The 72,089-nt window shown below is 40.2% G+C and overlaps 2 protein-coding genes across 3 annotated transcripts; both read right to left on the reverse strand.

Moving 5' to 3' along the window:
- Window positions 1–1,885: 1,885 nt before the first annotated feature.
- Window positions 1,886–6,389, reverse strand: LOC132851101 (zinc finger BED domain-containing protein 5-like). The gene is made up of 4 exons (XM_060877737.1): window positions 6,273–6,389; window positions 5,952–6,021; window positions 3,902–4,028; window positions 1,886–3,803 (listed from the first exon to the last, which is right to left on the reverse strand). Exons 1-4 carry the CDS (start codon window positions 6,387–6,389, stop codon window positions 1,886–1,888), a joined length of 2,232 nt encoding a protein of 743 aa, XP_060733720.1.
- Window positions 6,390–28,592: 22,203 nt separating this feature from the next.
- slc28a1 (solute carrier family 28 member 1) lies at window positions 28,593–46,770 on the reverse strand. Of its 2 annotated transcripts, none has more exons than XM_060877719.1 (18): window positions 46,710–46,770; window positions 46,475–46,554; window positions 46,309–46,382; window positions 46,083–46,174; window positions 45,809–45,998; window positions 45,398–45,539; window positions 44,171–44,284; window positions 41,507–41,584; window positions 41,334–41,414; window positions 41,175–41,255; window positions 40,687–40,812; window positions 39,370–39,500; window positions 39,132–39,273; window positions 38,828–39,013; window positions 38,385–38,466; window positions 36,504–36,602; window positions 30,499–30,604; window positions 28,593–30,378 (listed from the first exon to the last, which is right to left on the reverse strand). In XM_060877719.1, the coding sequence occupies exons 1-18, from the start codon at window positions 46,711–46,713 to the stop codon at window positions 30,264–30,266; spliced, it is 1,923 nt and encodes a 640-aa protein (XP_060733702.1). In that variant the 5' UTR covers window positions 46,714–46,770; the 3' UTR covers window positions 28,593–30,263. The 2 variants fall into 2 exon arrangements, with proteins under 2 accessions (XP_060733702.1, XP_060733701.1); XM_060877718.1 differs by having other exon boundaries at window positions 39,105–39,273.
- Window positions 46,771–72,089: the final 25,319 nt, after the last annotated feature.

Raw genomic sequence — 72,089 nt, forward strand, 5'->3', positions numbered from 1 at the left:
CGGAAGTCTCTGGGTTTTTCAGGACCTGCACAGTGAGTATTTTTGAATAATTGTTGAATAATTGAAAAACCTGTTTTTTAGTCTTCCCTTTTTCAGACTCCAACCATATAATTTGTGTGATTTGAAAACATTTGATCTGTTTTTTACCTGTTTTTGTACACCTTCATGTGTAGTCTGTTCTAAAAATCATAGTACCAAAATGTCCAGATAGGTACACAAATGCTGTACACAATTTTTTGCTGTCTTTTGATGTGCAGGTTTGTAAAATCACAGCACTAAACCTGCTGTAAATAATTGAACAAGAGATCTCTCAAAAAATCTTAAATTAAAAGGGGAATTCAATTTAACATTGGTATTTGTCACTTTTTCAAGGATTCAGGACATGTCTGATGAGCTAGAGCTTTTAGATGCTGCAGTGTCCCTCCTTCCAGTCATCAGGGATTATGACACACTGGATAAAGTCCAGTCCACATTCAGCCAATGAAATCTCTGTCATCATTGAAAGTGAGATTGTGGTCAGCCTTCCCACAGTTGCTGATGCCTTCCTGGTAATGTTTGGACTGATTTATGCACTACACCTCAGCTATCCTGTGGGACTGGCCAACACTTTTGAATTCACTCAAAAAATATTACTTGGGTTGGAAGATGGTAAACTGTCACCAAAGTTACAGAGTCTAAAGAATGACTTGATGTTTATGTAAAAAATTATCTGAAATATCTGTATGGTCTGGCATTTTCACTGTCGTTCAATGTGGTTTCCTTATGTGAAAATAATGCCTTAAAATGTTGCTGCACTAATTTTCTGTCCTATTCACCTTTAGCCTATTGGACTTGCATTTTATTTATTTTATTTATTTATTTATTTTATTTTATTTATCTGTCTGTCTCTGCCAGTTTAACACAGTGCTGTTAATATTTAAAAGGCAAGAAAATACTGATTCAATGTAACATTAGTTCTCATTGCTTCAATATATTTGAGGCAATGAGTTGCCAAAAATGTTTTGAGTCGCATGGTTTAGTAAGTCAAAGGTTTCTGACTGAAGAGAATAATAAATATTGAGTTCATTTAACATATAGGTGCTTTTTTGTGTGCTTATATTCTTGAAGTTGTGTTATCTTCATGCCATGGGATTAGTGAAAGAAAATTTTAAGTCACTGGAACTGAAAATATTTGAGTTGACTTTAGTTTAACTGGAATCAAAAGGTTTGTGTAGAATGTAATCCAAATATTTAACTTCTGAAAGAAATGGGTTTTTAAGTTCATGAACTTAAAAAAATTATTTTTTTGAGTTCTGCTTACTAATTTGGGTTTACAATGCACTATTTCCATATAAAAAAACATATCTCTGACATACGTACAGTACATACTCTGACATACGTACAGTACATACTGTATAAACAAATGGCACTACATGTAAATAAATACTATATGACTATTTTACTAGCATATGATTCAATCTAACAACTTTATATGATTTATCTAACTTTATGCTGATACAGTGCCTTGCAAATGTATTCATACCCACCGGACGTTACGTTTTCACACGTTACAACCACAAACAAAAATGTATTTTATTAGGATTTTATGTGATAGACCAACACAAAGTGGCACATAATTGTGAAGTGGAAGGAAAATGATAAATGTTGTCCAATTTTTTTTTTTTACAAATAAATATCTGAAAAGTGTAGCATGCATTTGTATTCAGCCCCACTGAGTCATCTAGAGCAGTGATTTTCATCTAGACCTTTTTTGAGCCGCGGCACATTTTTTACATTTACAAAATCCTGGGGCACACCACCAACCAAAATGACACAAAATGACACTAACACAGTACATATAATACATATAGTTAATAATATAGTTTTTTAATGTATTTATACTCACTTAGTGTGAAACCTGGGGCTGTTTTGATGAACACAAAATGGATATCCTGGCAGTAATGGTAGAAAGACACACACGAAGCTCTTGCTCAACAGCTCTCAGTCTCTCTCTGTTTTTAGTTTTTATCGCAGTCAAGCTTGAGAAGCTCAGCTCACACAGATATGTGGTTGAAAACGGGAGCAATGTCAAAATAGCTTTGTTGGCCAGAATGGGGAACTCCTTGGCAACAGATAACCAAAAACTGTCCAAAGGAAGATCAGCAAAGTTTAGCTTTAAACCACGATCTTGTTTCAGTTCAATGAGTTCCTCTTGCTCCTTTAAAGTCATGTCCTTTCCAGCAACTGATGCTGAGCTGTATGGGTCCCTAACCCAGTCAAGGCATTCTGTGAAGGCTGAAGAGAAATAAAATGACAACTTCTCCTCAAGAGTTTTCAAATGTGTGCCAATCACCTCGCACATAGCAGCAGTGTTGCCATCATGCAGTTTCTCGGTGAGTGGGAACATCTCAAGGTTGCCACGCTGCACATGTTGTTGCCAGAGTTGCAATTTTAAACGGAATCCGTTCACTTTATCAGTGCTTGTAAGCAGGTTTTCATTTCGGCCTTGCATTCGTGTGTTCAGTTCATTCAGATGATGAAATATATCAGCCAGGTATGCCAGCTTTGCACACCACTCATCACTTGCAAGCAGCTTTGAGAAATCGGACCTCTCGTTTGTCAGAAAAACTTTAAGTTCCTCTCGCAGCTCAAACACACGGGCCAGCACTTTGCCGCGCGACAGCCACCGGACCTCCGTGTGGAGCAATAAGACTTTATGTTCCGCTCCCATTTCCTCACACAAAGACGCAAATAAGCGACATTTCAAAGGACGCGTCTTCACAAAGTTCACTATGCGCACAACATCATCCAACACAGGAGCTAGATCTGCTGGTAAGGTCTTTGCAACGAGGGCCTCACGGTGCAAAAAACAGTGCGTAACAATAACATCTGGGTTTTTTTCTTTGACCCTACTTACGAAGCCTTTGGTGCGCCCGACCATGGCTGCGGCTCCGTCAGTGCTGACACCTATGCAGTTTTCCCACGTAAGCCCGCTTTTGTCAAGATATTCCGACGTGACCCGAAATATTTCCTCTCCTGTTGATTTTTCTGGCAGTGTCTTGCAAAATAGGAAGTTTTCTATAATGGCTTCTCCATCCACAAAACGCACGTTGGCCAAGAGCTGACAATGTCCACTAATATCCGTCGACTCATCAAGTTGCAAGGCAAATTTCTTACTGATGCGCATCTTTTCTAAAACAACAGTTTCGATATCCGCAGACATGTCATCAATACGTCTGGCAATTGTGTTATCTGAGAGAGGCACTTTAGCTATCTCTTTGGCCGCGTCAGGGCCGAGCATCTCATTTACAATGGCTTTACAAGCTGGCAGTATTAATGTTTCTGCCACAGTGTGGGACTTTTTTGATTTAGCTACGAGTTCAGCAACAAGGTAGCTAGCTTTGAGGGCTCTCTCGTTTACCTTTGTGGTTTTTCTCAAAAAAATTGCCTGTTTCTCATTGTTTGTACGTAAGCGTAAAAAATAGTCCATCGGCTTGTTTTGAACGGAAGGGTGTTTCGTTTGGAGATGGCGTTTAAGCTTGCTTGGCACCATAGCGCTATTGGATAGCTTCTCGCCACACACCAAGCACAGCGGAGTCGGTGCCGTTGCATCCCCGGTGAAAGTGAATCCAAATGAGAGATAGCTTTCGCTGTATTGCCTCAAGCTCACCGTCTTTTCTTTTTTCTTTTGTCGACCACTCATACTAGGGCCTTCATCTGGGTCATAATTTTGTCCAGGGCCCTGTTCGGCATTTGCATTTTCCCTTCTCAAAAACTTTTCCATCACTATCACTTGCTCGTCTTGCTGTGACCCCAAACTGCCACTGACACGTGTCGCGCAGCACTAACTCTAACTAATTAACATTGTTTCTAACTTAGCATCTGAGCGAATCCAAGATGGCGTGAAGCATGTGTGTGTAACCTGTACGTCATCGCGTAGCGAGCGGTGTTCCATTTAGGGAAAGTGCGCCTTATAATCCAGTGCGCCCTGATAATTTCCCACGGCACACCTGACGATCTCTTACGGCACACTAGTGTGCCGCGGCACACTGGTTGAAAATCACTGATCTAGAGAGTGAAATTCTTGGGATATTAATTTATAACCTAACCCTGATTTAAACTTTTCCACAATTTTATCCCTGACCTGTCTGGTGTGTTCTTTGGTCTTCATGATGCTGTTTGTTCAATAATGTTCTCTAACACACTTCTGAGGGCTTCACAGAACAGCTGTATTTATAGTGAGCTTAAATTACACACAGGTGCACTCTATTTACTAATTAGGTGACTTCTGTAGGCAGTTGGTTTCACTGGATTTTAGTTAGGGGTATCCGAGTAAAGGGGCTGAATCCAAATGCACACCACACTTTTCAGATATTTATTTGTAAAAAAAAAATTGGATAACATTTATAATTTTCATTCCACTTCACAATTATGTGCCACTTTCTTTCGGTCTATTTCACAAAATCCCCCAAAAATAAATTTTTTCTTTGTGGTTGTAACGTGTCAAAATGTGAAAAAGTTCAGTGGGTATGAATACTTTTGCAAGGCACTGTATATCATATATGTCCTATATTTTCTGCTAATACCATAAACTGTTGCATACTGTCATCATGTAGATTTCATATAGCACCCAAAATTCCCCTACAAGTTTGTGTGCTTTTTAGTAAGACACGGGCCATAATCAATCTGAATTTGTATAGAAGATGTATTGGACTTATATGAAATCCAGAAGGTAGTTCTGGCCGATTTACTAAGTATGGAAGATAAATTGTTGCTGTATATGAACCATACAAGTTTTTTTAATATGTGTTACATACACCAAAACAAGTCATCACCTTTGTTTGTTCCTGTGATGGAGACTGACTCGGTTGTGTGTTAGAATCCATATGCAGAGATTTATTAAGAAACAGCTGTACAAACAAAGGGGTAGGCTGAGAATCGTGGTCAGATAAACAGGCAGTGGTTCAATAACAGGTAGGTATTCCGTAGAGCAAACAATTCCAAATCGTAATCCAAATAACAAGGTCAAGAACAGGCAATAAAACATACATGTGTCAAGCAAGGCAGAAAGTAGGAAAACGCTCGGTAAGGACAGTGGTAAGCTGGCAATACTTTGCAACATGTTAAACACTTCAGTTGGCTTTTAACAGGTGGCTACAGGAAGTAGAGAGAGAGGAAGAGCAAAGTCAAAAGTCAAAAAGGCTGATGTTTCAGTTCCCAATGTTAAACAAAATTTTAGAAACAACAATTAAATAAACTATTTTTTAAATAACCTGATTAACATAAAACTAAATCATAGTAAATACACATCCACCCGCTTTGATCTGAATCTAGGACTAGGTCTTACGGAAAGAAAAAAACAGTGCCATTGCCGATTGTTCCGCTGCTGGTTCTGGCCTAATTCAACTTAAAGCAAAAAGAGCATGCATTATTGCCAAAGTGGCTTTTTGTTTTTCATCACAATTGCAGGAGTTGTGGGAGGAGTGCTTGCCTGCTTTCCATGAGTGGTTGAATGACCTGCCTCCACAGTTACCCCCCTCAGTCCCAAGCTCACCTTGAAAGGAACAGTCTGCAGAATGATGAGGACTGTGCAGTGAGTGCTGCCTTCAGCTCTTAAAACCCCCATTCTTTCCCATCGTCATTCTCTTTCTCTTTGTTAGAGCTGAGAGGGGCAGCTAATGGGGAGAAGTTGGATGCAAATCTTCTGTAATAGCCAGACCCCAAAAATGCATGTGTCTATTTTTTCTATTTTCAGTTGAAGGTGTTCCCCCACAGCTTCCACCTTGTTGTCTGCAGGACTCAGTGTGGTAGTAGATCAGAGCCCTTGTTTTACAAGAGTATAGCATACCATCAAACATTAACACCTGACTCCAGCAATGCTTAAATTTATCAACTTCTTTCTGCTCTCTCCGAAATCCCCCTCCCTCATCATCTGGTAACAGAAGTGGTATTAATTGGTGAATGTATATTACCTTCATTTGTGGATTCTTTGTCCCACTGGCATCCTGGCATGTAAAGCCATGGTTGGCTTTGGCTTTTTAGCTGCGGGCCAAACACACAACACAATTAGAGTCCCCACCGGCTGTCTGTTGAGCCTTGCTAATGTGGTGGGGGCTTTGCGTGGACTGACCACAAGGAATGTGCACCCAGCCAGTGAGGGCTTGCTGTGTGTGGGGCCCACAGCCTGCCAGTGGGTCTGAGTTTTGTGGCTTGGGCTAATTTTTAAGTGGCAAGTCCTAGGGTGGTGCATCCTTTTGTAGGCAGAGTCCCAAGCAGTGGATCCCTCTGCTTACCCCTGCTGATTTCAGGTCATACTCTAATGTGTCTAGCATTTCACATCGGTCTTTGGGCATCTGTAACCCCATGACCTTCTGTTCTTCTGGTTGCAGAGCCCACAGGAAGTGATTCATAGCGACACAGCCATCTCAGTCAGTGACAACAGGTCTGGCTGGAGACATCATTTTGATTAGACCTGAAAGGGGAAATCTAGACATTAACCAGTGAGCTCCTGCAGTGGCTCAAAAATTCAGTACTTAACATTTTGTAGTTCTCTGCCTCCTGCAGGGTGAGTGAAAACTACTTGTAGTTTGAAAAGACAAAAGACTTGAGTGAAAACTACTTCTTTCTTTTTCTCCGGCTTTGGCTCTACTCTTGTACCGATTAATTTATGTCCTCTTTTAACACATCTATATATCTCCTCTTTGGCCGTCCTCTTGACCTTTTACCTGGCAGCTCCATCTCCAACAACCTTCTACCAATATAACCACTATCCCACCTCTGCATATGTCCAAAACATCTCCGTTTAGCCTCTCTGACCTTGTCCCCAAAACAGCCAACCTGAACTGTCCTTCTGGTTGTTCATAATTCTGTAATTGTGCTTGTTCATAATCCTGTTCATCCTTGTCACTCCTGACAACCTCAACATCCTCTGCTTCCTCCATCTCTGCCTCATGTCTTTTCCTCACTGCTACAAGTCTCTAACCCATACAGCATAGCTGGTCTCACTTCTGTCTTGTACACATTACCTTTGATTCTTGCTAACACTCTTCTGTCACACAACACTCCTGAAAGTTTTCTCCACCCACTCCAACCCACCTGCACTCGTCCTGCACCTCTTTTCCACACTCCCTGTCGCACTGGGTGGTTGCTCCAAAATACCTCTTGATCTCAACCCCCTGTAACCTCACTGTCCTACTTCCTCTCATTCATATACAGTAGTGTGAAAAAGTTTCAGGCAGGTGTGAAAAAATGCTGTAAACAAAGAATGCTTTCAAAAATGGAAGTGTTAAACATTTATTTTCATAAATGAACAAAATGCAGTGAATGAACAAAAGAGAAATCTAAATCAAATCAATATTTGGTGTGACCACCCTTTGCCTTCAAAACAGCAGCAATTCTTCTAGGTACACTTGCACACAGTTTTTGAAGGAACTCAGCTGGTAGGTTGTTCCAAACATCTTGGAGAACTAACCACAGATCTTCTGTGGATGTAGGCTTTTTCACATCCTTCTGTCTCTTCATGTAATCCCATACACACTCGATGATGTTGAGATCAGGGCTCTGTGGGGACCATGCCATCACTTCCAGTACTTCCTGTTCTTCTTTACGCTGAAGATAGTTCTTAATGACTTTGGCTGTATGTTTGGGGTTGTTGGAACTTAGAGCCCGTCTCCAAGTCGACATATCGCAGGGTGATTTGTACTTATATACTTTTAGCCAAATATCAACTATTTTAATTTTTAATTAAACTTACTTTACTGATAGCACTAACATTAATACAAATAAAACAATGAGAAAACTCCTCAGACCTGGATGAGAATGAGCAAACTTCTTTATTGTGGTCAATCAGCCAAAAGAGAAATTGCTAAGTTGAAAGTAACAAATGAAAACCCCAAAAAGAGCATCTTCATGAAGAGCATTTGCATGCAATCAAAAACAAAACTCTCAAGACGTTTTTGCAAACTAAAGGTTTTTACACACCATACCCCAAGAAAATCTCCTCAACATATACCCTGGCGCTTCTAGGCGCCTCCTCTTTGGTTCCCATCCTCTCAGGCAAGTTCCCTATATTTCTCAAAGTCCCACGGTGAAGTTCCACCTGGTGACCTTCCTCATATCTCCTTATTTACTGGAATTACCTCCTACGTTTTCTAAATGACCTAACATCCTGTTCACTAAATTCCCCTTATTTCCCAGAACCAAGGTCTGCCTTTTACCCATATGCCCATTTATGGATTTTCTGCCCCTTAGTTCCCAGAGCCCAGGTCTGGGAACCAAGGTCTTCTTCATTCTTCATAACAATGAGCCAAGGTCTGCCTTTTGCCCATATGCCCATTTATGGATTTTCCTCCCCTTAGTTCCCAGAGCCCAGGTCTGGGAACCAAGGTCTTCTTCATTCTTCATAACAATGAGCCAAGGTCTGCCTTTTACCCATATGCCCATTTATGGATTTTCCTCCGCTTAGTTCCCAGAGCCCAGGTCTGGGAACCAAGGTCTTCTTCATTCCAGACAGTAGATGGGTGTACTGCTTCTGAGCTGATGGCACTGCTGGACATCTTCCGATTTTGAAGGGTAATAAGCTTGATGTGTCTTTCATCTGCTGCACTAAGTTTCCTTGGCCGACCACTGTGTCCACGATCCTCAACGTTGCCCGTTTCTTTGGGCTTCTTCAAAAGAGCTTGAACAGCACATCTTGAAACCCCAGTCTGCTTTGAAATCTTTGTCTAGGAGAGACCTTGTTGATGCAGTATAACTACCTTGTGTCTTGTTGCTGTGCTCAATCTTGCCATGGCATGAAACTGTCTTTCACAACCTCACCTTGGTAGCAGAGTTTGTCTGTTCCTCAACCAGTTATAAGCCTCCTACACAGCTGTTTCTGTTTCAGTTCATGACTGGGTTTCAATCTACGTGTGATCTTGATGATCATTAGCACCTGTTTGGTATAATTGGTTGATCATACACCTGAAAATAATCCTACAAAATCCCTGATTTTGTGCAAGTGTACCAATAAGAATTGAAGCTGGTTTTAGGGCAAAAGGCAGTAACACCAAATATTGGTTTGATTTAGAGTTTTCTTTTGTTTGCTCACTTTGTATTTTGTAAATTGACAGAAATAAACACTCATTATTTATATTTCTGAAAGCATTGTTTGTTTACAGCATTTTTTCACACCTGCCTGAAACTTTTGCACAGTACTGTACATGTATTCTGTCTTACTATGACTATCATTCCTCTTCTTTCCAGAGCAGACCTCCACCTGCTCTCTACTCTTACTGCAGATCACAATGTCATCCACAAACATCATTTTCCACAGAGATTCCTGTCTGACTTCATCTTTCACTGAGTGAAAACTGTTAAAGTTTATTTACTCAAAAATTAATCCAGAGCAACTTACATCATAACATGATCACTTACATCAGAGAAAAAAGGAGGGAGAGTAAGCTGCTGAACGGAGCTGCTGAACTAAAAAGTACAACCTGTTCTTTGATTAGTGCAACGAAGCTAATTAACGTGCTCAACCCGATCCCTGTGTAGTGGTAGTTTCTGGGAAAAGTGGGAAAAGACATCGGAAAGACATTGACATCGCCTCTGACGAACGGGAATTTAAGTTGCGGTTTACTGCGCCATGTGCATGAACGTGGCTAATGGACTGGCGGATAGCTAGCTCAAATAGCAAGGACTACGTGTGGCGAAGGAGTATCCCGTGAAGCATCTAAGCTCTGTTTGTGTTCTCCAGCGACCTTTTTCTTTCTGACGCGAGCAAGGTGTGCAAACAATCTTCATCAAGGTACTATTTTTCCGATTTGTTGCCTTCGTGGTGAAGTAGCCATTTTGTTTGGTTTCTACGAACCCCAGCTACGTACAGGCCTGCAACTGGTAGACTCAGTAAAGTTTTCATTTACTTTTGCCGGCTTTTTTTATTTATTTTGTGACAAGTCTTGAGTAATAATTGAATATGTTGCTGATATTTTTCATTTAAAACTTGAACTTGATTTTGAAAGTGATCTGCACAATATTTTATTTGACATCACATTTAGTAAACTGTTCATATTGTTTAAATTGTGTTGTGTCTATATTTACAAGACTGAAGTCTAATACATTTAATTATAAATAGAACCCATCACAAAGTAAAGATAAGACAAATTGATTAGGTTTAAGATTGTTAGAAATTAATTAAAAGGTTAGCCACCCCATTATAGCTGGTAACGCTAGGGGCGCTACATAAGGATGTTTAATGTATCACAAGGTTCTCTTTTAGGCCCACTGCTTTTCTCCTTATATATGCTATTTTTTAGTAAAAAATTTTTTGTAAACATGAATCAAATTCAAAGTTTCAAAGCGTTTATTGTCATATACCCAGTGAGGAAAGCAGGTTTCCATGAGCAATGAAATTTTTACTTTGCCATCCACAAAGAATGCCAGGACTATACATACATACACAAACTGTACACTATATATTGCAATATAATATTTGCAAGTGAGTGCAAATATACTATAACAATGGAGGAATAACCCTGAGATGGGGCTACATGAATAATATTTGCAGTATACAGTATAATGGTGGTGGTAATAGTAACAATATAAATTACAATGTTCAAATGAGGTGAAAAGTTGGACTGACTATTCACTGAGATGGGTGACTGTTTAAGAGTCTAATAGCTGAGGGGAAGAAGGAGTTCTTTAGTCTGATTGTCCTACACTTTACACTCCTGTACCTCCGTCCTGAGGGTAGGAGTGTTAACAGTCCATGTTGGGGGTGGGTGGGGTCTTTAACGATAGATGCAGCTCTTCTTTGTGATGGTAAGTGGTCTGCAGAGAGGGCAGTGGAGTCCTGATGAGAGAGGGAAATATGAAGGGTAGCAGCAATGGCATCTGAGGTGGACCTGTTGGTCCGATACTCATATTGGAGTAGGTCCAATATGGCCGGCACACCGCTCTGAATATGGGTCAGCATCACTCTCTTGAAGCACTTCATTATGATTGGAGTGAGTGCTACTGGCCTGTAGTCGTTCAGACAGGATGGTGGGCTCTTCTTGGGCAGGGGGGTGATCGATGTGGTCTTAAAGCAAGTGGGGACGATGCTCTGACTGAGGAAGATGGAAGTGTGTACTTCAATCAGCTCCGTAGAACAAGCTCTGAGGGCCCGTCCAGGGATGTTGTCTAGTCCTGCTGCTTTGCGGGGGTTGATTTTCCTCAATGCTTTGTCTACCTCAGCTGATAAGACAGTAGGGGGTAGGGAGGGGGGTTTGGTTGTATGAGTGTGTGTGCCCTTCCTTTCTGTGTCGGTGCTGGAGGTTTTGAAGCCGGTGTTGAGGTCGCTTGGCCGCTGTAATGGCTTTTCTCAGTCGGTACTTAGCAGCTTTGTACTGTCTCGTTGCCTGATGTAAATGCAAGTGATCGAGCATGCAGCATGTGACGTACTTGACTTTTTATCCATGGCTTCTCATTGGGGAACTTCCTGATTTGTATGGTGGGTACAGTGTTATCAACACACGTGCTAATGTACCCAATCACATACTCAGCATAATCCTGTATACTGACAGAAGAGTCCTCCAAAGTGGCTGCAGTTTTAAACACATCCCAGTCTGTCAGAGCAAAGAAGTCCTTCAAGATGCCCTCAGTTTGTGGGGTCCAAAGCTTAACCTGTTTGGTAACAGGGTTCATTTGCTTAAGTCTTTGTCTGTAGACCGGGTACATAAACAGAAATATGTGGTCTGAGTGTCCAAATTGGGGGCAGGGTGCAGCCCTGTATGCACCCTGTATGTTGCTATATACATTGTTTTTATCGTGGGTGGGAATGTCCACATGCTGATGATATTTGGGAAGAACAGTCTGTAGTTTGCACTGATCAAAGCTGCAATAAAGACGGCATCAGGGTGAGACGTCTCTAGCGCATTTAGTACATTGTGGAGCTTGCCTAGCGCTGCTGTGGTGTTAGCTCATGGGGGGATGTAAACAGCGGCTATAAACACAGTGGTGAATTCCCTCGGTAAATAATAGGGATGGCATTTCAGCAATAAAAACTCCACATCAGGCGAGCAATGCTTAAAAACAGTTTGTACTGTATGTCCTCACACCACTAGTTAATATAACTAGTTAATGAACACACACACACAGTCCGATCTCCTCTGTGTATGGAGTGAGTTTGTAGCTGAAGAGAAGATTCCGGGACTTTATCTGAAAGCCAGGTCTTGGTAAAATTTACAGCACAGCACTCTCTTATTTCCCGCTGCGATGTAATCCTAGCTCTCAGCTCGTCCAGTTTGTTTTCCAGAGATCGCAAGTTGGCTAACAGCAGGCTTGGTATCGGTGGTCAGCTAGTTCGAGCTTTTAGCTTAGCATGAAGCCCTCCCCTCTTGCCTTGTTTGCGTTGCCGTCTCCAGAGCGCTCTCCTCGGGTCAGCTATCTCACTCTAGCTCGGTGCTTCGTGGCCTTCCTGGTGAAGGTGGTGGTGGTTCTGGGAGCGACTGATGTGTTGTAGCTCCGGAGGTATAAAACCAGTGAATTTGTGGTGGTTGGATGAATTGGTGATATCCAGTATCCAGTAATATCCAGTAATGAAATCTTTGTGAGTATGAATCATATAATCCATGTCACTTGTTTTCTTTGTTATGATATAAGGTTATGAGATATGAAACGTGCAGAAAGTGCTGAACCTGGCAAAGGTAAAAGCACAAGCACCCTATCACCCAGCTGAAAAAATCTAGCAACCGTCTTGCGATCATACTGACGTTTCATGCTTTTTTGTGCGGTCGTCAATGATTCTTTAGTCAGCAAACAAGCACGATGTAGACGTTCATGAAGTTTGCTCACATAATCTAAGACATCCATTTCTGGACTTGAATCAGTTGCCATCATCTGATCTTTCAGAACTTTTAGGGGACCTCTAACATTATGTCCAAACACAAGTTTCGCAGGACTAAACCCTAGGGACTCTTGTACAACTTCGCGTGCCTTGAGTAATACCAGAGGAACGCCGTCATCCCAATCCCTACCTGTCTCCATACAATATTTGCGCAGCATTGACTTAATGGTCTTATGAAAACGTTCCAGCGTGCCTTGACTTTCAGGGTGATACGTGCTTGAAATGCAGTGAGTTATTGCAAGAGACTTGTTACATTACTTGTGTGAAGAGTTTTGAGACAAAATTGGTACCCTGATCGGTCTGTATAATTTTAGGGAGCCCAAAAGTGGAGAAAAATTTAATCAGTGCCTAAATCTTTAATCAGTGCCTTAATGTTTTTTTAATCCTGGCCAAAAGAAGTCAGTGGATGGACATCTTGGCATTACAAAAACCTATAATAGGATACTCATGGGCTAAAGTTTAGCCAATGACCAGTGGATGGTCATGTTCTAAACGTATTACCTGCTGATGATACGGTAAAGAAACAACAATTTGATACACACTATTCAAATGTAAATCTTTATCTGAATCAGAACACCATTTATGTATCAACAAATCATTGTCAACAAAGTAAGCAACTTTCTTATCCTCTGCAAGATCCAGAAAAAGAGCAGAGACGTAACACAGGGTGAGTGAGTTATCCTCCTTTTGAGCGACAATGATTTGCGCTCTGGAGATTGACATCTTGGGGGTAGCGGGGTCTGTCACAACTAAACCTGAACCTTCTGCTTTTGGATTATGATGCTTTTTACAGGAATCACCCATTTCCAAAGAGGCATCATCAATCAAAAGTGGAGATAAAAACGAGTCGGACAAATTAACCCCTTCACCGCTTTTCCGCGACTGAGCGCGAGTCACTGCACATGCATAAAAAACTTTGAGGTAAGTCTCAGACATCTCTTCAGGTTGACAGCTTAGTTCTGATCTATCGACCACCTCTAATACTGGCATTACTTTACCCCCAGCGAGATCGTTGCCCAGGATAAAGTCAACACCTTTAACGGGGAGTGAAGGTTGCACAGCAACTCTCACAATTCCGGTAAACAAATCACTAGATAGATGCATATGATGTAACGGTGCTTTAACAGAACCCATCTCAATGCCTTGAACAATTACACTTGAGCCACTGAAAGTTTCATCAGAGAAAGGCAGTACATCAGTCAGGATAAATGACTGCAGCGCACCAGTATCTCTGAGCATGCCTATCTCTTTTCGATCATCTGAATTTTCAGTTAAGGAAATTAACCCATTCAGAATAACAGGTCGATAACTATCATCGATAGCTTCGTCAACCTGCTCAGAAACTCCCAATTGGAGAGATTTCACAAAACCCACACTTTTAGGTTGAGTTCTCTGTTTTCATTTTAGTGCTAAACAATCAGCTATAACATGTCCTTGTTTGTGACAGTAAAACAATCATGAAACTCTTTAGGCTGAGAAGAATTAGCTTTGGGACGGGTCGGGTGAGAGTCCGGCTGTATTGGTGTAACTTTCTCCATGCAGGCAGAGGAAAGACACTTTTGTGTGTAAGCATGAACTCATCAGCCAACACAGCCGCATGAGACAAGGAAATTACCTTCTGTTCATTGAGGTAAATGACAACACGTTCAGGTAGACAGCCTTTAAATTCTTCAAGTAACATCAGTTCTCTTAACGAGTCAAAATCATTCACCTTACTAGCAGCACACCACTTATCGAACAAAACCCCTTTTTCCCTTGCAAACTCAACAAAGGTTTGAGCAGAACTCTTCTTATGATTTCAGAAATGCTGCCTATAGGCTCGGAGAATAGCAGACTTAACTGATTCATATTTTAAACTCTCCTTCAAAGAAAGGGTAGAACAAACCTCCTGAGCTTTGCCAATTAATTTACACTGTAATAGCAGAGACCAAACTTCTTTGGGCCAACAAAGGGAGGAGGCAATGCACTCAAAAGTGCTAAAATAAGAATCTACATCCAATTCTCTAAATTGGGGTATCAAAGCAATCTGTTTGCTGACATCAAAGGCAGCTGTGGTTGGAGTAAATGGCGGGGTAACATCAGAGCTATGTACAGGGTTCGGCTACGCAGCCAAGCCAACGGTAAACTTCATCACCTCCAGCTCGAGCTGCTGCAGCTTCACCTGTTTTTCGGCCTCAATTTCAAGATTGCATACCTCCAGACTTAACTTAAGTTCATCCTGACATGCCTGGGGTCTCATTTATAAATCGTGCATACACACAAAACGGGGCTGGAAAAGTACGTACGCCAGTTCCCATGCATAGGTTGTGATCTATAAAAAACAAACTTGACGGGAGAATGTACGCACCTTTAAGCAAACTCCTTTAATTTTCACTCCGTTTCATACGTTATATTCACATTATCATGAAGATTAAATTCAACAGTGTTGTTTGTGCCGATTGTTTTAGACTATATACATCTAGTAAAATCCAAACGTAATTCAAAATGTATTCAAAAAAGAAAAATAATACTAATAATCAGCGGTGCCTTACAGTCACATTGTCCACAACGGGAGCGCAGGAGGAGATGGCGCGACTACATGTGATAAGAAAAGCATGAAATACACTTTTATTAGAGAACTGCAGAACTGTAGAATAAGGAGAGAACGAGTTTTCAGGGACCATGATGATGACTGGCTAATAAGCCGATTTAGATTCCCTAGAGCTGTGCTCTTGGATCTATGTGCTGAATTGGGTCCAGTATTAGAGAGGGCAACATGCCGGAACCATGCCATCCCAGTCCAAATGCAAGTCCTCACCACTCTGGGGTTCATGGCAACTGGCTGTTTCCAGCGGGAATTGGCAGACAGGTAAATTATTTATATAAAAAAAACTATAAGTAATCCTCAACTTTGTCTCTAAGACCTTTTTGTATATGAAATAATTCTATTGGAATCTATCATCTCACCCTATAGGTCTGGTATATCACAGCCGTCCCTGAGTGCCATAATATCTGTCGTTTTGAATGGTATACTTAATATGGGTAGTCGATACATCAGGTTTCCCTACACTGTGCGAGAACAGGCCGCAATTAAAATGCAGTTTGCTGCAATGTCTGGTTTCTCAAATGTAATCGGCACAATTGACTGCGCTCATGTTGCTATAAGGGCACATCTGAAAATGAATTTGCTTATGTAAATAGAAAGCATGTGCATTCTATTAATGTGCAAATCATATGTGACTCCAACATGACACTCACAAACATTGTGGCACGCTGGCCTGGTTCAACACATGATTCCTTTATCTTGACACATAGCAGTGTAGGGAACAGACTAAATGCAGGCGCAGTACATGATGGCTGGCTTCTTGGTGAGTTTAACAATATTAAAAAGTAGAAACTGTAACAATTTTGTTTTAATATAATTATAACAATGTTGCTTTTAATATAATTATAACCTGCAGGCGACAGTGGCTACCCCTGAGACACTGACTCCTCAACCCATTTTTAAACCCGCAGAGCGCAGAGGAAACTCATTATAACGAGGTCCACTCTTGTGCCCGCGCAGTGATTTGCATTGACTATTTATGGTTAAAAATGGGCGTGTACAGGGTGGGATATGAGGCTGGTTCACGTACGCACATCTGCGGGTGATCTGTGATTTATAAAGGGAACATTGCTTAGAGGAGTGCGTACGCACGGTTTTATAAATCGGAATTTTTTTTGACGTACGCCATTTTTGGCTTTTGGGCGTACGTAAACCTTTAGTAGGGATCCTACGCACAGTTTTATAAATGAGACCCCTGATATATTTTGAATCTACTATGGCATCATCTAGGACCTTGTATGTTACCATGATGTCCTGTGATTTGACCTGCACATTCTTGCTCTTCTCTTCTCATAAACATGCACCTAGCCCAGACACTTTATGAACTTGCCAATTCATCAGTAAAAGCATTTATTATCTGTAGATGTTTTTGTTTATCAGTAGGTAACTTTAAAGACTAAAACTTTCTTCTGGATAAATTCTCCCTGTTGATCTCAGAAAACTTTGAAGAGATTTGATATTCAAACATTGTCTCTGCATGGCACTTTCCCACTCTCTTCTCTACAGCACACTGGTAGTGACTACTTCTCTGAGTGAACCTGACATTTCTATCAGTAAGGGGGCTTGTGCAGATATTTCAAAGTGTTTGTGAGACTTTGGAAAAAATGGCTTTTTTCCATTATTATGTGCCTCCATGTGGTTATATTCTGTGTTATCTCAGTAGGATTGTGGTATAAAAAATAGACAAAAACGATTCTCTAAGATATAGAGAACTAGCACACTCTTGCATGATACAAAAGAAAGACTGAATTATTCAGACTGGATGATCACTGTTGATGAGCGCTGAACTATGCATCCACAAAATGAGGCTCAACATCATTCTCCTCATACTCTTTCTTGTTAACTATAACTATGATCTCAGCTTCACTTTGATCATCAAATATTTCCTTTGGACAAATATGGACTTTCCGTACACTATTCTCTATACCGTATACTCAGGAATTATGTCACTATTGTAACCAAAGCTCAAGCATATATGATAAATAAAAAATGTGTCCTTGGTTACTATTTCTCTGGGTTTTTCCACTACCTGTGCCTGGTTCACAGCTCATTATGTTGCTGACAGATCAACATGGGTGAGTCACTTTTTCTGTAAGACATGCACATTTAATTTAAACTATTTAAACACATTTAATTTTTTTCTCAGCTTTGTCTTAACTTTCAGTACATTTTGATCAGTTGTTCATTTTCCACCAGTCACTCTTAACTAATTGTGTTTATTATTTGAATCCAATAAACATCAACTTTTTGGTGTCTCAATCTCACCCATTTTGTTTCCTTATTTGTTACATATATACAATTACAGCTGCCAATACGTGTACAGGGCCAATAATATCTCATATCTGCTAATGCTAAGCAAGGTCGTAGAAGAATGGGAAGGCAGCCCCTATCTTCCAGTAAATAATTAGTATGTCTCACTCTTTATTAATACCCATCTTAATAATGTGCATAGGGAAACAGATTTACCTCACAGAAATTGCAAACTTGTCAGGGTGGGGATATGGACTCAAACGCAGAGCACAGAATGAGAGACTTTAATAAGGGTAGCTCTAAATGCAGAGGCAGGAATAAGGTGAAAGGACAGTCAAATGCACAAAGCACAAAAGAAAAAAAATCCAGCAAGAGGATTCTAAGGGGAGCAACATAAATAAGCAAATGACAGGGAGAACAAAGCATTATACAAAACCGAGTAATACTCAAAACAGTGAGACAACTCAGAGCCGGCCTCCAAGAGAATTGAAGTATCTACTCAATACTGAGCAAAGGGTCGGACTACTTATGACCATGTGATAGTTTTTTTGTGACAGTTTTTGGGGTGCTGAGTGTACATTAATGAGAAATAAAATGAACTTTTTTATTTTAGCAAATGGGATGCATCAACGTCTATGATAAACTGGCTGGCTGAGTCAGGTAAGGACAGGATAGGAGCAGAGGTGAAGAGTTCCTTGAGCTTATTAAAGGCCCGCTCAGCCTCAGGCTCCCAGGAAAATGTTCATCGGGTAGAGGTGAGCCGGTGAAGGGGCGGCCACTGCGGTGAAGCTTTGGATAAACCTCCAGTAAAAGTTGCCAAACCCAGGAACCTCTGAAGCAACCCAGGGAATGGCTGCTCCCTGACAGCTGTGACTCAGTCCGGACCCATCCACATGTTGCCTACAGAAAGGATGAAACCCAGGAAGGTAGTATCAGTGACATAAAATTCACACTTCTCTGCCTTCATGCACAGATGATTCTTTAACAGGCAATGAAGCACTGTTCGAACACGCACTTGATGTTCCTCTAGAGCAGGGGTCACCAACCTTTTTAAGACTGAGGGCTACTTCAAGGGAACTGAGTAGTACAAAGGGCTACCGGTTTGATACAAACTTCCTCAAGAGCAAAATTGCACAGATCACTTTTTAATAATAATAATAATAATAATATGGTGAAGAGACTGCTCACATGTCAATGTTAATTATTCTCCACAATTATTAACAATGATTTATACAACAATGATGGAAGGAATATTCACAAGTAATTTAGTCTTTTTCAAAAAAACATTTTTAGTTTAATGTTATGGTGTTTTCAATGAACACATTATCTCTTCTTTGTCTGTAAATGTCTGTTAGTGGGAAGCCTGGCACTGCATTCTGCACACCGGTGTACTGTAATCTGGTGAATAATTTGACACTGCAAGTCTGAGTGAGTCTTGTAAATGTGCATCAGTAAGGTATGTTCTGTGTTTGCTCTTGATAAAGTTCATTTTAGAAAAGGCTGATTCACAGAGATGGGCATGCAAATTTCATAGCTGCTGTGCATACACCACTGTACTTTTCTGTGTCCACAAGGCACCAAAAGTTTGATGCAGACTGATGGGCTTTGAGGTGGAGGTCATTTTGCAACGTTAGGATTTCTATCTCTACCTGTTCAGCATCCAATTTGAACAGAGCACTTAGTTTCTGTCCTTAATGCGACGCAGGGTGGGTAGTTAGTATTGAAACTTTCGTGATGCAGACTGAAGTGTCTCGCCACATTGTGCCGCTTTGCCGTCGCAACAGTCGTCCTGCAAATGAGACACACACACTTTTGAGAAAAGTGTGTGCAAATGAGACACACACACTGACGTAAAAAAGAACTCTTCCTCCCAAACACTGTGGAAATGGTATGTTATCTGTCGCTTTTCTGCCATTTTTTGGGGGGTAAATCACAACTAACTCCTCATCGTTGCTGCACCACTTCCTTGTGTCAGGAGTCAGACGTGACGTGCGTGCAATATTGACATTTGACTTCAGAAAAGGCCAGAGTTCGTTATATACATAAAACATTTTTGTTTTAATTTATTTTTAATTAAATAAAATTAAATTAAATATCGTCATTTTAAAATCTATGTTAATGCAAGCGTTTTTTTATTCAAAAACTACAGCAAGAAAATTTTTTTAGGTGGAGCTATATTTTGTCCAGTGCTATTTTTAGAACGTGCCTCGCGGGCGCCTTAAGTGCTCCTTGCGGGCGACCAGGTGCCCTCGGGTACCGCGTTGGTGACCCCTGCTCTAGAGAATGGGAAAAAATAAGAATGTCGTCAAGATAAATGAAATACTGATTGAGCATCTCCTGCAACACGCCATTGACGAGAGCCTGGAAAGCCGCTGGCACATTGGTGAGGCCGAACGGCATGGCCAAGTACCCGTAGTGGCCCGTGGGAGTGTTAAATGCCGTCGTCCTGATGTGCACAAGATGATAAGCATTATGGAGATTGAGTTTAGAGCAGACAGTGCACCCCTGTATCAACTCAAAGGCCGATGGCATGAGCAGCATTGGCTAACGATTCTTGATGGTTACAGTGTTAAGGGCTCAATAGTCAATGCCGGGTCGAAGGGACCTGTCCGGCAGGGGAGGAGGACAGGTGGATCAAACCAGCAGCGAGCGATACTTGTATGTATGTTGTCATGGCTGCTAAGGGTGGCCCAGCTAGTTAGGTTTAGAGGCAAACACTTTTTCTAAGTAGAGAGATTTCTAAAATCTCCAGTGAGTGCGAAAGGGCAGTGCCTGCACACTGAGCACCGATATACGTCAAGAAGGGTGAAGCTTAATTTAAAGTTTAGTGCTGTCCACATGAATCCCCAGACAGACATCCTAAATATTCTGTTACCGACACACAGAGAGTTGAAATTTGACAAAAACACACTTCTGCTGGAGAGAGAACGGAGGACAAATTCGACGAGTAGAGAGAACAAATTTGATTCATGGACTTTCTGCCATATCCAACACAAACTGACTATGCTCCGGCATTGACAAATATAAATTAGCTTTGCTTAGTTTTATTTTCTTGCATGTCATTGACCGAGGTCTTTCACAAAAAATAGCAAAATGTTCTTTCTAGCAAAAGTTTAGTTTTATAGGTTAACCTTATAGGTACGGTTTTGATGATTAATCTTTTGTTACTAGTTGGATTCATTCTCCTTCTATTCCTATCCTTTCCTATACCCAAACAAGAGGGGTCTATCCCTCAAAGAAAAAACAACAGTATAGCCAATGTCTAAGTTTTAGTTAATGAAGATGTCATTGAAAAGCCCAAGGGAAAAGATGATGTCTGATGTTCCATCTAAATCTGTCTTTTGAATGTCTTAAGTAATGGTTATGTTGTTTATATAGTTAAAATGAAGGAAATTTTAAATATCATAAGTGTTTTATATAATTGTTATGTGCATTTACCGTATTCTGTGTGTCAGACTAGGGAGAAAGAACAAGAGGCCCTTGTTCCAACTGTTAACATTTAAGGGAACTTTAAGGGAGTATGTGTGCAGGTGTTTGATAAGAATTGAAAATGGAATGTGGTGTCGGAACTTAGAGCCGGCCTCCAAGTGGACACATCACATTGTTTTCAGCTTTAAACTGTCAAACACTTTACTGAATTGACTAAAATGGGTTAAGAATAAAACAATGAAGAGACTCTCCAGACCTGGATGAGAAGGAGCAAACTTCTTTATTGCAGTCAATCAGCCAACAATTCCATTGAGCTCAAGGAACTTAGCCTGATGCAATCACCCCATACACATGTAGTCATTCTTAAATCCCCAGGAAAATCCCCTTCATATATACCCTGGTGCCTCTGGGCACCTCCTCTTTTATTTTACATACTTTCAGGCAATTTCACATTATTTCCCAGAGTTGTACCTGAAGCCCCTCCTATTCATTTACTTGGCTTCACAGAATTCCCATTATTTCCCAAAAATGCCTCATACGCCTCTTTTATGACCATATATTTTGTCTTCTGAATTCCCATTATTTCCAAGAATTGATGCCTGCCTTTTTGATTTCCTATTATATCAAACCTTTCTCATCATTGATGTTAAAAAAAACTGTTCTCAAGAGCGCTGCATTTCCTTGTTCTATCACATTTTGCCGCTCAACTCTTATCAGAAATCTCATAGATTAATTCCTCTGTATTTACAATGAGTAGGTTTTCTCACCTTCTTTTACTTTATTCTATATTGTTACATAGTTATTATTTGACTACATGTTAATTCTGCAAGACTTGATAACGGATAAAGCCTTTTTTCTCATACTCGTATTAATGTACTTTGTAACTCTTGCTACTGTTAAGCCATTGCAATTTTTGCTTGTACTTCTTTGCTAGCTTGCCAAATCCAGTGTGTTCTCATGATCTCAGTCATTTATTTCCCAGACTTGGTTTGCTCATGCATATTTTAAGCACTAGTTCCACTATTCCTGCTAAAAGTTACTCATTTCCTCTTTTCCCCTTAGATCCACAGCTTCAGTCTCAGCGGGCCTATCCAGCTGGCCAAATGATTCAGCTTGCTTTTCCCACCCACTCCAGGAGGCCAGCTGGACTTATAACATCATACCGTCACTGGCAGCTTTCTTACATTGCAGGCGAGCTCGCCAAGTTTTTGGAACATCTGTGACCTTGAATTGCCTGAGTGTCCCTTCATTCATTCACACATTATGTGAAAACCCTTTACTCTCAGTGAATCCACCCAAACCCTTCCGTGTGATACTAAAGAGCAGAGTGCCCAAACTGATGGTTGCCCTCATGTTGGCCCCTGTTACCCTCTCCTGCATCTTCCACCCATTCCTACATTTGCCCCATCTCTCCCACCACCAGTTTCTCCTTCAGATCGTGTACCTGGGTCCCCACGCCCACTTGCTGCTTCTGCTGGGCCTTCCAGCGCTGAGTTTGGCTACTTTACTTTCTATTTTTTTTAACTACTTCAAATTTTAACCTATAGCTCAAACTTGATTAGTTAACATCTTTAATAAGTATAGCATCTGGTTCTTATGATTAATCCTATATGTCTTAAGACACTTACAGTATATAATAAAATTATATTATAATCTTCAATCATTAATGCATTTTTGGGCTTTGCTAAGGTGATAACTCAAAGGGATACATCTCTGGTAACCAAGGAGGGTTCATGAACATACACACACACCTGCGGTACAAAAGGGAGAGCGAAAACACTACACTCCAATGTAGTATGTAATATACAGATACCAATGTAGGTTGATAACCATAGTTCATCAACCCCTGTGTATTGTGAACAATATCCTCTCTGTTGAGAAGGAAGAGAGCATTCAGGCTGTCATTAATTAATTGCTGAAACAGGGTGGTAAAAATCCAGATCATTTATATATGTATAGAAACATTACAAGTATTTACATTTTGCGATTGACAAGGAGATCCCACTGAAGATGTTTTCTATGTGGCACAGTGGAGGAGGCTCCATCATAATCTGGGGTGTGTTTGAACTTGTGCAGGGGTGTCAAACAGCAGCTGGCTATTTGAACATGTTGAACCACAGGGACCAACGTTCCAAACAGCCTCCTGGAAATAGCCACATCAAGCATGACGAAATGAGCGTTTGAAGTGATCAACAAGAATGGTGGGGCTACTCACTACTGAGCTATTTTTTGACACTTTTACTTCTGTTGTGGTGGTTATATATTTGGGAATAGTATACACTCAGTCTCCCTATCCTTCTGACAGGTGGATATCAATAAGTCTGCAGGTTAACTTTTGTGTAATCAAAGTATGAGCCAATTAGCTCATCAAGACTGCCACCCACCCTGGACCCCATTCAGACAATGCCAACTCCTTTCATCTGGCCCTCAGACGTGGACAAAAAGGACACATACATACGTATACTGTTCATAGACTTCCGTTCAGTATTCAGCACAATCATCCCTCAGCACTTGATTGAAAAGTTTAGAGTTGCCCTAAACACCTCCCTCTGATCCTGACTTCTTCACTGAAAGACACAACTCATGACTCATGTGATATGCAATGCACAGCTGGAACCACATCAAGTTTGCCGATGACACAACTGTGGTTGGTCTCATTATCAAGAACGATTACTCAGTTTAGGGAGAGGAGGTACAAGAGCTAACAGCCTGGTGTAGAGCTAACAACCTGTCTCTGAATGTTGACAAAACAAAAGAGATGTTTCTTGGCAAAGAGCAACCAATCACCGCTGAACACCGACAGATCCTCTGTGCAGCCCGTCAAGAACACTGAATTGAATTCAATTCAACTTATTTGTCTGGCACTTTTAACAATTGACATTGTCTCTCACAGCAGTTTCACAGAAGCATAGAAGTAGAATAAAAATTGTAAAGTTTATTACTATTTGTATCTAACATCTATCCCTAATGAGCAAGCCTGAGGCAACAGTGGCAAGTAAAATCTCCCTGAAATGATATGAGGAAGAAACCTTGACAGGAACCAGGCTCAACAATCTTTATTTGGGTGACACTGGACAATAAATAATGTACATGTAAATATTGTCCTTTCTACAATGGTTTATAGTCGAGTGAAATTGTGCAACCAATGCCCCTTTTCCACTGAGGCAGTTTGAGTGCCGGTTCGAAGCCAGAGCCTAATTTAGAACCAGTTCTTTCTTTTTCGACAGCCAAAGCACCGGCTCTGAACAAGGAAAAGTGGTTCTTAAGTAGCACCAAAACGTTGCTGGTCTAGACTTAAGAACAGGGGCTGTGGGCGGGGCTACTGTTAGCACCTTTGATAATGTACCTTAAGTATACCAATGTTTAATACACTTTTACTTTACCACAATATGATCAATTAGCAGCACACTGTGTGTTTCTGTGTTAATTATAAAATAATGTTATGTACTTTCTTGATTACAACCGCCGTTTATACAAATTACATGGAGCCGCAAATACACATTGGATTCGCCACGTTTGGATGCCAATGTAGGTTCACAAAGCTATGAGCATTAACAGTAAAGCAACATCCGCCATTGTTGATGTTGTGTTTGTGTTTGCTGCTGCTGCGCTAAAGTTGCTGGGAAACGTGACACGTATACAGTGTCGTCAGACTCGGCTCTGCGATGGCTCTCTAACCGATGGAAAGGCAAACCGGTTCTTAGAAGGTTCGCCAGTGGAACCAAATTTGAACCAGCACCAGCACTAGCTCTGAACCAGCACCCGGTTCTTTTTGGTGGAAAAGGGGTAATAGTCCACTCACACTGAGGCAATAGTAAAGAAAGCTCTACAGTGCCTCTTGTTCTGCATGAAGCACAGCAGTTCATTCTACACCTGAAGCACATTCTGCTAAGTACCACCCTTAATATATATAAAGACTTTATCCTGGTTTGGGTCTGTTGAGTTGTGCTACACTACTGTTTCGGATGACAAATGAACGATAGAGACAGATTATCTTTAGCCGTTCTTGGCATGTTTACAGTATGTTTACAGTACTTTAGAGCCCCCTTGTGACTTACTTATATGCATAATACAGAACTGTACAGCATTACATTAACATACAACTGAGGACATAATGAACATATTTTAACACCCCTACTTGTACTCAGGTTGTTATATAAACAAAAATAGAAGATAGAATTAATGTACTGTAGTACTGCGTCTGTCACTGGTATCAGCTGCTCAGTCAGCTTGTATACCTAAATAAAACTTAACCCTTTCTCTGCTGTACCTTTGAGATACCGAAGCACATGCGTCACAGTGACCGACTGTTATTCTGTAGGTTCAACAAAATACTGTGATAACCTCCTCACTACGAAACTCAAATCTGGTCTGGTGCAAACAGTCAGGTATATAAGACTTCCCACAGCTTCTCTATACATTTTTACATCTTTCATTTTTACTGCATTTTCAGTATACTCTAACTTTTGTTCACATGGTGTTTCTCTGATCCTACAGTCTTGCATATTAAAACGCTGTAGTATCTTGTTAGTATACTTTTCTTGTGTCATTTTTACACACCATCTGATAGATTGAACTCAATACCCAGAAAATGTTTTAGTTTACCCAGGTCTTTCATTTTAAACTTTTCTGCAAGCATCTCTTTCACTTCTTTCAGTCTCTCTTGATTGCTTAATGCAATAATTAAATCATTGACCCATGTAATTATGATCACTTTTATTTCTTTTGACTCTTTGGCGTAAACACAGTGGTCGGCTGGGTTTTGTGTGAATCCATTCTCAGAAAGACAATTGTGCAAAATCTTATTCCAGTTTCGCCCGGATTTTTTCAAACTGTACCCTCTTTCTCTTGGTAACCTTCTGGTGGATTGATGTAGATCTCATAGTCTATGGGAGCATGCAAGTACACTGTTTGCACGTTCATTTGATGCAGGAGTAGATTTTCCTGTGCTGCTTTCTGTAGCACCACTCTTACACACGTTAAGTCCGCAGTGGGTGAAAAAGTCTCCCCATAGTCTATTCCCATTCTATGCTTTGTATTTGTCTTTTCCATCTACATCAGTGTTGATAGAGTAAACCCATCTACCCCCCACTGTTTCCTTGCCTATTGGCAGTGTTGTCGGGGTAAATGTTTTGTTCTCGTTTAGAGACCGTATTTCTTCATCCATGGCTTTTATCCATTTTTTTGAGTTAGTTGACCTCATTGCTCAATCAAAAGTCTGTGTAATGCCACACACCGCTCTGCAGCAATAATCTACTGTGATATTAACTCCATCATTATTACTGTATTCAGTTACAAAGTCATCTAAGTAACTCAGTGTTTTTCTCTCTCTAGTTGGATACCTCCTACTCTCGAGTTCACCATCTGTCACATTCTGTTGTGTTTGATTGTGGTCACTAAATCTTGTTGCTTCACCTTGACTATCACTATGTGTACTTCCTCTCTGTACACTTGGCTCTGGAGCATTTTCTGTACTCCTACTCTGTGTTGTTTCATCAGTCTTGGGTTTCACTCCGCTATAGCCATCGCTTAGATCTGGCACACCTGTCTGTGTCTGTTTTTCTGCCACCGCTTTACTCACAAATTTCACTAGTCTGTGCTTTTGTACTTTGTTTATATCTGATACACCAAGTATGCTGGGCTGTACTTGTCGTAACCTACAAAACGGCCCTGGTCACACCTGGAATCAAATTTTCCTTTGTCCTGTTTGTACGTATGGCATACAGATCCAAACTTTTGCATTTTTGACACATTAGGCTTCTTGCCTGTTATCAACTCATAAGGAGTCTGTCCCGTACGCTTGTTGAAACACTTGTTACATACCATTGCTGCTGTTTGTATTGCGTAGTGCCATAGTTGTTTTGGTAATGCACTTTCAACTATCATGCACCTACCAATCTCAAAAAGAGTACACCAACCTCTCTCTGCAGTCCCGTTCTGATGTGGGGAATATGGAGCTGACATTTCATGTCTGATTTTGTTTTTCCTCAATAATGTTTGAAAGTCATTGCATGTAAACTCTGTTCCGTTGTTGGATCTTATGCACCTCACTTTCCTGTAAGGTGATACATCTGCTAGGAATTTCTCAGTAGCCTGTATGTTGTCACTTTTCCTTTTTAGGAAATATACGAACACTGCGCTTGAGTAGTCGTCAGTGAATGACTGCACATATTTGTAACCGTCTATCGACTCTGTGGCTACTGGACCTGCAAGGTCTGTATGTACCATCTGTAAGGGAGCCTTTGCTCTGGTATCAGGATCTATATTTCTGGTTTGGACAAACTTTCCCTGAATACACACCTCACACTCTTGTTCTGGTCTGCTTGTTTTACCTTTGATTTGCATACCTTCAACAACATCCTGTAACTTAATAACATCGTCATAGTTGCAGTGGCCTAAAATCTCGTGCCATGTTTGTATGTCATGGCATGCATTACACTTGTCATTAGATTCAGTTCAAGTATGCAAATAATACAACTTGCCGTATATGTGCATGTTAAATCTGGTACCGTTTCTGGTTATCAGGGTGTCTTTATCTTTATCTTTGTCTTTATCTTCTTTAAAAACAACTGTAGCCCCACTTGCGGTCACTGCTTTCATTGAAAAGATGCTTTGGGGGTATGACGGTACAAACAAAGCGTCTTTAAGCACTACCTTGCATTGCTGTCCTCCGCTGTCGAAGAGGGAAACTGCAGCATTTCCCCTCCGCTGAGCGACTCGGTTGCATCGAGTGCCATCTGCCAGCTTGACATTTCTGGCCTGAATGTGCTGTCAAAACTCTTAAACATAGTTGTCTGTGATGATATGAGAGGTAGCCCTCATGTCCACCATTAGACCTTTTTCCTGAATGCTGCATGTCGGCTGTTGCTGGACACCGGTCTCTCTGTCTCTCATCTTGAACACGTAGTCCTCAACATCATCTGAAGCTTTAATTGCGACATCCTTTTTGTCTTTAATGTCCTTACACCTACACATTGCGTCTTTGTGTGTGTCTCTTTTGCAGATACTACACCACACTTTCTGCCGACATCCTCTGGCTCGATGGTACCGCACTTGAAGCACACTATCTCTGGGTCGTCTTTGCTCCAGTCCTGTGTGCTCGTCTTTGCGGGTCGCCGTCCAGCTTTCCCTTGAGTCTTCATCACACTGTCGCTCAACTCAGTTGTTTTTATCTTTTTTTGTTTCTACAAAATTACATAGTTTAGTCTTGAACTCAGCAAACGTGATTTCAACTTCCGTCAACTTCTGACTGCGGTTCTTTTAAATGTCCCAACATTTTGGTTTCCCAAAGTTCATACTCGAGACAAACTGTACAGTACGTCCTCCATTGTTCCGCCATGTTAGCACGCTGCCATCGGAACATTCTAACAGTGGAAAACAACAAACTTCTTTGAACAACTCCTGGGCCCACAACCTGTTGAGTTGCGCTACACTACTGTTGCAGCTAGCGTTGCATTCGGATGACAAATGAACGATAGAGACGGATTATCTTTAGCAGTTCTTGGCATGTTTATTTTTCTCGCTGCCAACACATCAGTCTCACGGTCAGACTGTTAACAGTAAAAGACAACAGTAACTCCTTTAGGACAAACATATTAACGCAAACGCGTCTACAATGACTTATACTTTAGTGCCCCCTTGTGACTTACTTACAGTAAATGCATAATACAGAACTGCACAACATTACATTAACATACAACTGAGGACATAATGAACATATTTTAACAGGGTCACTGTACTGTTCTCCTTGCATCTACCAATGCAATTTAACAGCCAGCCAAACTCCATCCATAAAGTACAGACAAGTCAGGATTCATTTTAGTCTTTGACGTTTAATAAGATGCCGGGTACATTATGAATTAAGAGTAAAACTGCAAAAAACAGCAAATAAACAACAATCAGAAAAATTAACCAATGACTAACTAGCATTCATGTAAGTATATCTGAAAATAGCCCAAATTAATTCAATGTCATCAATTTTCTTAAATGGGATTATCAGATGACCAAGAAATTGACAACAAATACAAACATTTACTCATACAGAAGTTATCTTATCAAAGTAGATTAAGATTAACACATTGAATGCTGTCAAACAAAGGCTAGGCTAATAGCTAAAGGCCATCATCACAAAAATTCCATTAAATCAAAGCTCTGAATAAACTTATCACAAATATATGAAAATATGTATCATCAAGTATTAAGTAAAGAAGGATTAACTTACAGATGATGCTTTTACAAACACAAAACAAAGGATGTCATCTGAAGATTGAGGAGCTGACTGCATGAGAAATGTCCTCACTTATTTTGTCTGGAGAACTGCCCCTAGGGGCATCAAAACTACATAACTATACATAAAAGTGAAAAGTGAAAGTGAAGTGACATACAGTACAGCTAAGTATGGTGACCCATACTCAGAATTCGTTCTCTGCATTTAACCCATCTAAAGTGCACACACACAGCAGTGAACACACACACACCGTGAACACACACCCGGAGCAGTGGGCAGCCATTTATGCTGCGGGCACCCGGGGAGCAGTTGGGGGGTTTGGTGCCTTGCTCAAGGGAACCTCAGTCGTGGCCGGCCCGAGACTCGAACTTGTCCCCACATACAATACAATGACAAGTAAACTTGGAGCAGAACACTATGTTCTAAATTACTACCTTGTGTGTTTTGCTAAATAAGTTTATCAGAAAATGTTATTGGCAGGTCAGTTAGATCAGTAAACTTACTTAAACTTAACTACTACTTAAATTTATCTGAAAATTTTATGGTCAGGTCACAATTATTTAGGACTGGACAGGGGTAGGATTAAATACGCAAAATAATAAAATAAAACAAAATAAAATTTAAAAAAATGACTACAGTTGAATAGGGTTGATTCATTCTAATGATGGTTGATTCTCTGATTCATTCTAAAATTTATTTTGTTTGAGTACAGTATCAGCTCTAATACTTTATTATTGAAGATCATTCTGATTAAATAGTTTTACTCATTTAAAAACAATACTACAATACAAAGCACACTTGAGCTACTTCTATACATACAATAAATGTAATGATTTATTTATTAGTTTTTATTGAATATGATCCCAAACTTAAGCAAAATTTTGATATGTGTAACAATTATCTTTACACTTTATAAAATTAACATTTTCCTAAATGCAAACAGTTTCATTATAAAGATGGCAGCACTCTATCAAATAAAGAGTGGCATTTTTCACCAGGGTCCAAGATCCCTCAAAAGAAATCATTGTTTCATTCTTCACAGCACTATAACACAAAGATTCCAAATTAATACTCAAAGCATTTAGGTAAATACATCCTATTAAAATATCAAGTGGGATGGGTAATATTTGCCTACTTGCTTATGCAGGTGATTTTTGACCTTACCTTTCAAAGAGTTCAGAACAGCAAGTTTGGATTTTTGTATTAGTGGTGTTGAAGACAGAATTTGTAAAAACATCAATACAATCTAGTTGAGGATGTGAAAGGAGGCCTAGAGGTGGACAGAGAATACAATTGTTATGAACATACTGAATTGACTTGCTGGATGCTTCACAACTCTTAGACCACTATCTGCAGCAAATCTCTTAAAGTTCTGCAAATACAGACGGTTGATGGTTGAAAAACTTTGAGATGAGAGGAGAGATACTGTAAAAAAAGGAATATTTCTATCATGAGATACTGTTGTTAAGCTATATTCAGTTTTTATGTCTGAAGACAAAAATGTGCAATTTGTGTCAAAAACCACGTACTTTTCATCAACTGGCTAATACCATCCCTATGGTGAAGAATCACTAATAGTTATGTATTCAAATATAACTGTTTATTGTTCACAGCAATTTTAATTGTTTATCTTGTGTAGTTGTATATTTCTAATCTTTGTATAATTCAATGAAGTATTTTTAGCTGAACAAAAATTACTTAAATACCCCTGTATTATAATACCACCTTCCTGTAGTAGGACTTCTGTGATGAAATATATTAAATTTATGTAAAAAAAATTATCTAAATGTACACTTCACCAAACACCACTGCTGCAAAAACTTTCAAGGCAGTAAAAAAAAAGCCATGTATATTGTTCTTGATAATGATTGATTCTGGGTGGAGGTGGGTGTTATGACAATCTTGATATGAATACGTGACTCTTCTTGAATAAAAAATCTCTGTTATCTATTATCACATTGTGATATGAAGTGTCCTTTCATCCACCCATTTTGATCATATGAGATGACCCTGTTTCAAGCTGATTTTGTGCACGATATTACCTGTAAAGTAAAACTTACTGAACACTCTTTTGAAATAATAAATAAGTAAATTAATTCATAAATAAATAAGTGCAGCATTATGAATGAATTCATAAGAAAATTAATATCATGTTAAATTAAATGTAAACCTACATAGCAAATGTATTCAGCTGAAATATAAATACATATTTATATACTTACCCATCTGTCAAACAAGTTTCTATTTATTGCAGTTTTAAAAATTTTGTTATTAACACTGATGTACTTTTTATTTAACATATTTTAAATAAGGTATCTATGCTTGTTTGAGCATAAATGAAAATTTATGAGAAAAAATAAATGGAAAAAACAAAACAAAATTAATTCTTATTCAGTCAGTGATTCAGCCAGTGTACAGTGGAAGTTTTTCCAGATTGCCCACCATTAATTCCAAAATTGTATATTTATAATCACACCCTCCAGTGTCACCCAAATGAGGATGGGTTCCCCTTGAGTCTGGTTCCTCTCAAGGTTTTTTCCTTTACCATTCAAGGGAGTTTTTACTTGCCATTGCCTCCTGAGGTCACCTCAGACTTGCTCATTGGGGATAAATACAAACACATTTTAATATATCTAAATATAAATATATTAATCTTTGATTTTTACTTTATATTATTCTTTATATTATGTCAATTGTTAAAAGTGCTATAAAAACTAAATTTTAATTGAATTGAATTAAAAATCAATTGTGGAACATACTTAACGTACACATATGCATGGCCAATATGTCAATTCCCTAAACATAAGAAAAAATGAATATAGAATTCCATGACACATAATTTGCTTAATATGAAATAGCTTTTTGTTATCAGTATACATATCACTATTAATAAGCTCCAAAGAATCTGCACTCATATTTAGTCTGAGACCAAAATTATTGATGCATTACTACTTAGTATGCGTCAAAGTGTTTTATGGTTATTACATGCTTATTATACATAGTAAGTACTTTTATGTTGTATTTAGATGCTAGATGCTAGATTTTCGCCAGATGATCTCTCTCCAGTTACGTTGCAATCTGTGAGACATACCGCCACTCTCCTGTTCTAGTAATTGCTTGTAGTCTCGCAGAACCAAAACACCATTCGGGAGCCACACCTACCTCACCCCGAGCGTTTCTCCGGAGAGGCTGGATTTTGCTGTGCCTTCTTGATGCAGTGGTTAGTGATTTTCAAGCTCCAACCCTCCTCCTTCCTTTCGGATCGGTCTAAGGTAGCGTACATGATCTCCTTGTTAGCCGGAAAGGCCAAGATCTGGGCTACAGCAGAATGGGAGCATCAGTCGTCCATTTGTTCCTCATTTGATGTTTTCTCCATGGAGCTTTGCAAGGTTTTTGACTCCACTCTACCAAAGATGGATGCCTTGTTTGAGTCATCCCAGGGGCCCTGCTTTGTGGCTGAGTATGCCGTGGACTTCCGCATGGCCGCTGTGGACAGTGGGTGGAACCCCATGGCCCTCTATGATGCCTTCTACCGGGGCTTAGCTCCCCAGGTCAAGGATGTACTTGCTGCATGAGAACTTCTCTATGAGCTTGATGACCTGATTTGTCTGGCAACCAGGATCGATCGGCGGATCCGTGAACGAAGAGAGGAGGGACACCCAACCTGCTCCTGGCTTCCCAGAACCCCGTATGTCAAGCCCCGCTCAGAACCTGGCAGATCATACTCGCCGCCATCTCTCCAACCCATGGAGATTGGACGTCGCCTCCTGTCCTCAGCAAAGAAGGCACTAGGCCCATGACCGCTGTCTTTACTATGGCAAGGCAGGGCACTTTGCCATCTCTTCTCCAGCAAAAGGTAGGGCTCGCCATTGAAGGAGGAGCCAGCGGCCAACCTCTGGTGCTCAGACTCCCCCAAGCCACTTCTGAAGGCCCGATTTCGTATAAAGGACCAAGATCACAAACTTTCTGTTTTCTTAGACTCTGGAGCCGACCTGGAGTTCCTCGATGAGGAATTAGTGCGGCAACTGGGGATTGAGACCGAACCTCTACCAACCATTCTCCAGGTATGGGCCATGGATGGCCATATTCTCCACCAGGCTCACTTCGGAATGTCTATTATCTAGTCCGTATGAGAGAGGGTGACGAACAGAAGACAGCGTTCAACACTCCTACTGGCCATTTGGCCTCACTAATGCACCAGTGGTGATCCAGGCGCTGGTTAATGATGTCTTACGGGATATGCTAAATCGGTTTATTGTTGTGTACCCGGATGATATCCTCATCTTTTCCCACATGCCCGAGGAACACACCCGTCATGTCCGTGTGGTGCTTCAGAGGCTCTTACAGAACCAATTATTCGTGACAACCAAATGACTGACAAATGTGAGTTCCATGTGACAAAGACCTCTTTCTTGGGCTTCATTCTGTCTGCAGGGAATGTTCAAATGCACCCTAACAGAATCAAGACTGTTTGGCCTCACCCCAGGGATTGGCCTCACCCCAGGACACGTAGGCACCTCCAGCAATTGATGGAATGTGCCAACTTTTATCTGCGATTCATCCTGGGTTACAGTTCAGTTGCAGCACTCTTGCACCAGCTAACTTTCCCCCTTGACTCCTACTCCTGGAGACCTCAAGCCAACAAGCCTTCAAATGACTTAAGCAGATCTTCACCTCTGCCCCATCCTCACCCTGCCAGACTCCACTCTACAATTTGTGGTGTAAGTGGATTCATCAGATACCAGTGTTGGGGCTGTTTTGTCTCAGAGGGACCCCGAGAACAATAAACTTCACCCTTTTCTCGTCGCCTAACCCGTCTGCACTGAACTACACCATTGGTGAAAGTGAGTTACTGGTGGTCAAACTCGCATTGGAGGAATGGCGTCACTGGTTGGAGGAGGCTGAACAACCTTTTTTGGTCTGGACAGACCACAAGAACCTTGAGTACCTTCGGACAGCCAAGAGTCTGAAACCCAGACAGGCTCGGTGGGCCCTCTTCTTTGGGAGGTTCAACTTTGCGCTGTCCTACCGGCCAGGAATGAAGACCGGGAAGCCGGATGCTCTCTCTCGTCAGTTCTCCCCTGATTCCGTCGCTTTTTGGGGACTTTGACTGGGGATAGAGAGCAGAGTTCAGCAAGCCATGTCCAACTTGTCTATTCCTACTGGCTGTCCGGAGGGCAAACTAAAATGTTCCAGATCACCTCCGGTTCCTAGTTCTCCAGTGGTGTCACAATTCCTGGGTTTTCTGTCACTCCGGGGTCCCTCGGACCTTATCGGTTCTCCAGCAACGGTTCTTGTGGCCCTCACTCAGACATGACGCTCATGATTTTGTCGCTGCCTGCCAAGTATGCGCTCACCACAAGAGCTCTCGATCTATCCCTTCCAGTCTCCTTTGGCCCCTGCCAGTTCTTTGCAACCTTGGTCACATATATCTTTGGATTTTGTCACCAGTCTCCCTCTTTCCAATGGCTACTCCACTATTCTCTATGTGGTCAATCTCTTTTCTAAGCTCACCCATTTTGTTTCCCTGACCAAACTTCCTTCGGACAAGGAAACGGCTTTGCTCTTTCTTCAGCATGTTTTCCAACTCCAGAACATAGTCTTGGACCGAGGACCCAAGTTTACCTCCAAATTTTGGAGGGAATTTTGGCAACTCTTGGCCGTGTCCATTAGACTCTCCTCAGGGTTTCACCCCCAGTCCAATGGACAGACGGAACGGCTCAATCAGGAGCTGGAGATGGTACTTCGCCTCCTCTGTGCCGAGGATCATTCTTCCTGGGCCTCCAACTTGGTATGGGTTGAGTATGCCCACAACTCCCTCCCCTCTGCCTCCACAGGTCTATCCCCTTTTCAGGCTGCCTATGGCTATCAACCCCCATTGTTCTCCAATCAGGATCTGGAAGCCTCGGTTCCTTCCGCCTTGGCCCTTGTGAGACTTTGTAGTCGGGTCTGGAGGAGAACTCGCCTCACCTTGCTCCCAAAGTTACGCTTGCTGGGCCAACCGCAGGCCAGCTCATATCCCCCATAGTGTCGGACAGCGGGTGTGGCTTTCCACTAAGGACCTTCCCTTGAAGCTGGCATGCAGGATGCTTGCTCCCCGGTTTGTTGGCCCGTTCCGTATATCCAAGGTGATAAATCCAGTTGCGGTCCAGCTCCCCAGGGTGTTGTGCATCCACCCCACTTTTCATGTCTCCAGACTTGAGACGTCGTGGGAGAGGACTACAGTACCTGATTGACTGGGAGGGATATGGCCCAGAGGAGCGCTCCTGGATTCCAGCACGTCACATCTTGGACCCTTACCTCACCTCCCAGTTTCATTGAGAGCCCTCTGACCAGCCAGCTGGGACATCGTGAGACACCCCGTGGAGGGAGGGGTACTGTCAGCTTATTCCTCCGGAGTTCCAGTTTTCAGTGCTCACTGGTGATGTCACTTCCGGGTGGCCAGACTTTTTATTCCTGGCAGCGCTATTTAAGCATGCCGTTCATGCTAGATTTTTGCCAGATGATCTCTCTCCGGTTACATTGCGATCTGTGAGTCCTCCCGCTGCCCTCCTGTTCTAGTTATTGCTCATAGTCTCGCTGCTGTTATTCCAAGTGGATTTTTGCCGGGTTGGATTTACTTTTTCCCTTTTGTTTGTGAACGTTCATTGTGCACGTTGCTGCCTGCGTTTGTTCCAGTTTTGCACTCTGGCATTTTTCTTGTTAGAGTATATTTTTGGGGCTTTGAGCTTTGTCACAATTTTTGCTTTTGTGGATTATTATTTGCCCGTGGGTGGATTGTTATTGCCCGTGCATGGATTATTTCCTGTTTATGGACGGGAACTGCCATGGGTTAAAGACCTGCACCTATGGACTATTGTCATCTGTGTTACCATGTATCTGCAATGAGGTGTGTACTGTGACTTTGCCCTGCTTATGCCTCTCTCTTTGTTTCAGTGCATTCTGTGTGGATTCTCACCTGAACCATGTCCTATGTTGGAGTATTATCATTATATTCATTAAATTCTCTTGTTTGGCTATTGTCCTGCTTTTGGGTTCCTCCCTAGCACCTCCATACTGCTCACTCATAAGATTACTTTTATACATATTATACAACACTGAGATATGGCTGTGAAAGGTTGTGAAATTGCAACTGATTTGTATTTAGAGTGTTTGTGTATAATACTTACCAGCAACAGAAGCATTAACCAGGGACACACAAGTGCCTGTGATCAAGGCTCTTAGCACTAAAGCAGAAATATCACTTTTTCTTGAAGGACAAATGGTAGCTGTGACAAAAAGAAAAAAATTACATGGTCATTAGTAAAGCATAATTCTCATGATTCTCCTGCATCACTACATTTTGTAATTTGCAGTTAATATTTACCACCATGCCCGCAGATTCTTAAAACATTTTAAAACAAAATTTTAAGATGAAAGGTTATAAAATGTCAAATACTGCGTTTAACAATTTGGTACTTAAGGCCAGTTTAGATATCACTGAACCTAATTTGGTCAAATTGAAAAATTCTAACCAGTGTTAGAAATAAGTTCCAGAAAACAGAGGTGTCTTCATGGATAAAAGACCCAAATGCAAATCATAAAAAGGGGGTTTTAATGACCGGAAAAAATAAAGAAGGGCTAGAAACACAAGGAAACTGGAAACACAAAACACAGGAACACAGAAACAGGAGCAAATCAAAGACAATAAACACAGGTGATACACGAAACAAAAAGAAAAGCACATGGCACAAGACACAAAAACTGCCAGAAAATCCCCCTAGTTTCCAGGTAGGGAATACTCCCAGCCATTCCTGACAATAAGAGGCTGATGGAGCCAGAGTCTGAGTAGTATTTACTGCCAGTTGGACAGTGTGTCTGCATCTGCCCCAGGATTATGATTATTAACAACCTCCCTTCTCCTGGGAGTGTGCCCAATAAAACAAGTGCAAAACTTTGCAAGTGCAAAATGGGTTGTTGATATGTGTTGTTGTATCTAGCAGCAGTAGTGTTATGTATAGCATATAGCATTAATTAGGAATAATTTATGAATACATTTTATTTAAATATAAACATGTTGCTGTCAGACCATACATTTGCTAAGCTATACTGCCTTAATTAAAAATGGAAGTCCTAAAAGCAGAAAAAATAAACTTCCTCTGTCTACAAATTATTTTTTCCAATAGTCCTCTAGCTTGTCAATGTGATCTATAGCAAACTTCAGACAGGCAGCAATGTACTTTTTGGAGAGCAGCAGCTTTCTCCTTGCAACTCTGCCATGTTATCCTGATGGTGGACTCATGAACATTAACATTATCCAATTTAAGAGAGGCCTCACAGACAATTACACTTGACCAAACCAGGGTAGGGTAGTAATAGTCTTAAATTTCCTCTATTTTTACATAATCTGTCTGACTGTTGATTTGTGGTCAAAACTCTTTAGAGATTATTTTGTAACCTTTTTCAGCCAGATGAGCAACAACACTTCCACAAATATGTGTTGTGAAGTGATGAAGAGATGTAATGACAGATAAATAAGACCCCTTTTCTTTACATAAAACAGGACTTTCAGTGACACCTGGTTGTCATTCCATTGATTGAAAACTCTGATTTCACAATCAAATTAACTGCTAATAGCAGATGTTTGCATACGTTTGCCACTCACAGACAATATTAGATCATTATCCTATATAATAATTTTCCAGTATAATATTTTTGTCTCATTTGTTTGATTGAGGTCACTTTTTCTACTTTTAGGACCTCTGCTAAAATTTGATGATGTGTTAGGTCATATTTATGCAGAAATATATAAAATGGTTTCATTAAATTTCAAGCAACACTATATATCTTGCTATTAGGCTAATCATACTCTAATAATTTATTAACAAAGAATTAACTTTCTATAGCAGTTAATATATACTGTTATAATTTATATAATAATATACATTATATAAAATTGATACTAAAGCTTAATGGAGGTTAATCAAAACTTGACTATTGTACTCATTTCATTGAATGCCCATTTATGAACTCTTTTATGCAATCATATGATATTAAATTTGAATACTTACACATGCCTCCAATCACAATGCCAAGTGAACTGAAGTTGGCAAAACCACACAGAGCATAGGTGCTGATGATCTCTGACCTGACCTTAAATGAAAAACACTATGCACTTAAGGAGGTATTGGGCAATCACATAACCAAATGTAATATTTTTATGAATTTTTATAATTGTTTTTTCGTTTTCTTTTTTTCCACACAATGTATTAATGTCTGTTTCTACTAAACATTCAATTTAATTAAAATATAACATTTAGTAGAAACCCAGACATTTTAATAAATTTCTTTTTCACAAGTTTTCTAAATTTTCTTTTTCTAAATTCAGAAAGTGTTCCAATATTTAAAACGTAAAAAAAAGTACTATATTTACATTTGAAACACAGCATTCTGTGATTAGATTACAATGCATTTCTTATTGTTGGCTTTAGAAAGACAGAATACAACAACTCACTGAAATGTATTTTCCCACTTCTGTGATGCCATTTAATCGGTTGTTTTTCAGGTTTGCCAGCTTCTCATAAGCTATGAATTCATTAAGGAACAGTTTTGTCCCAATAAGTTCAGCCACAACGAAGCACTCATTGAATGGTATGCCCATCATGAAGGCCACTGGCATGAATACATATGAGCAGATGAGCTAAAGTGTTGGAGGCAAATGTCACTTTAGGCATACTTATTACTTATTAACCATTACAATGAAGTGCATAGTGATTGCAGTGATATTGGACCTCAAATGTGATGTGTGGATATCCCACCATTCCTCCCAGCCAGGACAAAGCTGCATTGATGAAAGCCAAAATAGCAAGAAATCCAATCAAGTTTGCAGCTATGTTAGCCACAAGCCCAACAGAAGCAGATGCTCCAGCAGAAGCAGCCTCCAAAATATTCTGCTCACCACTAATCAAGAACAACAGACAGACATATAAATGCAGCAATTTGGACAATTTTCTCATATTAGGAACATTATTGTGTCACAATTGTATGGGACCTTACCCGCTTTCTAATTTGATATTGTCTTCAGATTTAAATTTGCTATCTTCTGTTTCAGGATATGAGAGTTTGGACAAGGCCAATGCACATGGAGCAGCCATTACAGATGCAGCAATCAAAGAGGATGCATCAATCTGGGAAGGTTAAATTTTTAATAAGCACAAATATAGTGAAAAGTGATCTGTGCCATGAATTAAAGACTAAGACCTGAATTAGTTAAAATTGTAAAATTTTTGACATTGATGTTGAAGTTTGCACTGATATTCAACCAGTGGGCTGATTTGCGTATTTTCAGAAACTAATCTCCTAGTTCAGTCAGGACCACTTGAGTCAAAATAAAGACAATTCTTTGACATATTTAAATTTTTAATTTGCAAGCTTATAAAATTTACATTTGGCGGTATGGCTCTGTTCTGAATTCCCCATCATTTTCATGAGCTCCATGAAAGCTAGTCAGGGAACAGCAGCAGCTTCGTGGGGGGACAATCTCCCATTTAACTGGGAAAGCAGCAAGACAAAATCCCCCATTTAGAACAGAGCCTGCATCAGTGACAACAGAATGACACTGATTACGTTAACACAAAGTTTCAAGGAGGAGCTCGGGGAGAATTGTTTACCGATTGTTTACTAACTAATTGTTTACCTAGTTTACCGAGAATTGTGCAAATAACAAAACTATCATAGATTTTTTTTAAAAAAAACACCTGGTCTGTTTCTAATCTTCACATGTTCAGTTTGCTGAGCCTGTGCCCATGATATCCACAGATTATTGTTTTTGGCTGACAGTAATGGAACTTAAAATTCTTCTGCTGTTGTATGCCATACATCTCAAAGTTCAATGTTTTCTGCAGATTGTGATACTTTTCTGCTCACCGTGATTGTAAAGAGGGATTATATGAGTTATTACATTCTTTCTGGTAGCCATTCTTCTTAGACCTCTCTTTAACATCAACAAGGCATTTCCACTCTCAGAACTGTCACTCAATCAGTGTTTTTATACCATTCTGTGTGAACTATTGAGTCTGTTGTTCACTGAAATTGTTCAACTGTTTCGGAAATATTCAAACCATGCCATGGTAAAAGTCAAAGAGATCACACCTTTTCCACATTCTGATGTTTGATGTCAACAATAACTGAAGCCCCTACTTGGATTTGCAAGATTTTATTAATTTTGCTGCTGTCACATTATGTCTGTTTAACTCCATAAACAAAAAAGTGAAAGGTGTTCATACTAAAGTGCATTTTTCTGTGCTTCAGTGATTCTGAAATAATGCTGGATCATTACTCAAAAAAATTATAATTGTAGACAACATTTCTCACCCCAAATGAAATGAAAGCTCCCATCACACTGCCAGCAATTGTTGCAAAACCTCCAACAATGACAGCATGGATCTCAGAATTGGTCATGTCTTTTAAATAGGGACGAATTAGTAACGGTGCTTCTGTCTGAAAAAAAAAGCAATGATTTACAACTCATACAGATGCTTTCATTAGTGGAATTTATTCGAGTTCATGGCTAAAATTATTTTACATAAATAGAATAAATAAAGAAATTACAGGATTAAAAATATATATATAAATGAATAGTGTTAAAAATGAGGTCAAGTTTTAGCATAGCCTATTGTAAAGCGATTAGCCCAAATTTGATTTAATCTCACTAAAATCCATTTGTAATTACAATGAATACATGCATATTCTCAGAATGTATTTTTCTGGAACAGAGGCTGCCTTTTTTAACTGGTGCATATAATGATACTGAGAAGTAGTGCTAAAATTCTCACATTTAAAATTATAATGCATTATATTACCTGTCCAACAAATATATTCCCTGTAACAGACAACGATTCTGTAGGAGATGTTCCCATTGTTATCTGCATAATCCAGGAAATCTGTAAAAACAGACAAAATGTTCACAACTACACCTATTCCATGGACCTTAGATACCGGAAGATTATACTGAATCTCACCTTAATGATGATCCATTGCATAACACCAAGGAAATAGAGTACTGACATAATACTGCTGAAAAATATCACAATAGGCAAAACCTACAAAAAAGACAGAATCCTGTCTTAGTTGCTTTATAGATAACAAAAAATCAGTTCAGTGGGTATTCTGCAAAAAGTTGATAATCACTGACCTGAAAGGCAAAGATGCCTGAATCTACCAAACTGCCAAACACAAAAGATGAGCCAGAATGGGTGTAATTTAAAAACGTCTAAAAATGAACAAATAATGTAAATGTTAGTGAAATTAATATGTACAAAAACTGGAACAATGTTTTTTAAAGTTATATATATATATATAATATCAACCCCCACAGTTATTTGTACTTAAAATGCATAATATCAGGTGCAAATTATTAGAAGCATTTTGCATTTTACATTTTTCTACAGAACATTTTGAAGGCGGCTTGCCTTATTTAAGCCTCAGATATTTAGTTTGGTTTGTAACTGCACAACCTTAATTATAATGGGAGGTGTGCAAAGATAAAAACCTTGTTGTCTAAGAAAAACATGAGATCAAGACTAAAGTTTGTGAAAGAACAGAGACAAAGGCTAAGACTTCTGTAGTAATCTGCTTTGGACAGATGTGTCTAAAATGCAATTATTTGGAGACCATAACAGAGGGCGTTTGGCCTAAACCAGCTCATCATCATAGAATCCACCTTAAATATTAAATCAGAAGGTGCTTGAAGAACATGAGACCATTTGTCAAAAAACTGAAGCTGAACTGGAACTGGACCTTGCAACATGTCAAAAACATACCAGATAATCCACCAAGGACTGGCTGAAAAGTAAAAAATAGAGACTTCTGGAATGGACAAGTCAAAGACCAGATCTAAATCCTATTGAGATCCCATGGGGTGATTTGAAACAGATTGTGCATGCAAGAAACCCTTCAAATATAACACAGCTGAAAGAACTCTGCATTGAAATGTGCTGAAAACTTTCTTCCAGTTGGTGTCAGAAACTGGTAGATGGCTTCAAGAAACATCTCACTAAGGTTATTTCAGCCAAATTGGGAAATACTAGCTTTTAGGACATATGGTGTCCTATGTTTTTCCTCAGCTGAAATACTTGTTTAGTTGATTTCTTTTGTTTAAGTGAAGTTACATCACTTTCATCTACAGGTACAAATTAAAACAAGATCAGAAATTGACATGTTTACATTTCTTAAGAAAGAACTTAATATTTAATGGGGTATCCTATTTTTTTAACATGACTGTATATACAGTATATACACATTATCTCACAGCAGTGAGTACAACCCTCACATTTTTGTAAATATTTTATTATATCTTTTCATGTGACAACACTGAAGAAATGACACTTTGCTACAATATAAATTGGTGAGTGTACAGCTTGTATAACAGTGTAAATTTGCTGTCCCCTCAAAATAACTCAACTAACAGCCATTAATGTCTAAACCGCTGTGAGTACACCCTTAAGGGAAAATGTCCAAATTGGGCCCAAAGTGCCAATATTTTGTGTGGCAACCATTATTTTCCAGCACTGCCTTAACTGTCTTGGGCATGGAGCTCACCAGAGCATCACAGGTTGCCACTGGAGTCCGCTTTCACCCCTCCATGATGACATCATGGAGCTGGTGGATGTTAGAGACTTTGCGTTCCTCCATCTTCCATTTGAGAATGCCACACAGATGCTCAATAGGGTTTAGGTCTGGAGACATGCTTAGCCAGTCCATCACATTTACCCTCAGCTTCTTTAGCAAGGCAGTGGCCCTGAGGCCCAGTCTCCGAAGGGAGGGGATCAGTATGTCACAGTACATGTTGGTATTCATGGTTCCCTCAATGAACTGTAGCTCCCCAGTGCCAGCAGCACTCATGCAGCCCCAGACCATGATATTCCCTCCACCATGCTTGACTGTAGGCAAGATACACTTGTCTTTGTACTCCTTAGCTGGTTGCCACCACACACGCATAACACCATCTGAACCAAGTAAGTTTATTTTGGTCTCATCAGACCACAGGACATGGTTTCAGTAATCCATGTCCTTAGTCTGCTTGTCTTCAGCAAACTGGTTGCAGGCTTTCTTGTGCGTCATCTTTAGAAGAGGCTTCCTTCAGGGACGACAGCCATGCAGACCAATTGGATGCAGTGTGTGGCGTATGGTTTGACCACTGATTCAGATGTCTATTTTCCAAACACAACCTCTGGATATGACACTGACCATGAGCACTCAACCTCTTTGGTAGACCATGGCGAGGCCTGTTCGAAGTGGAACCTGTCCTGTTAAACCTCTGTATGGTCTTGGAAACCGTGCTGTAGCTCAGTTTCAGGGTCTTGGCAATTTTCTTATCAGATCCTCAGAGAGTTCTTTTCCTTGAGGTGCCATGTTAAACTTCCACTTCCAATGAGAGAGTGAGAGTGACAACACCAAATTTAACAAACCTGCTCCCCATTCAAACCTGAGACCTTGTAACACTAACGAGTCACATGACACCGTGGAGCGAAACTGGCTAATTGGGCCCAATTTGGACATTTTCACTTAGGGGTGTACTCACTTTTTGGCCAGCGGTTTAGACATTAATGGCTGTGTGTTGAGTTATTTCGAGGGGACAGCAAAGTTACACTGTTAAACAAGCTGTACACTCACTATTTTACGTTGTAGCAAAGTGTCATTTCTTCAGTGTTGTCACATGAAAAGATATAATAAAATATTTACAAAAATGTGAGGGGTGTACACACTTCTGTGAGATAATGTATATGTTATTCTGTATAACTTACAGACCCTTAAAGACCCTTACAGATTGATTCATAAGTGAAATATATTGTTAAACCTGGATTTGTGCTCCCAGCCAGTTGAAAGCTATGAAACCAGGATCAGTTCTTATGACAAACAGTCCCATGACAAACTGTAAACCAAGCCCCCAGAAGACTGTCCTCCAGCGTACCTGTTGAGAAAGACCCAGAGTTTGTGTGCATTTGTGGCATAAAAGCAGTTTAATAAAATCATAAAAGTAGGAATTATTAGCTTAAATAATATTTAGATAACCTCTGTGTGATATGTTTGACATTACATTTTTAAATAGTGGAAGCAGGGGCATAGTCAATGAATAGTAAGCAGAGCCGAGGAAGGTAAGTGGTTATCTACTAATTATACTACTGTACATGTACATACAGGTGCATCTCAATAAATTAGAATATCATTAAAAAGTTCATTTATTTCAGTTATTCAACTCAAATAGTGAAACGTGTGTATTATATTAATTAATATATGAATTTATATAATTGTCATAAACCGGTTAGATCCAAGTGCAGGTTTATTTGCAAAATCCAAAAACAGGCAAGGGTCAAAACACCAGGCAAACAGCAACAACAAAGGAAATCCAAAAGCAGTAGTCGATAATCCAGGCGTAGGTCAGGGCAGGTAGCAAACAATCACAAACACGAAAAACAGGCAGGGTCAGAAACGAGGCAATAAACAGAACAGAGAAATACGCTCGGTATGCAGACAGGCTAACAATACTTCACGTCATACGAGTGTTCTGAGGGAGCTTAAATAGACCAGGTGATTACAAACAGGAAACAGGTGTGCTGAGTTGGTGGTGCAATGGATAGTGGGAATTAGAGTCCTGATAGTAAAGTGCAGCAAATCCTCTGCAGGCCAGCAGAGGGAGCCCTCATGGCTCTCATAACAATAATATACACCTTTCACTATTTGAGTTGAATTTCTGAAATAAATGCACTTTTCCATGTCATTCTAATTTACTGAGAAGCACCTGTAATTAGCAGTACTAATGACTTTTCCTGTTGCAGTGAACTGCAGCAGAGATCAAAAGGGGTAGAGAGACAGCTGAGCACAGTGTGTGTGTATGTTTGTGTGTGTGTGTGTGTGTGTGTGTGAGAGAGAGAGAGAGAGAGAGAGAGAGAGAGAGAGAGAGAGAGAGAGAGCGCTTGTGTTTCTGCATTTAAATAGTGCAGCTGAAATGTGAAACTTAGAATAGAGCTACAGTACATCTACAGACAATATCAAGGATGTATGCATATATGATATCAGTGCTCACTGCATATCTGTTTGCAGAGAAGATGAACAAGCCGAGGATAAAGAGACAGACACCAGCAAAAGAAATAAGCTGCTCAGGGTTTTGCCTTGTGTCAAGTACCAACCAGGTCACCAACAGTCCTACCACCAGTAAGATAAAAACCCTGTAACATACCAAGAAAAGAAAACAATCCTGTTTTGTCTTTCTAACATCTGCTAATTATGCAAAATGTTTCTGACATAAAAAAACGTTATTATGTTTTATAGTCTGGGAATATTTAAAGAATTTTAAAGAATATGTTTTAAGAATTTTAAGAATATGTGTGGCAACTGAGGAAAGGTTGAGAATTATTGTCTAGTGCAAAGGTAAAGAGGGTGTTGCCATTTCACATTTTAAAGAAAAAACAATTCATGTTTAAAGTGCAATACTTACCATTTTATCCACCTGAAGTTGGTTTTAAAGCATCCAACCACAGGCTTTAAGAAGTGCTTTATAGTATCTCCCTTGGACCTTTTCACAAAATCATACAATGCGAAAAACACTGTCATACTGGTCAGGACAACAAGAGCAATGGATTTCTGGAAGTTTATCCAGCATGCAGCAACAAAGTATGCCGCATAGCCTGTGTTGTAAAATGAAATATAAGACTCTTAGTATCACAGAAATAAAGTGATATTAATATAGTGAAATGATTTGGATTTTGTACCTGCACCAAGTATCCCAAGGATAATGTATTTGAAGATTCGAGAATGAGCCTTCAAAAAGTTTTCAATAGCCATGAAGGGTTTGAATAATTTGCTATATTGTCCACAAACAAAAATAATTATTTAGCATGTGCTTTATGTATGTATTGATTGATATTTTATATTATTTGTCAAATAAAAGTGGCACATTTAACAATAGAATGCAATAGCTATTCTATCCATACACACCTTATAAATGATTTTGACTCTTTTTCTGATTCCTTCTCCCTTAACTGAAAGTTGTGATTTGATATAGTTTCCTCCTAGAGACCCAAATGTAGGTGACATTTCATTATTTTTGTAAATAGGTAAAGTATACATCACAGCCTAAGATTGTAAATTACCAAGCCCCTACCTCTGCCTCAAATCCCAGATTGTCCACTCCACTTCCATTATGTTGGCTGCTATTTTTCAACTCTATGTCATCTAGATTCACTGCAGAAGATATATATATATATAATGTAATAACAGTTTAATAAAGTACAATCACAATTTTTCAACACTCAGTGAAATAATTCTCATTGTTTATCATTGTTTATCCCATTTCTAAAACAAGACAGCGCACAACAGAAAAATAAGTAATGGCTTACTCATTCTGCTTCCTCTTCAAATGAGTGACAAATGCATAGTTGTGCAACCTTTACTAGCACGTACAGCTTTTAGTGGGATCTTATTACTAATTAACTGCATGGTTGTGTGGCCATGTTCTATGGCATCTGTGTTATCACTATTTTTATCCTACATGTTTGTTAGGTAAGTATTATAAGCTTGTAAGCCGTCAATGTTTAGGTCCTTAAGGAAGGGTAAAGAATAGGGAATTTAAATGAACTTGAGTCACAGGCTTAGGCTCAACTGTAAATGAAATTTAAATCATTAAAGGGAAAAACATAAAAACACAAATAAACAAATGAGATTGCTGTGGAGGGGCTGCCCAGTGACTGTCATGCCTTCTTTAAACCATTGTTGCATCAGTCAGCTGTATGGTTTGGTCTTTATCAGCAATCATTTTAAGACTTTGGCAGGAAGGAATTAGTTTTGGGTCCATGGTGAACTCAGAGATTGAGCTGACCCATTAGTTCCTCAAGAGCTCTCGGTTTCACTATTATAAAGTGTTGTAGAATTTACATTGTTTACATTTACATTATTTACTGTCCAGTGTCACAGTGGGTACATCAGCTCCCCCAAGGGAGTAGATGTTTATCAGAACAAGGTTTCAATGGTGGACTTGCACATGCCTAGGACAGTAATGGTGCTGCAGCATTTCCAGGGGTTTTCACAGTTTTACTATTTTACTTTTTAGTTACTATTTTACTTTTACTGGGCTTCAGCTCCATTTCCCTTTCATTCAATGCTCTATTAAGGAGGGCTGAAACTCCTAGCATGAAATCCAATGGCAGATCATGCCATGACTCAATAAAAAAAAGCATTATCTTGAGCTTCTGTGTAAAACACCCTGAAGAAACAAGGCTGTTCACTTGGATGGCTCTGAAACGAGTGGGGCGGGGGCTGTCTTCTCTCAGTGCTTTGGGGAGAGGTCCAAGTTGCTTAAAGTGACCTTTTTCATATTAGTTGTTCTCAGTGAAACAAAATTGTAACATAGGAAAGAGGGAGCTGTTGGGTGAGTGCACGTTCTGCAGCTCCATTCCTGCCATTGTCACTTCCCCACACAGCATGTGTTAGGCTAACAACCCCCACTCTTCACATGACATGCCAGCACCACCAATACCCCTGCAGTTGATGCCTGGTTCTAATGCAGCAAATAGGTTTTGGAGGCAGTGCACAACAGACTCTCAAACCCATAAAGGCAAGGCCAACTACAAATGAGGACCCACTCCTAGTACCAGCCAAGAGACTGAGTCAGGCTGGCAACCAGAGACCTAAGGTACCCCACAGCCTGTAAGAAGCTCAGCACCAGGTACACAGGCCATTTCCACATCATCAAGCAAGGCCCTAAGGAGCAGTGCTGGGTGAGAGAATGGACTCCAACCCCAAGAAACTACTATAACTCATATTCTCAGATACCTGACTTTTTATTATGTTCCTTAGTTGTTCATTACAATGGATATGGTATGTCAATGTGAACTGTGATGTTAAAACACCATCTGTTTCTTCCTTTGATTTTCCAGTTTGGAATCTTTACTGGTTTCCAAGTTTCTGACCATGTTTGCCTTTGCTTACCCTGTTTGCTCATGACTGACCCTGGACTCATTTGTCTGCTGTTTATAGTATTTTTACCACACAGTTTAGATTTCACTTTTATTCATTTGTACTTAAATATTTGGGTATTCTGATTTTTTTGGCAGTATTTGTTGTTTTGCCCTTTTGTTTTTGACTGTCTCCACTCTTTTTGCCAGCACATATATTTGTGACTGTATACTTTGTTTACTCCTTGCTACCTATTTTTAACTTTTATTAACCTTTTTATGAACCTGCATTTGCATTCTTTATGTAGAAGAGAGTAGTGTTCAATGTGTGCATGAGATTATTATTTATGCCCAAGTTTCTTCTTGTTCCATTTTCCGGTAAAAACCATTTCATTTTGTCAATGTCTAAGCCCTTTGCCATTTGTAGTCATTTATTTTTGTACCTAAAAATAAAATTCAAATTCACTTAACACAAGTAGCAAATGATCAAGCTAGCATGTTTACCATCAACTTAGCATCAATTTTATGGCATCTTAAATGTAAGAAGTATAACTTTTTTTAATGTCACAAAGTCTATCTATCTATCTATCTATCTATCTATCTATCTATCTATCTATCTATCTATCTATCTATCTATCTATCTATCTATTTGGCTGTATGTTTATCAGAGCTACAATGTCAAGAAGGTAGACTTGCTGGTTTGGTGCATTTGCAGGTTGTTTATTAAGGTTATTGTATTGATTTTTTTTTTGTTAAAAAAATATGACTAGAAAACAAAACAAGACTTAACAAACACTCCAACAAGTGTCCATTTAAAGAGCAGGGTCAAAACAAGCACAGGTCAATCAGGCTAGGAACAGCATCCAATCAGGGTAGTGAAAATCATAGTGAAGGATAGAAAAAACTAATTCAGTAACCAGGTACACAGGGGGGAAAGGACAGGCTTGGTAAACATCATAAATGGGAGAGAACTGAATGTATATTTTACAAAGTAGAAAGTATCATCATCTATCTATGTATGCAACTGGCTGGGTGTGGTTTCTTTTGGAATTCACCACACAGTGACTCTCCCGGATGTGGGGAAGACAATGTTGTGGAAGTCTGGTTAAAATAGCACACTGGTAGTCACAGGCAAAAGAAAAAAATCACAATGAATTTGTACTGCTGCATAGCAGGATTCAGAGCTTGACATGAAACATGAGATTGGAAGGGACTCAATCATTTATTACACTGAGCATTTATAATCACGATAAAAGAACAAAACCGAAGAAAGGAAAACATTATTATTCACTGGCTACATTACAATGCCTGATCATCACCTAGTCAGGATAACCTTACCAATGCCTGCCTAAGCTGGTTCTTAGCCTTGAATCTCACTATCTTGTCTCCAGCACATTCTGACTTCTTTAGTATTCTGCAATTAACTTCTATTCATGTATACAAAAGGTCAGAATGTATACAATAAAAGAACAAAAACAACTGCTCTTGTAAAATATTCAGTAACAATTGTAAAGTTGGACTAATCAGAGTTTAGTTTCACAGATTTTGCATTGGCACAAGTGATCAAAGTTTTGGCAAAGGTATAACAGATGAATACCATGAACACTGACCCTGTGGAACTCCAGATGAACATTTTTGCTGGAAACTGGAAAGCTGAAGTGTGTATTTGAGCAGCAATTGTTTTATGTTTTATGGATAAATTCCAGGATAGTCCCTGGGCATCCCTTTCAGACAGCTTTCTCTTGTGTCAACAATTACTTTTGTTGGTTTGCCTTTCATGCTTGTATGCTTGTATGCTGACCCTGGACACCATGATTCTTGATACACCACAAAGTCTTGTTGTCCCAGTCACAAATGCTCCGGCAAGATGCAAACCAAAATTCTTTTAATTCTTGTTAAGAATTAAATTATGTTGAATAGATTGCAATAGTTATGTATAGCTGTGCTATTGAATGGAAAATTCAACCATCACAATTCAATTCATTCATTCATTCATTCATTCATCTTCTACCGCTTATCCGAACTACCTCGTGTCACGGGGAGCCTGTGCCTATCTCAGGCGTCATCGGGCATCAAGGCAGGATACACCCTGGACGGAGTGCCAACCCATCGCAGGGCACACACACACTCTCATTCACTCATGCAATCACACACTAGGGACAATTTTCCAGAGATGCCAATCAACCTACCATGCATGTCTTTGGACCAGGGGAGGAAACCGGAGAACCCGGAGGAAACCCCAGAGGCACGGGGAGAACATGCAAACTCCACACACGCAAGGCGGAGGTGGGAATCGAACCCCGACCCTGGAGGTGTGAGGCGAACGTGCTAACCACTAAGCCACCGTGCCCCCCACAATTCAATTCAGTTCAATTCAATTCAGTTCAATTCAATTTATTTGTATAGGACTTTTAAAAAATCACATTGTCTCAAAGCATCTTTACAGAAGGATAGAAACAGAAAGATAAAAATAATAATAAAAATAAATTAAAAATAATAAAAAAAAAAGTCCAGACAGGGGTTTTGGCAAGACTAGCTATGTCAGCATAACTAAAAGAGAGAGCCAGAAGATAGCACAGTCTACAAACCTGAGTGACCTGCGAGGGAGGTAAGGTGTGTTGTGAACTTTTTCCAGATTAGACCAGGAGACTTGGATTTCCATTTGCAGTAATCTTTATGGTAGAGACACGATAAACGTGAGTCTTCAAGTCAGAACGTTCTGGCACAGGCACTGCAGTAATTTCAGTCTGGCTTAAAGTTGTAATGCATTGTACTGTAATTATACCCATTTTAAGGGCAGTCCCTTCAGATAAAAAACTAAATAATCTGGTGACAATTAAAGCATGAAAGGATGTTATAGCCCCACACCAGACCTAGGAATTTTACCCACCTTTAATCCCATTAGCATACAGTCTTTCTCAGACCACTTCATAATCATAGGAATGAGTTCACCTCTTAAGCTTGGCATTCCTTCTTTACTCATGCACAAAAAGAGACAGATGATATCCTGAGTTGCCTTGCCCAATCTTTTCATATTAATGTGACCGGAAGTTTGACATTAACTATCATTGTTACTTGATTTGGCTTCTACATGATACAACAAGAAATATACTAGAAATAAAAGCAAATAAACAATGACTTAAAATTGTTTTCCTACAGGTGACAGCATCCAGACATCCCAATTCACCAAACACTCTCAGCCTATGAACCCTCCAGATCTGCTCCTTTACCTAAGAAAAGCTATTCATTAAAAGCTAGACTAAACAAATGTGTTTTTAGCCTGGACATAAACAATAAGACTGTGTCTGAGTCCCAAACACTAATTGAAAGGCTGTTCCATAACTATGGGGCTCTCTAAGAAAAAGCTCTGCCCCACATGTAACCTGTTGTACTTTTGATCGAAGTAGGTGTAAGGGATCATAGAAAAAAAACAAAAGATCAACCAGGTACTGTGGTGTGCGAGCATTAAGTGCTTTATAGGTCAGTAATAGTATTCTCCTACTGGAAAATCCAGACAGTAAAGCATTACAATAATCTAACCTAGAGGTAAAGAATGCATGAACTAGTGTTTCTGCATCCTGTATTGACATCATATTTATTATCTTAGCAATATTTTTGAGATGCCAGAAGGCTACCCTTGTGATATTATTTATGTGAGCTTTAAATAGTCTTTAAAAATTCTTTTACTGCTGCATGTGATAAAATAGAAAGACCATCCAGAGTTACTCTGTAATCAGAAAGCTTACTTCTGGCTACCTGTGGTCCTAGAAAAACACTTCTGTCTTGTTTGAAGCTGTTTGAAGTCAGGAAACAAAAAAGTGTCTCCTGAAAGAGAAGAATTAAATGCGATAAGAAAGTGAAAAATTGCCGTGGCCATGATTTTCCTGCCCTTCAGAATCTGCTCTAATTCATGGAATGTGAAATCAGTAAAGACTGTCCAAAAAGCCACACAAATATAGATGTGAATCCTCAATTCTTTTGGCCAGTTTCATTATCCAACCAATGTAATAAAACACAGGTGAACACAATTAGAATTATGGTACCTGTGAGCGTGGGCCTTGACTATTAAATTACACTCAAATCTGTTCATTGAATATATTTGATTGAAATGTACCCGTTCTATTTGATATAACTGTTGCATTTACACTGTTTATTTCATATAGCCAACAGATACTTTCAAAGCCTTGGAATAAAAATTTAACTCCATGCACTCATCTGTAACATCACAATTATCTGTTCACTGACATTTAAACCATGCTCACAGTTAAACAGTTTGTGAAGTATAGTCAGTTTTTTCCAAGCGGTCATTAATGTCTATATTGCATTATTGTGTTTGACGTGTTTTATGTGTACTGATTCTATGTTATTTGCATTCTGTTTTGGATTTGTTTGCTTGCTGACAGTCTACCCATGTTTTGACCTTTGCATGTTTCAGTTTTTTAATTCTCATTTCAATTTTTTTTTACTTTTTGCCTGTTGTAGTTTTTAATAAACTTCCACATTGGATTCTATCATGCCTGCAGCAGTGACTTACATCACACAAAGTCAAGATTAAAATGAGGACCCAGGAACTGTGGCACCACCCACATAATAAAGCTTACAGTATACTGTAATAAATAACCTATTAATCAGCAGAGACATCCTACTAAGTATTTATTTTAGTTGCATGAAAACATAAGTGAACAATAGAAGGTGTTAGAAGGTATGAGAGTGAATGAAGGGCCTTAATTGAGTAAGTGTTTGAGAGTATGTGTTTGTATGTTTGTGTGTGTGTGTGTGTGTGTGTGTGTGTCTGTGAACAAAAAAGGGCAATGAGGATGGATTTAGGCTCACACACCCTTGTGTGTCTGTGTGTGTATATGTGAGAATAAGAAAATTGTGGAAATATATTAGAAAATACAATTTATATTTTCTTATTACTTATTTTATACTGCATATAATATATTTCATGATGTTTGTCTTAATGTGGCTCATGAAAGGACTCTGGACTGGTACTGGTAGGGCAATTTGACATGTGAAACACAAATATTATTGTTATCAAATGACCTTTATTCCTTGGTGTAGGAGCAAAGTGTGCATACCAATATCAGAAGAAGAGTGTAATAAACACCTTCCCTTTTATGCAGTGGCTGCTTAAAATGAGAAGAAAAATACTATTACTGCTACAAGACTTCAGCCACCATTAGCATCCTCTGATTGCCAGTGTTGTGGATCATTCTAGTTTCATGTCTAGCCTACACCAATCCTACTGTTTAACTAAGTCATCTCCATTTACACCAAAGGTCATCACTGTCGGTGAACTTGTGTGTTTCTCTCAAATGGAACCTACTGCAGCAATTAGGATTATTAGAATCTTATCATGGATAATATATATATATATATATATATATATATATATATATATATATATATATATGTATATATATATATATATATATATATATATATATATATATATATATACATACATACATATATCAGACAATCATTTTGGTGTCGCCATTTTAATGTGTACCACCAAATAGGTCCCAATGTTGTAAAATTGTTATTTGAGCTTTAAAGAGACTAGTTTTGGCTCAGCATATACTGAAGAGGTCATTTTAATTTTACTGTTTTTCCCCTTCATTTATTTTTTTCGGGACTTTACCATTGTCACAACCAGGAAGGAGGGAGACAGACGCAGGATAGCTTCAAATGAATGGGGTTTAATAAATAATAAAGACAGAACAGTGAAAAGATGATAACTAAACAATACAAAGGACGAGGAAATAATGAGGTAACACAGACGACACTTAACTACACATTCAACATTCAGCAACGTGGCTCAGTTAAATACACATGAGAATAATTGACCATAAGGAACAGGTGTGGAGACAGGGAGGCGTGAACGAAGGCAGGGCAGACACGTGACAAGGAACAACAACAACAACAACAACAACTGCACATGGGCAAAAGTCCAGGCTGATTCCTGACAACAATTTTGGGTGTTAAGAGTGGCCTTGGTTTATTTTTAGTCTTTTTTTACACTTCTCAGCTGACAGCTGTTCCCCATCCCTACTTTTTGAGGCAAGTTTCTTCTGAACTATGTCTTCCTAAACTAAGGCATCCCTGAGGACATTGTGTCAGATCAGGGAGACCAGTTCTATAGGGTGTGGTGGGCCTTTTGCCAGTGTCTGGGGATTAACATTTGCCTCACTTCTGGATACCACCCTCAGTGTAATGGCCAAGTGTACCAAGTGTACAAGTCAACCAAGTGTTGGGGTAGTTCCTGTGGACCCACTGTAGTAGAGAGCAACACTTGTTGAGCAAGTATATGCAGAACTCACTGACTCATTCATTTATGAACTGCACCCCTTTGCAATGCATGGAGTTACCAACCCCCTTTCATTCCCTGGTCAGTAGACCCTTTGGACATTCCAGCCATGGAAAAATTGGTTTGACCACTACTGGGAGCTCTGGGAGAATGCTCACATGAGATTACAGAAAGATATTTACTGTAGGCCGAACAATGCCAATGCCCTCACCCTACAACTCTGGTCAAATGGTATGGCTCTCCACTCAGAACATTAAGCTAAAGCTGCCCAATAAAAACCATTCTTCTACAACTGTGACTATTTCTCACCATTTCCACATCCATTACTCAATGCACTCAGACTCCACTGCATTTATCGGATGTTCACTGTGCATGTGGAGCATTTGATGGGTTCATTTGCCATGACCCCGCTGCTGCTGTTTCTCTCGGTTCCAGTTACGTCCCCATTCTTTTCTCCCTTTCGCATTGAAGGTGATATTCCTGTGCCTCTCTCTGATACTTCTGTTATTTCCCTTAACTCTACTTCTCTTATCTCTAGCTGCTTTTACACTCACATTGACTAGGCCCTTTTCTTTCAATAAAACTTCTTTTATACCTATCCCCATTTCTCTGAGTGAATATTATTATTATTGTTGCTTGATTATATTATTATTAATATTGTTGATTATTTTGTCCACTACACCTAACACTTACATTTGAGGCTACTATTAGTTCAAAGTAAAGTTATTTATGTAGATTACATATTTTATGTTTCATTTTATGCCACACATACTCCATTAAACTTAGTCTTGTCAACATTTTGGAAATTGTTTTTGTGTTCACTGAGATATTGTGCAAAATGTTACATTTCAAAGGGGTGCTCATTTATACTGAGCACTGTATGTTCTTCAACTTGGCTTATCACTACATAATGCTGAGTCAACACCACTGGCAGTGTGACCCATATCCCTGTGTATCCGTAGTGTATATTTGCAACTAATTTACATCTCTTCCCAGCAGGTTCACTGGTGTGTCTGGAAAGTACTGTAGTGTAATGGGGCTGGTTCTCTTGTTCTCTTGGTCCTTGAAAGGGGGGTGCCTCTCAGGCCTCCCATTGGTCCTCCTTGATTTTCATATTGCGCATTGACACTCCCGCTTTATATGTCTTGGATCATTACAGTTGCAGCATTCCCTTCTATTTCCATTAATTATCCAGGGATTCCACTGTATGGGTGGGTTGTCTCTTGGCTTTCTGCCATGATCCCTTTCTAGTCCCCATCCCCATTGTTGTGGGATGTACTGGGTTCCAGTGGTATTATAGTTCATCATGTTTGGTGAGTATTAATACATAGTTGAGGTCTTCTGCTGTGGAGCTGGTGCTGGTTCTGGTACTGGGATTGATGGTGAAGCTGCTAGTGTCACAACTAGTGTTACTATTACAGCTACCTGTTTTGCAGCAACTTATTTCTTCTTTGTTATGTGCCAGCTCACTCAGCTGGGCTTTATGTAGGTCAATTAGTAAACTTTTTGATGCATTCTTCTTTTCCTTTTCTCTTTTTCTATGTTAGTCCACATAGTGAATTATGTCAGAGATGGCACTTAAGCGTGATTGTCGGCAGAATAAGTGTGATTATATTAAAGTTAGTTTTAATTTAGGTATCATTTTACTCATGCTATTATATTAACATTATATCTAGATATAATTGTATAGTTTTAATCTAGATACAATTGTATTCATGTTAGGCTTGTATAAATCCACACACATTTTCTTAAAAAATATAAGTAAAAACATATATTAATTCAACTATTAATTTAAAACCAGAAAAAATCTAACCCTTTATTTATTATTATTATAAACATCATATTAGTGATACAAACATTTAATTCCCTTTCATGAGACAAATTTAATTTAGCTAATTTCTTTCAAAATAAAAGCTTGCATACTAGATCCCTCACCTACATGATTCTTCAAACAGATGATACCAGTAGCAACCAAACCACTTCTAAATGTAAATTCTTACCTTAGCAGGGTACACCAAAAAAAGGAATTTTGTGGTCTGTTGAATTTACTTAAATGTAACATACATTCTGTACAATATAATTTCATATTTACAAAATTAATCTGAATAAACCATGTACCAACATAAGACATTCAAATTCTCCTGGAAAATCCTCATCAATATCACAAGATTAAAGCAACACCTGGCTTCATTAAATGAATTAAAATGCAAACAAAATCACTTTTAACTCAGTGTCTCAGTGGGTGGGATATGTCCATAAGGTGCCCAGGATGGCGGATTGTCCGATCATTCTGCAGGCCAACTTCCCCCACCCCATGAATCAGCATAACAGGAGAGGCTGCATTTGCTTTGCCCAGTAAGTGCCTTGAGGTCTTATGTCCACCGCTCAAACTCGTGGAATAACTCCTCCTCCCCTTTTGTTGTTTTGGGAGCCAGAACAGGGGTAATCCAGTTTCCAAACAGCGCCTGGCACACTGGGAAGTGGAGGCCATTACTCAGGCCTATGAGGCGCATAGACGTGCCTCGCCTCTCGGCATAAGTGCTCACTCCACTAGGGGCATTGCCTCATCCAGTGCCTTAGCCAGGGTTGTTCCCTTTGAGGATATTTGTGCTGTGTTTGGTCCTCTCTGCACACCTTTATCAGGTTCTATAACCTAGACTTGGACCGTATTCCAGGGTTCCAGGTCACCTCTTTTCCACACTCCCCGTCACACTGGATGGATGACCCCAAATACTTAAACTCCTGCACATTCTTGATCTCATAGCCCTGTAACTTCACTGTTCTACTTCCCTCCATCTTATTCAAACACATGTATTCTATCTTACTATGACTGACTTTCATTCTTCTTCTTTCCAGTGCAGACCTCCACCTTTCCAGGTGTTCCTCCACCTGCTCTCTATTCTCACTACAAATCACAATGCCAAGCGCAAACAAAATTGTCCGGGATGTCATCAGGACCAACAGCTGTTCCACTCTTGATTCACCTCAGAGCCTTCCTCACCTCATTCTTTCTAATCTTTGCTATTTCCTGCTCTATAATATTCACCGCTTCCTCTCAACCTTCCCTCTCATTTTACTCAATCTTCAGAATAGTCAAAGATATAACATTAAATTTAATCTGGTGTTTAGCCACCAAAGCCGTCATGTCATTCAAATTACTTTTTTGTTATTGTTTTCCTTTCTTGTTTTTCTTTGTGGTTCAACTGTCTTTCCTATTTTTCCCAAAATCAATGTGTGTTTTTTTTTATTTTTATTTATTTATTTTTTTTTATGAAGATTGAATCCAATTAAGTTTGTGTTACTTGTCTTTTTTTCTATTTTCTTGAGATTTTGATTTGAGTTGTCTATTAAGTCTGTAAACCTGCCATTGCAGTTTGCAGAGGTGCTTCCAAAGACTACACATGACTGGTTCGGGTGTTTTTGTTCTTTATTTCTGTTGGTAATGGCCCTTGCTGTACTGATTAATATGATGTTTTTATCTTTATGGGAGCGAACTGTGAATGTGTGCATGCTTGTCTGAACCTTAATTGTGTCATATTTCCCTTTCAGAATTGGTGTGGCCATCTACAGCAAGAGTGTCCCTTTCTGTGTGTTGGTGGTGGTGCTTCTGGCAGTTGCAGTGCTCACAGTGGGGTGTTGCCATATTTTGGCATATTTGGCAGGATACGGCTGTTGTTCCAATTCAGACAGTAAGTTTGAACAACGGTGGATTTGATGGCCCAGTTGTAAGTAGACAAAGAGAGACTGTGGCAGGAGTGAACACCAGCTGAGTTGCCCGATCCTGGGGCAGCCTTTGTGAGTATGGCATGGCCGATTACATCTTAGTCAGTGGATATAAATATGCCCTGTCAAACGATTTATGTGTTCAAGAGAACAATGCTTTCCAATTTTTAATGGTAGATCAGGGATCGGCATTAAAGAGTGGGTCAAAGAACCTAAAGCATGTGTGCGTGTACATTACAGTATGTATCACCCACCATGCAGGCCTTTTTTCTAGTTTGATCAGCTTTAAGGGGAGGCTAAGGATGAAATTAAATATCGTGTGTATCGGGAGTGCCAATGAGAGTGATCCACATAAATCTCACCTTTGCGTGTGAGTTATATGGGTGCACAGACTTTATTGCATTACAAAATGCCTTTTACTCCTGTTGTCAGCACAAGAGGGAAACATTATTAGAGTTCTTCTTGTCATCGCTAAGCCTTTTTGAGAGAGTGAAAAGCTGTTTGCCCCATCCTATGTCAAACACAGATGTTTTGTGAGGGATCAGTTTGTTGAATGCATGTTACATAATGCCTGATGCAACATTGTTAAAGGTCTTTGGGGAACCAGTTTGCTAGTAAAGAGAGGGGATGCCAGAAGAGGTCGGAGCCAGTATCATGGGTTAGTCTCTGTTAGAGGAGGACAGACGTCTGATTTAAGCAAGCTGTACGAGCTGCTGCATCAGCCTTACTTGGCTGTAATTACACCACCTCTGCATGTGGTCATATTTTTCATACTGCACCAGTGATTTGTACACAGTGCCAATAACCAGGTCATTTTACTCGTGAGTGTGCATCATTGTCCCGAGTCCCAGAGTCAGCACATTATATTAATAATACTATAATAATTATTAACTTTAATAATAAAACTAATTCTCACCTGGCTGCAGAGCCACAGTTCGGTATGGGCTGCTCATGGCTCTCATGGTTTGAATGGCAATGAGTTGGTAGCCCATTTGGTCTCCTCATGTACACATTTTGTTGTTAATATTGTTGTTAATATCCTATTTGATCAATACTAGTTCCATGGTGTCCACTACTATTATTATTATGGTGGCTCATTCGGAGTGTCTGATGGTAGGTCAGCCATCAGTTGGCATCCTGGACGTTAATTCAGTCTTTGACATATGACACATTTGGATAGTACACTTCTTATTGCTGTACTTGCACCTGTAATCCAATATTTTTGTTGTAATTTAGACAACATATGATTACGACCACAATGTCCTACTTCTTCATGTATGTGTCTCAGGAGAATATCAGAAATATGAGAATTCTTTGCTAGAATGACAGGATGCTTGGATTCTTCAGGCATTGATGCCCTACTTAATCTGCCACCAACCCTCAAAACATCATTAAGCATAGGACAAAGTCCAGAAATGTGGCTACCTTTTTTTACACTTTCCCCTCTTTTTAGACAAGCAAGCTTATCAGGAAACATCTTTTCTTGTGAGAGTCTAATAATCTCCAACTCAGCTGTCTCTAGTTCATCTGGTGAGAGATGAGATTTTTCGAGTTGACCTTTGAAAATCTCCATTTCCTTTTCCAAAGAATTTCCTTGTTTTCCAACAGAATGAGCTGAAGCAAGTCTCAGTTGTTTCCTCTTCTGACTAAGAGATAAGAGCAGTTTCTCACTCACTCTCACTCATTTTCTACCACTTATCTGAACTACCTCGGGTCACGGGGAGCCTGTGCCTATCTCAGGCATCATCGGGCATCAAGGCAGGATACACCCTGGACGGAGTGCCAACCCATAACAGAGCACACACACATTCACTCACACAATCACATACTACTGACAATTTTTCCAGAGATACCTACCATGCATGTCTTTGGACCGGGGGAGGAGGAAACCGGAGTACCCAGAGGAAACCCCCGAGGTACGAGAAGAACATGCAAACTCCACAGGTCCGGATTTCATGTTCTGAGTCATTCCTGTGTCTCGGGGGCGTGTACGTGGTTACCTGAATCTCCTCAGTCATTTGCATATGAACAGCGCACTCAGACGGTGGCGGGAACTCATTATCTATAATGAGGCAAAACAGGAGAAACCGGACCACTCCTTACTTTCATACGGATTACATAAAAATAGATTATTTGTTTTGTTTTACTTGAATTTGTTTATTTAAAAGTAGACATTTCAAGCTTTCTATGCATATATTTATCTTGTATTTGAGGCAAGTATTCGCTGAGATTCGGGTTGTTTTATTTATGTGTCTGTGAAGAGTGGTGACCAAGACCGAGGTGGCAGAGGACGCACTCTGTATATTTTCTTTATTCTACAAAAGCACAGTGTTTTGTTGTTATTATGTGTGTATACAAATAAAAGTAGACCCTTTACAGATTTGATTGCTGTATTGCTCTTGTCTGTACGATCGAAACTGAAAGTGTAATTTAAGTTCTTTTTGGCTTTAACAGGAGATTATGACACAAAACGCGTATACGAGTTCATCGACTCCAGAGGGTTAAACTGGCTGCTAGAAGAAACCCTCATCCATGGAGCTCGCCTTGCATTGCGTCCTCCATTGCAGACAGCACCCTTACAGAGACTCTCCTCACATCTGGTGTCATCACTTTGGGGCACCTGGTGAATCTGTCTGGACCAAACCTCAACACCGCTGATAGAGTATCTGCACATCTGAAGCTGAGATCTAAATGGATTGTAGCACATCTACGATGCAAGTGGAACTCTACCCTCTCAAAAAAGGAAAAGGAAATGCTAAGATAGTACTGTGGAGGTACTGAGCAGCCAGATGAGCAGCCCTAAGTCTGACTTTGTCTCCAGACTTAGGGGGAAGTACTGGTCACTTTTCCGATTGGTAAAATATCATGAATATGATTGCGATGGGTTGGCACTCCATGCAGGGTGTATCCTGCCTTGATGCCCAATGACACCTGAGATAGGCACAGGCTCCCCGTGGCCTGAGAATAGTTTGGATAAGCGGTAGAAAATGAATGAATGAATGAATGAATGAATGATTCTGGTAAATGTTTTTATAAAGCATGTGTGAAGGTTTTTAATAAAAACTGTCTCTATGGTAGATTCAACACACCCTGGTGCCCTGTGAGGTAGTGCAGTTCTGAATAAGGCAATAAAGTGAGGTAGTGCAGTTCTCGGTGAGGTAGTGCAGTTCTGAAAAAATGAATGTGCAAAAATGTAATTCACTGTAAACAATTATGCCTATGTAAACAGCTAAACAGATATGTCCATGGTTGCAAACTCCTGTCAGCTGTTTAGGAGGAGTTCTTCAGTCTTGAGGTCTTGCATTTAGTGATAATAGTGACGTGACATACAGCTAAGTACGGTGACCCATACTCAGAATTCGTTCTCTGCATTTAACCCATCCAAAGTGCACACACACAGCAGTGAACACACACACACACACCGTGAACACACACCCGGAGCAGTGGGCAGCCATTTATGCAGTTGGGGGGGATTCGGTGCCTTGCTCAAGGGCACCTCAGTCGTGGCCGGCCCGAGACTTGAACCCACAACCTTCGGGTTACGAGTCAGACTCTCTAACCATGAGTACCTGAGTGTTTATCCAAGGCTTCTGGTTTGGAAACTTCCTGATTTGTATGGTGGGCACGATGTTATCGACACAAATGCTGATTCAATTCAATTCAATTCAAGTTTATTTGTATAGCGCTTTTTACAATGGACATTGTCTCAAAGCAGCTTTACAGAGCATATGTACCCAGTCACATACTCAGCATAGTCCTGTATGCTGACGGAAGAGTCCTCCAGAGTGGCTGCAGCTTTAAACACATCCCAGTCTGTCAGAGCAAAACAGTCCTGCAGGGTGCTCTCAATCTCTGGGGTCCAGAGTTTAACCTGCTTGGTGACAGGGTGTGCTTTGTTTCAGTTTTTTTCTGTAAGCAGGGTACAGGAACAAAGAGATGTGGTCTGAGTGTCCGAAGTGGGGGCGGGGTGCAGACCTGTATGCATCACTTACAGTATGTTGCTGTAAACATGGTCCAGAGTGTTCTTATCACGGGTGGGAATGTCCACATGCTGGTGGTATTTGGGGAATACAGTCCGTAAACTACACTGGTTGAAGTTGCCAGCAACAATAAAAATAGCATCAGGATGAACCGTTTCTAACGCGCTGATGACGTCATGGAGTTTGCTGAGTGCTGCCGTGGAGTTAGCTCACGGGGGGATGTAAACAGCAGCCAAAAACACAGCAGTAAATTCCCTCAGAATATAATAAGGACGGCACTTCAGCAGTAGAAACTCCACATCTGGCGAACAGTGTTCATCAACCGTCTGTATACCTCCACACCACGAGTTGTTGACAAACACACACACACCTACCCCTTTAGCCTTACCGGACACGGCCGTTCGATCATCTCAGTGAACAGAGTGAGTCTGTAGCTGAATGGCATCCTCTGGGACTTTGTCTGAGAGCCAGGTCTCAGTGAAAATCAAGGCACAGCACTCTCTGATTTCTCGTTGAGTTGTAATCCTGGCTCGTAGCTCATCCAGTTTGTTTTCCAGGGACCGCACATTTGCCAGCAGGAGGCTAGGTAGCGGTGGTCGGCTAGCGCAAGCTTTTAGCCTAGTATGGAGCCCTCCCCTCTTGCCTCCCTTGCGTCGCTGTCTCCTGGGGTCAGCTAACTCACTCGAGCCCGGTGCTTCGTAGCCCCGGTTGATGGTTTTGGTGGTGGTTTTGGTGGTGACTCTGGGAGCGAACAATGAGTTGTATCTCCAGCAGAATAAAATTAGTAAAGTCAATGTATCATGAGTTGGCGATGTCCAGTAATTCCTGTCGGTTGTATGTTAGCAGTGCATGACATTTGTGCACTGCAGAAAAACAAGAAACACACAAAAAAGAAGAAAAATCCGACATTTGAGCGCAGAGCGACTAAACACGTCTGCCTCGGGGGGCGCCATGATTTAAAATTGTGTGTAAAACTCACAGAGGTTGTCTGGGAAGGTACCACTGTGGGTAGGTCTCTTTCAGAATTAGCAATCACCACCACCTTTTTGGTTGAGGATGTTGAGGGAGCATCTCCAGTGGCAGTCAGGGGTCTTGATATAGATCTATTACCGGTGGTTGGGCCCACCTCCTCAGGACCCTCTAACTCATTTAGTGTGGTCTCACATTAAACTGGATGAGTAGAGGCTTGCCAGCATTCCAATGTTCACCGTTTACCATGATCTGTGGGGAGCAGAGACGCAAGAGCTACTGGCTCTCCTATGTTGGGGTCAAATGCTATTATGGCTTTGTTTAGGCCTTATAATAAATAGTATGGTTGGGCAACTCTTTTTTTGCATTGTTTTATCTTTGGGACAATGATGACAATCTGTCAAAGATGTCTCTTGCAATAAAGTGATTGTGGTGGGGTTTTAATTGGGCTTTTATTCCAAAGGTTTAAAAATGGTGTTGGTGAGTGCCCCTACCATTGCCTTATTTCCAGTGCACCATGAATGCCCACTAGGTAAGAGCTATCTGCTGCATTTGCATAACAAGTTGTTTGTCTCTAAGCAAGTGTAACATAGGGCTCTGGCACAGCAGCCATCTTGGCTGAGGGCTCTGGCACAGCAGCCATTTTGTGGGGAGGCTCAGGAGTGGCGGCCATGTTGTGAACAACCCTGACCCAACAGACATAACGTGAACAGTCTTAGGCCTGATAGGCATGTCATGAACAGTCGCCAGCCTGGCAAACATGACATGAACTGTGTTTGGAATGGCAGGGACAATGTGAGCAGGCTTTGGCATAACAGACACAATGTGAGCAGGCTTTGACAGGTCATGCACGACATGATCGGTCTTTACATTAGCACCGTGTTCCTCCTCTGCAACACCAACAGTGAAAGTAGATCACTTAACCTCAAAGTCTAAGTAGTGCTCTAGATTCCAGTGTGGACTATGTATTAGCATTAACCATGAAATTTCACTTGATAAACCATGTCGGAAAATGTAAATTTTACTTTACAGCAGAGTTCACAGGTTGGTTGTTCTGTCACATGCGTAGAATGATGAGAAAGTGTATCCAAGTGCAGGTAAATATTTTATTAAACAAAACACGAAGTAACGGAAATGGAAACACAAACACACACAATAGTAGTGATGTTACCAGTGAAACCGAAGCTCCGAGGCGTGCGTCAAAAAAGATACGACTTTCATTGAAGTTTTGTATCGAAGCTTGATTCGTTCTGCCAAAATCACGTGACCAATGACGTCCGAAGCTTCGTTTCACTCACACCCACGTGACTGCTTCGTTATCTGATTCAAAGTTTTAAAATCGTGCGTGACATGCAGCGCCCCCTTGTGTTGTGTTGGAGTATTGCGTTACACGGAATCTATTACTGTATAGCGAGTTTAGGAGAGCTTATTGTTGCGAGTTGTCAATGAAGCCTGCATGACAGTGCCAGATCCTCTGTCCAAGATGTAGCCAACAGCCAAGGTTAAAGCCTACTTTTAATTTCATTCAATTGTTTCAGTTTTAATTACTAAAATAAGTGGTTTAAAAGTGCTGCTGTTATTTTCTTATTGTCAAAATAGATACTCTCTCTCTCTCTCTTTTAATTTCAATTTAAGTGTTCTTTATTGGCATGACAAAAACTGTACATTTGTATTACCAAAACATTTGCAGCTGTGCTGCATACAAATAGTACAAAAAGTTATCTTTATTACATTTTTGCTTGGAGTTACCATGCGTATGCAATGGAACATGCTTTTGTCATGTATTTAATATATTGATTCATTTATTTCTTAATCTATCCTTAATTTGTCAATCCATTAATTGTTGCTTCTAAAATTAATACGTTGTTTGGATGTGGAACATTCTGTGATAGCGCTTTCACCAGCAGAGGTCCTCATTGAGCTCTGATTTGAAAAGCTTTGAGTAATGAACCTTTTTCCGATACAATTGGGTTGAAAGCTTCACTGCTTCAAGAAAGCTTCACTTTGCCATCACTACACAATAGCCATATGTTTTCAGGCAAACATACAGGGTTAAATACACATGGGAACCAATGAAAATGGGAACAGAATAACACATGACTACATCACCCAATCACAACATGGCACATAGAAAAGGCAGGAGAACATGAGGGCAAGGGAAGCAAGACCCAAGAAACAGGTTACAAAATAAAAGTCTGCTTTATTTTTAGCATGGACCGAGGAGACCTAGTTGCCAGTAAACAGGTAGGTCATTATTTAGTGACAAAAAGTCATTATTTTGTAACAATATTTTGTAACATTATTTTTGTAACAAAATAATGTTTGCCCAAAGAACAGTGTTTAACTTTGTGGATACCGTATGTGTGTGTTCCTCCACCCACGGGGAGGTGTGGATGATGACATCCTCAAGATAAGCCACTGCGAAGAGGCGATGGGGCCATAGGACGATGACAATGAGGTGCTGGAACATTGCAGGTGGTCCATGTAGGCCAAACAGAAGAATCCGGTACTGCCTGTGGCCTCCAGAGGTACTAAAGCGGAAGGTGGAAACTGGTCAGACATTAACCTATGCGGTGATCCGGGGTCCTTTCAGGGCAGTAATGTTTGGGCACTTATGGAGGCAGGTAAGGTCTAGTTCAGTCGGCATGGGCTCATTTAGGGGTGGCTTCCTATTTTCTTTCACTACCCATGTGGTTCTGGTTCTTGGTGGTGCTGGGATTTGGGACTGGAGATGTGTTAGTCTCATTCAGCCTCTTGGTCGATCTCCAGGGTGGCCATGGCACATTCCAGTGTGTCCAGCAACTCCCGGGGAGTGGCAGGGTTCCTCAGCCCTACAGCTTTCTGCAATTTTGCAGGAAAAGCTTGAAGAAAACGGTGACGTTCTTGGTGATTAGCTGATCAGGTTGGAGCCATCTTAGGGAGACCCTCAGGAGGACCCACAGAAGGTCCATTTGTGACCTTGGGTTGGTGGCTGGATCGAATTTCCATTTGTGGAATTTGGGCTCTGCATGCTCTAAGAATGCCTCTATGTCATCCTCCACAGTCATCTTAGCAAGGGTCACCGGATGCTGGTGAATGCTTGCCTCCAGCAAATGTTGCAGGAACTGCTCTATGCGGAACTGCTGATTCTATTTGGTGTTCACTGCCCGCATCTTCTACCAGTGTAGCAGGGAGATGACAGGGAATAAGTCAAATGAAAATCTTTATTTAGCAGAAACTAGCATTGGTTCTGCTAGCTTCAGTGGCTGAGGAAAAAGAGATTTTCCTACTGCTTTGGGGTACAGAAGGGGGTCATCATCAGATGCTGGAGGTGGCGAGAGTGTTCTTGGCGAAGGCCCAGGAGCATGGCTGACGAGTTGCAGTCAGAACGAGGCGTCCTTTCATACAGCAGATTCTGGTCAGGAGAATACAGAGAAAAACTTGCTGTTACCCTCACCCGTATCATGGCTTACCTCGTTCTGGCTGCAGAGCATAGCCCTCTGCTGTCTTCATCTCCTGGAATGTGAAGAGTTCAGCGTTGCTCCTGATTGACCTGTTGCTTTTTTGTGGGCTTTTTGCTGCCTGACCTTGCAATCTAATTTAGCAGTGCTGGCCTAGGTGTTTATCTTTTGCAAGTTGACAGCTGAACCCCTGCTGATTCATGCACTCCATGTGAGAAGGGGGTGAAGAAGGAATTTTCTGTTGTGCTTGTGCCACCATCACATATAACATGTGGAAGTTTAAATGAAAGACTGGAGTTAATAATTACACAATGGCATTTTACTGCTGTACATGATTCAATTCTATTTATTTGTATAGCACTTTTAACAGTGGACAGTTTCAGCTTTACAGAAATATAAATACACAAAAGAAAAATTACAAAGTTTAAATATAATCCCCAATGAGTCAGGCTGGGGCAATGTGGCAAGGAAAATTCCCTGAGATGTGAGCAGTTCCCAGCAGTCTCATAGGTCATGGGCTGTCCATGCAGAACTATTCCCAGCAGCAGTGTCAACTACCAAGCAACAAGTCTCCAACCAGATGTGGGGCATCAGGATAGATCAGGCAGGTCAAGAAAGAAGAATTATAGCTTGACAGTGAGAGAGAGAGAGAGAGAGAGAGAGAGATAATGGGAGAGAAATATTAGGTATGTTTTTAATTATGTGACTTAAAAACAATATACATAATGTACAAAGTGCTGTTAGGGACTCGCTTTGAAACCATAACTAAAAAGCATAACTACACTAGAGAGAGGATGAATCAGACATGAAGGCTTCCTGTGGGGCTGTGTTAGAAAGAGCTCTACTCTCTGCTGTAGCCTTTACTACTTGAGGTACCAACAAATATCCTGCATCTTTAAATTAAAGTAGGCACGGCAGATCATAAAACAGCCAAAATTTTGCAAAGATACAGTGTTGCAAGATCATCAGCCTTGTAGGTCAGTAATTGTATTTTATAAGCAATGCATAATTTGGGAGCCAGTGCAGTGTGTGGATAATATAGGAGTGATGTGTTTCTTATTTTCTGGTTCTAGTTAGAACTTTAGCTGCTGCATTCTGAACTAAATGTAGCTTGATTTTTACTTTCTTTTCTTGGGGCATGAGCAACCCACGGCCTATCAGTTATTCCAGGTACTGCGCTTCTGTCAGCCAAAGGTGGCACTTCTTGGGTTTGGCCTTAAGCCTGGCTTTCCGGAGGGCCACCAGAATCTCTCTGAGATGGAGTAACTGGTCCACCCAGATGGTGGAGTGGATTATGATGATGTCAATGTATGCTGCTGTGAAGGATTGATGGGGCCACAGCATGATATCCATTAATCTCTGGAATGTCAGTGGAGCCCCATAGAGGCCGAATGGGAGAATTCTGCTTCTAAAGCCTGATGGCCTTAGGAACTCGGTAGAGCCACTGTTTTACCACCACCCTGGGGGCATCTTGATGTCATGGAGAACTAGCTGGGTAAGGGGTGGATGAGAAGACGTTGGCATGTTGGTCCACCAGCTCCACGAGATCCTGTTGCTGGGTTGGGGACAGGTCAGCCACCCGTGGGACCAAGGTACACTTGGTGGAGTCTACAGGTGAGATAGCAAAAGCAGACATTGCAACCTCAGGTTCCCACCATTTCTAAAGCAGGTTAATATGATATGGAGTTAGGTCTCAGCATTCTTAGCTGGCTGCTGCAGGTGGTAATTCACGGGGCTCACCCTTTTGAGAACGGTGTAGGGGCCCTTCCACTTGGCCAAGAACATGCCTGCCCCATTGGGGATGAGAAAGAGGACCTGATTGCCAGGGGAGAATTTGGTAGATCCATGAATTTGGTAGATCCATGCCTGCCTGTTCAAAGGGGACGCCAATAATGGGCAGCAGTATCACTTCTGTGCGTCACTCTGGATAAGGGCGTCTGCCAAATGCTGTAAATGTAAATGTCAATGGAAGCAGGCTTAGTTGGGGCTGTTTGTTGACATTGGGGGCAGCATTGGCAGAAGTTGTTCACTTTGGCATTCATGCCAGGCCACACAAACCTGTCAATGTGAATTGCTCTGCGTCCGGTTGAGAGAGAACTAAAATCAAAAACCACTAAATGTTAACACCAAGTTAGGACAAACAACCAGTTTATAATAAATGTAAAAAATAACTCAGCAAAGAAATTGCTGCGTACCAGGCACAGGTAGTGGAAAATTCCAAAGAGATAAGAACCAAGTTTAGATAACGTGTGTTTAGGTAAGGAGTGTGATTTTGAGCCTCATTTTTTAGAGGTATGTATGTCTTTTATGATCAGTGCTATTCTTCAATTAAGTTTGCTTTTACCCTGTATCATTAAGTCTAACTAATTCTGTCTTTCTTTTGGAAATTAAGGTCCCAGAGTCTGGAGAAAGAGAAAATGGGACAGAATCCAAGCTGGTTGAAGACCAGTGAGGTGAATTGTCCACAATCAGTGATGATTCGTGGTGCCATGTCATCTGCAGGGGTTGGTCCACTTTTTTATTTTTTTAAGTCCAGTCAATGCAGGCATCTACCAACAGATTTTAGAGCAATTCATGCTGACAAGCTTTAAAGAGATGCTGATTTCCTTTCCCAGCAAGACTTTGGCCCCTGCCAACAGTACCAAAACTACTCAGAACTGCTACAGTATGCTGACCATTACTGTGTTTTACTGTGCTTGACTGGCTGGCCAAGTCACCTGACTGAGCCCAATAAAGAATCCATGGTGTATTGTCAATAGGAAGATGAGAGACACCAGACCTTGTAATACAGGCTGACCTCCATGCCACGCTGCATTAACACAGCAATTTGTGTAAAATGAGTCCCTCGTTGGAGTCTTGTCACCCGGTGGTCACCCTGCCCGGGTTTGATGTGCATGGTCAGCCAGTGTCTTATGGGATTGTTGTGTATGGAGCCGCCCAGAGACTGTTAAGGCTTCTTTGAACCAATGTTGTATCAGTCTGCTGTAGGGTCTGGTCTATCAGCTATCAGGTCTGTGCAGAACTCACCCATTAGTTCCACAGAAGATCTCAGTTGTGTGACACTCACAAAATAAGTTTTGTTGAGATTAGTATTTTTGTTCCTTTCCTTCTATTGCAATTGTATTTGGTTTTATTATTTATATAATGGAATACTAATGAGAGATTATGGGATAAAAACACTGACGTACTTCATCAATTGGACACAGGGTGGCAGTAACCACGAACAGTGTTACACTGGGACAATTAGCGGTGCAGAGCAAGATGAGCTCATAATCCGTGTTACTGGAGAATGAGCAACAGTTGTCCTGCGTTGCTGATTTCTCAGGAGATATATAAGATTTCTGATATTTTCAGGTTAGTTACACACCTTTTATGTGACTACAGATGTTTCTCAGCTAATATGAATCTCCAGTGATGTGTATTCTGTAAGCTAAAAGTATGTTGTGTGTACACAGTTAAAGTTTAACAGTACGCAGTGGCGAAAATGGCGGCCGACGTCCGCATATTGTTTATCTTAGTTATTCCTTATGGTTTTGGGGCATTTGTGGATTATTTCAGTGTGTGTGGAAAACAGCTATGTGTGTAGTGCAAGGTTAAAAGTGTAAAAAGGTAAATGTGAATGCACAACAGAAGACCAGTTACGACTGCGGCCTTGTTTATGGGCGTGCGCATGTTAATGTGATAATAATACAGATTCAGTTAATAGAACTGAGCGCCAAGTTATGCGACAGATATGTGTATTATTGAAGTTTGGGTTCTAATACAGTAAATGTAATACAGTTTAACTGCAAATGGAATTTATTCTGTTGTATAAAGTGAACACTTATAAAATGTAATTATTACAAAAATACTCTTTTGGATAAAAGAACAAAGATGTAAAGTGTTTGAAGGGAAAATGCTTGTTTTTTGGTTTCATACAAATGTTTGAGTTGTAAAATATGTGAGGATGCATTTATGTGAAAACAGACCTTTTGAAGAATTATATTCTTAATTGTTACCCAAATGTGGATATAACCTGAGCTTCAATACAAAGCAGACAAAAATAACAGAAAATGATTCATGATTGCAGGTGCAAAGTTAAAATGAAGTTGAAAATAAATATAATCCGTGTTACTGGAGAATGAGCAACAGTTGTCCTGCGTCGCTGATTTCTCAGGAAGATTTCTGATATTTTCAGTTTCAGGATTATATATATATCTGCCAGTGGGGACCTAGCCAGGACCCGCTACAGTTGCACTATTATAAACTATGGTAGAAAGGACATTATTTTTATTTACATTATTTACTGTCCAGTGTCACCCAAATGAGGATGGGTTCTCTTCTGAGCCTGTTCCTCTCAAGGTTTCTTCCTCATATCATCTCAGGGAGTTTTACCTTGCCACCTGTTAAACTGCTGTATGGTCCAGCACATGCGTTTCAGGGCCTACGCCATCTTTATCTAGAGCAACAATTCTTTTTTCAGCTCCTCAGAGAGTTCTTTGCCATCAGGTGCCATGTTGACCTTCTTCAGTGTTGTTACATGAAATATAATAAAATGAGATGTAATAAAATATTTACAAAAATGTGATTAGTGTACTCACATCTGTGTGATACTGTATCTATATCTATGTATACATGCCACTCCCAAGATTCCAGTGTTCTAGTTCCTAGTCTGATTGTCTCTTCTTATGGAGCTACTTTGTCAACCCTGACTTTGTACCCCTGGTTAAAGTCTCGTCGCCCATTGGTCACCCTGCCAGGGATTGATCTGCATGGTCAGCTAGTGACTCATTGCTGTGGATGCCAGGAAAATATCCTGCCTTATTTGGTTACTCTGAAGGTTTCTTACTTATATCATCTCAGGGATTTTTTCCCTTAGTTTATTTCACTTTTATAAACTATTGTAGAATTACATTTTTCCATTTACATTATTTACTGTCCAGTGTCACCCAAATGAGGATGGGCTCCCTTCTGAGCCTGGTTCCTCGCAAGGTGTCTCCCTCATATTATCTCAGGGTGTTTTTCCTTGCTGCCATCACCTCTGGCTTGCTCATTAGAGATAGAGATTAGATATATAGTATTTTACATTTTAAATTCCTTTTTTTAATTAATTCTAAACTTTAATTGCATATATTAATTTATTTATTTTTATCCTTATTTCTTCTTTTTTTATTATTATTATTATTATTATTATTATTATTATTATATTTATTTCTTTTTTCTCTCTCTTTTCTGTTTTCATACTTCTGTAAAGCTGCTCTGATTCAATGGGAATTGTTAAACGTGCTATACAAAAACCTCGTATGTCCAAATTTGTTCAATTTCATATTTTTTCACATATCGATGCTATTGGTCAGTCTCCACGTGGGTCTGTTATTTTTACAAGTTATTAACCAATCTAAAGTCTTGAAAATAGCTTGAG

This window comes from Tachysurus vachellii, chromosome 9 (assembly GCF_030014155.1).
Source record: "Tachysurus vachellii isolate PV-2020 chromosome 9, HZAU_Pvac_v1, whole genome shotgun sequence".
Taxonomy (NCBI): domain Eukaryota; kingdom Metazoa; phylum Chordata; class Actinopteri; order Siluriformes; family Bagridae; genus Tachysurus; species Tachysurus vachellii.

Excerpts from the sequence above, each read along its gene's own strand:
- LOC132851101 (XM_060877737.1), bottom strand. The coding sequence starts at position 6,389 with ATGAATCACTTCCTGTGGGCTCTGCAACCAGAAGAACAGAAGGTCATG. Across the intron at positions 6,022-6,272 it reads ATGACCTGAAATCAGCAGGG|CTAAAAAGCCAAAGCCAACC; the intron begins GTAAGCAGAGGG and ends TTTGGCCCGCAG. Across the intron at positions 4,029-5,951 it reads CAAAGAATCCACAAATGAAG|TGTGCCGCGGCACACTAGTG; the intron begins GTAATATACATT and ends ATTTTCAACCAG.
- slc28a1 (XM_060877718.1), bottom strand. Across the intron at positions 46,175-46,308 it reads GAGTCAAAATCATTTATAAG|CAAATTATTCAAACCCTTCA; the intron begins GTGTGTATGGAT and ends TGGACAATATAG. Across the intron at positions 41,585-44,170 it reads GGCTGGGAGCACAAATCCAG|ACGTTTTTAAATTACACCCA; the intron begins GTTTAACAATAT and ends GTTCATTTTTAG.